The sequence below is a fragment of the Danio rerio genome, chromosome 20, assembly GCF_052040795.2.
Source record: "Danio rerio strain M-AB ecotype USA chromosome 20, GRCz13ab, whole genome shotgun sequence".
Taxonomy (NCBI): Eukaryota; Metazoa; Chordata; class Actinopteri; order Cypriniformes; family Danionidae; genus Danio; species Danio rerio.
The window spans coordinates 22,173,318-22,245,406 of NC_141040.1; the positions used below are offsets into that span (position 1 = coordinate 22,173,318).

Below are 72,089 nucleotides of genomic sequence, written 5' to 3' on the forward strand. Positions count from 1 at the left end.
ACAGCTTTAAAACAATCAATATACACTTCCAGTTATAAACAATTTAATTTTGTATGTAGAACACACTTTACTACAAGTTATACCTAAACCTAATGCAAATGACCTATGTGAAAATACAAATATGCTTACCCAATCTATGCAAATTAAACATTACACCAAATTGCAGAGTACTTTCTTAAAATAGCTTTGTTTGTGCTTTTTTTCTGGAATTAAAGACAGCTAATTTAGATCCTAGCACCTGTATATTTCTTAAATAATTATTCACTTTGCTTACACCTCTGGTAACATGATTACCATGACTTTATTAACAATTTACATTCTGTTTAATTAACAATGCATTGCTAAGAATAAATCACTCTTAAATTTAAGTAAGTAAATCTCAAAAGATGTCTATATTTACTTTAAAATGGACTGTTTGCCATGATTTCAATTAATAATCCCTCATAATTCATAATAGCCTATAACAGGGATGTATATTACCCGTAACATTAAAAGTGCAAGAGTATGCTTATCTACACAACTGCACAATAGTCATCTTCATTACACAATCTGCATCTTGAACACAAAGGTGCCTGTCTCTCACGCGCTCATACGCACGCACGCGCGCGCGCACACACACACAGTCGTGCTCCTGTGACTCGGGTGAGCGCGCGTGAAATTACAGTCGCTTTCTCATTCTCGCGCTCTGAGGTAACAGTAGCAGGAGTCAGTCTGGGAGAATCTGACTTGAGTCTTCCACACACATCCACGGGATAAAGAGCAACAGACTCGGGCTTTACACGGACAGACAACACTTCTGAAGGCTGCAGGTATGATGAGCACTTCACACATCAGCCGCACAAACGCCGAGCAAAAATATGCCAGAAACTGCCTGTGGAGCAAAGGATTCTTCAACATTAAAGAATAAAAATTGAATGATGTGCGAGATATTTTCAGATTTTGTGAAATATTAACCGAAGTGTGTTTTTGTAAAGTCTCTGAATGTATTAAAAGAGCAAGTATTTGATGCTGAAGCAAGAGTTAATGACATAAATGAAAACTTATTTTCGAGTTCTTGCTGCTTGTAGCTGAATACATGTGCTATTCTGCCACCAATATGTTTTTTCGTGGAAAATAAGAGCTAGATACAGTTATCATAATTATGCATTCAAATGGTACCTCATTTTCTATAACATTTTTAACAGTAACAGGTGTTTTAGTTAGTATAACACCAACATTCTGAATCTGTTATTGAAAATTAGCTATTGTGATATTCATTTAACTACGTGTGAGATTTTCTTTCCATTCATTTACATTGTCAATTACTTCTGAAATGTACCTCGCACGGCAAGTCCTGAAATCAGTAACACAATCTGATAAAATCACACATTTTAGGTAATCCAATCTCGTTATTGCGTGGATAAAGTGATCTAGCTACTTCGGATAGATCCTGATTGGTCAATCTAGGATATCACGGATTAGATTTAGCCAAAATTCCGCGCGATAAATCCAGTCATTTTAATAGGAGTGCATCACGTGATTTAGAATTTTTCCTATTTTCCTATTTTCCTATAGTGCCCCCATATGAGAGTAACTAACATAAAACCCATTGTAAACAATTTGTGACTCTTCAGCTTTAAAAACAAAACCAAACAAACAAAATTATATATATATATATATATATATATATATATATATATATATATATATATATATATATATATATATATATATATATATATAATGCTCAGCATATACGTGCTCACAAATCTCTTTTAAACTCTTCTTTTTAATAGGAAGCTATACAATTTTATATTTGTGCATAATGCATATACATTAGATTACTCACAGTACTGAAACCAAATCTGGAGCTTATCTAACAAAATAACTTATGATAACGGTCCAAAAACTAGTACAGCCAAATGTATATGTAATAGAAAAATATTAAATACAAATTGTAAAAAGGAAAAAATCAAGATAAACCAAAAAAATTAAACAATTTAGTTGAAATTTTGTAGGTTGTAATTAAAAATAAATATTTTACTTGAATTGAATTGTATTATCTTTCAATTTCTAAAGATGTTCTGTGACTAAAATATTATTTTAATAAATATATCTGTTTAATAAATCTGTTTTGTGTAAATGCACCAAAATAAATTCACTGAGAAATGGATAAAAATAGTAATTTTCAAAATGGGGTGTACTCAATTATGTTTAGCATTGTATTTACATAAACTGGATATAGTGAGGCTCTTGTTGACTCATTTCTTACTTTCACTACTCTCCTTCAGTCTCAAAAAGTGACAGGAAATGTAAAATCTTTAATATCTTTGAAACATCATTATTTAATGAAAAAGTTGAAGTATAGATAGTTTATGTTATTATGCAACATTGTAAATTGAAATGTTCTTAAACGAAAACATTGAGTCATAATATTTCAAAATAATTTCTGTAATTTAACATAACAAATTGTATTTGAATGCATTCGAAACCATAATACATTCATGTGAAAATTCTGAAAGGATACGTAAGGTTTCCCGGTGGATTCCAATGAATTATCTATGGGATATATCATAAATTTGGAGAAAAGAACACAAATGGTCAGTATGTTTATTCATGTTGTTAAAGTGAGAATTAAGAAAACTAAAGAAAAAATTTTGAGGAAAGTAATGCAGTGGACTGAATAGAGATATTGCAACAGATATATCATGCTGCATTAAAATAGCAAGCATAGTTATTCCGCTCCGCTTGAAGTCTGAAAACACATGAAGGCAAATTTACAGCTGATTCAGACTTTGACAATTGAAATTTTTGGCATTTCAGAGAAAATATCACAAATATTTTGAATAACACCTTCATTACAATAAGCCCTATATTCCAGTCAAGGGATGAAATCAATTAGATTCATAAAATAAATGGTAAAACGGTGATTTATTTTCCCTCGCCAACAGATTTCTTTTACAGCATCCAGCCAGATTAAAATTCAATAGCTTTAAAGATTTTAACCCTTTAAATTCCAGTTCATTTATATAATGCCTCTTGTTTTTCTATGAAAGAAAATCCACCTCACACAGGTACAAAACACATTCTGATATCTACACCCACATAGATATAACTGCATCATTAATATCAACTGGTGTGCAGAGCTTAGAAGCAGAAAACGGGAAAAAGCATTTGCTTTACATGCCTATATATTTCCTTAAAACCTGAAAAATGGTCACTATAGTAAAAGAAAAACTCACATTTTTAGAAAATTAAAGCTTATTAACAAAATTTGCATGCTTTTTATGGGGCGACAAGGTGGCTCAGTGGTTAGCACTGTCACCTCACAGCAAGAAGGTCGCTGGTTTGAGTCCCGGCTGGGTCAGTTGTCATTTCTGTGTGGAGTTTGCATGTTCTCTCTGTGTTCGCGTGGGTTTCCTCCGGGTGCTCAGGTTTCTTCTGCAGTCTAAAGACATGCACTATAGGTGAATTGAACAAACTAAATTGCTCGTAGTGTGTGTGAATGAGTGTGTATGGATGTTTTCTAATACTGGGTTGCAGGTGGAAGGGATTCTGCTGTGTGAAAACATATGCTAGGTAAGGCAGTTTATTTAGCTGTGGTGACCCCTGATGAATAAAGGGACTAAACCGAAGGATAATGAATGAGTGAATGCATGCTTTTTATGATTAAATGGTTCTGGGTAAAAACACTGTAAAAATTCTACACAATTCATTCATGTTGTCCCAACACAAATCAATTAAGTTTAAGTGGATTAAGCATAAACAAATAAGTTGTCCCAAAAAAATGAAGAATAGTGTTGTTTCAGCTCATTTTAATTAAGTAGTTTGAACAAGGAGCATTTTTATGAGTGATTATTATAATTTTAATAATTTGCTTTGAGGACATTTTTGTCCAGAAGGTCTTTTATGTTACTATTTTTATACCAAGTGTAAAACCAACGTAGGTTCATTCTGTAAACGTATCCTTTACATTTCTGGAGGTCGCGAATTATGTAGTCAGAGATACATATGGCTGCTTTTCATCTTTACAACGAATAGTACGGGGTGGTATGACACTGTGGCGAATAAAATGCTCTCCCATTTTCTCAAAGTGCCACAAGGAGGCGCTGCTCTGTTCTGCCCTCTGTCGAGCTTCCAAAACCTTACTTCCGGGGTCGGGAGAAAGTGGAAGGTCAGCTACACAATAGAAGACCATAAAAGGGGGTGTTAAGGCGTTTTATTTTTTCACGCCTACCTCCGTATAAATGCCTTTCCCACTGTTTCCAGTTTGTCCATTAGCTTGCCATGTCGGCCAACTTGAAATGCAAAGAGTTGACCACGATGACTAGGTTTGAGTCTGGTGATAAGTAGTTCTAGAAAGTGACAAAAAGAGACAAAAACAGAGTCCAAAAAATAAAATAAACAAGTAAAAAACAGGGTGAGAATGTGGTAAAATCTGAAAACGCGATAAAAATTTGGCGAGGGCTTTTCTTTTTCTGTAATGATTTTTAAAACTGTCAGTTGGGTTCAGGGAAGTGGCTGGATAGGTCAACTGGTGCTTTTGAAAACACTATTGGTTGGGTTTACAGAAGGAGGAGGGTTGGTCAGTCGATCAGTCAGTCAGTCAGTCAACAGTGGCCTCTGGTGGATTTACGCGAGACAAATTCGAGATCTCAAATAGCACATACAGCAGCCTCTGGTGGATTTGCGAAAAACAAAAATTGCAAAAAAAATATAGCTCCTCCAAAAAAAGAAAAAAAAAAAAAAAAAAATATATATATATATATATATATATATATATAATTTTTCCATATTGAAGGATAAGGATATATAGTTGTTAATGCTTCCAGGTTTAAAGGGCCATGAAACCCCCTCGTTTCAGCAGGGTGTTTTCACACCTCTACTTTGGAAAAAGTCAGAAAAGCGGGCGTGTCCAGCTCTGTTTAGGGGGGAGTGTCGGAGGAACTAAAGTGGGATGGTGTGGGAGTGTCTATTTGGGCACGCGCGAGTTTCAGTCAAAATACACACACGAGAAAGTGATGGTGTATTTTTTACAGTCATTGTGTTTAACCTACATGGACATCTGTAGTTGAATTTTTTGCCAGATTATTAAATGTTGGACTTTAACTGCAGTTTGACTCTTTCATTCAGGGAATTCATTCATGCCCCTCGCGAAAAACGCGATATTTGATTCGAGGATCTGCTCTAAGCGTGTATTTTTCATGCAATGTTTGATACCGCACGGCGAATGAGAGGAAAAAAAGCTCCGCAATTCCCGGAAACTTAGATGCACTCAGCAGGTAGCGTCAGAAAGCCGCGTGTGTTATTCCGGTCACTAAATGCGGTGCTAACAAGTTTGCACTCAGTGCAATAGTTAACTTAATTCGATACGAACAAACTGAATAAACAAAGAGCACTGGTCGCTCACTTACCAAATCTGTAGAGACAGGACAATCACCAGCAACTAGAGCCGCGTCTTTATGAAGAGAAGACTACAAGCAAATCTGGATTTCAGCGTTTGCAGATGAGAACAGCTCTCAGGTAAACAATAATCCTCCTTAGACACGTAAGTTATTGTTGTCGAGCGTCGCGTACACTGTTAATCCACACGTGACTCTGAGTTCTCACAGAGAGAAAATGAAAACGAAACTTAACTGCAGCAAACTATAAAAGCAACACTCCACGCTTGTTTTGCCAACACAACGTGGCGTCTCTGGTGTAAACAGTGACACTAATGAATATTAATGAAGTTGCAAAATAGAGCGCGCTGATTGGTTTGAACCAAGCCTTACTCATGCATTAATGTATCACACTGTAAGACGTAATAAGGCACACTCTGGCACAGACGTCCAGTCTGCACGCTGGAATACAACGCTATTATGTCATGACCGTGACGCAGCTTCAAAAATTCGTTTCAAACAGGAAGTACGAATTTGCTTGAAATAACGCAAAAACAACCAATTTACACTTTTTAGTGAAATATAGGTGTCATAATAGTGTTTTTAGCAGTGTGGGACACATATACCACTGTCAACAGCTCAAAAAATTTGTTTTGGTGTTTCGTGACCCTTTAACAAAAGTACCCCAACAATGACTGAAACCACACAAATTAGAGGGTCCATTAAATGGCGTAAACTTTTCGGCAGACAAAGTTTTTGGTGGGGGGCTGCACAGTGGCGCAGTGGGTAGCACATTCGCCTTACAGCAAGAAGGTCACTGGTTTGAGCCCCAGCTGGGTCAGTTGACGTTTCTGTGTGGAGTTTGCATGTTCTCCTTGTTCGCATGGGTTTCCTTCGGGTGCTCTGGTTTCCCCTACAAGTGCAAAGACATGCAGTACAGGTGAATTTGGTAGGCTAAATTGTCCATAGTGAATGAGTGTGCATGGATGTTTCCTAGTGATGGGTTGCAGGTGGAAAGGGCATAAAAAATATGCTGGATAAGTTGGCGGTTCATTTGGCTGTGGCGACCCCAGATTAATAAAAGGATTAAGCTGAAAAGAAAATGAATGAATGAATGAAATTTTCGGTGGCAGAAAATTCTGTACATCTCTAATATCAACACACCTTTAGATTCCCATTGTTGCACTTTTCTGCTGTGTGATTGGCTCTTAGATCACTATAGAGTAAAAAGTCTAGAGCTTAACATTGTTATTGACATAAATCCCATTGCGGTTTGATATAATATTGTTTATCGGCCCAGCCCTAATAGTAGAACATTTTCAGAATGAGTCTGTGTTGTGTAAAACAAATGAAATGAAATGAAATGAGGGTAATATAATAAGACTCCAATGCAACTTTTCAACATATGCTCTTAGTATTAACAGCCAAAATGATTGAAAAAATGAAAAAGGCAAAAATTACTCAGGGGTTAAGCAAAAGTGAGTGAGTAAACAATGTCAGATTTGACATTGTCATGTGGAAAAAACTCAATTTCTGTCTACATCTGCAATTCTAATGGACATATAGGCAGATTTAAAGGCTCTAGTTGTTTAATCATTCACAATGGCGATGCTTTTCAACAGTTTATTCACAAATCTGTCCAATTGTACATCCAGTTGTTTGTTTTGCAATAAGCTCTGGCTTTCGCTTCCACATTGTTCTCTGCAGTTATTTGTTTCAAAGCTGACATGCTGAATTTGTGTGAGCAGTTGTGATGGTAATATTTAGCTGCAAGAGTGCTATTGACTGCAGTCCAGCACTGGTCATTTGCCTATATTTGAGTAAGATTTTCCATGCCACCAGGAAAGGGGTGGTGAGGTCTGTTGCACTCAGTCGTATTAAATTATTCAGATACCATCTCTATTTTTCACAGAAACACTGAGCGACGCACAGCGAGACATCTTAATTAGTAGAATAGTAGAAAACAGCATTTGAAACCCACCCGCACTCCAGTTTTAAAGCAACGGATACTCACAAGTGCAATGGGCCACAATAACACCTGCACTGTTTTTCAGGGTTGCCTGACTGAAAATATTTTGATGAGCATATGAAGTCTTTGTATGGCCGTCTACAAAGCCAGTTTCTACAGTGCTTTGTCTCACTATAAATGGCACCAAGCACACGCACAGCCCTTTGATCCCTCACTCAAGCCTCTTTTGTCTTTGCCGCTCACTTTCACCAATGAAAAAGCCTGTATGCTAACAGGGGAGTGAGCTGCGTTTGTGCTGGTCACCATCAACATAATGGCAAGCATGAATAATCAGTCCATTTTCCACCAACATTAAAGGCAGAGAAAATAAACAGCTTAGTTTCTTTATCTTTCCACCATCCAGCATCTGTGCGCTGCTAATTAATCTGAATAGTGCTTTTAGTTAAAAAAAAGTTTATTTATTTATTTATTTGTTTGTGGATGATTCAGTGTTTTCACTGCTGTGATTTTATTGATAGCTAAGATCGTAGCGTGTAAGTTTGTTTTATCAAGTGTGGATTGTTGGAGTGTAATTCTTTGGTTCATTATTTAATTTTTAGTGTGCTTTACGCCCCATTCACATTGGGCTTCAGCATCAACGCTTGACAGAGGGCATGTCTGAATTTGGGGCTGACACGATAGTCATAGCAGCATCAGTCAATGAAATTAGTCAGCAATGGGCTACTGTCTGAGCTGGTGTATTTGCATAATGTGATCTGATTGGCTGACGCTTCCGTCTGCGCTTAATAAGTTGAAAAAGTTCCAACTTCTGCAGCGAGCAACGCCTCTGAAGCAGCGCCGACCGATCCACAATGCAGTTCGGCAATGCCCGACGTCTCCCATTAAAGGTTAATGGAGCTTTGCAGCTGACGCCCCGTGTGAATAAGCAACACGTTCTCACTCCCAACTCGTCACATACTGACGCTTGGTCAGGAACCCTCGGCGTCAGTTATTGACGCACAGGGTACCCCTTTAGCGTCATATTTAGACGTGCAGGGATTCCCTATAGAATCTGTGCCTGAGCCTGAGGCGTCATAGGGAGACGCTGGAGGCGCGTATAATTACCAATAGATGTCAACAAACTTTTTAAAACCTGATTTACGCCTATTATCACAGTTTTCTTATTTTAAAAATATGTAATTTTTATTTTGTTCATGAAAAGCGTCTGTAAACGGGGTCGAAACTACTGTATGAATAAACTTCGGCCCACGTGACATCCCTTCACGGTGAGTTTAACGCCGCTCTGCTATTGGTCAAACTGCATCAGCGGTGAGTTCTCAGATGAGTTCAACTGTCAACATTAAATATTACGTTAATGCTGCATAATTTATTTTTATAGGAGATTAGTTGGTGTTTATAAATATGTTATCATTTACTTTATATTTAATGAGTGAAAATATATTCGGTTGTCCAGTTTAGGGTAACTATGCCTAATAAAACTTTGATTCATTCATATTATTTATTATTTTTTTACTTTAAAAAAATATTAAATTTCAAGTAGTAAGTTTAAAAATGTTTTCGGCTGATATTTTTCATTTTAAATTATTTATTAAAGTTGGGGTCATTGTATGTGGCGATCTATTTTTTACAGTCTATGCTCGCTATCCCAAGGTTCATTGCGATCCCAAGGTTCACTGCGGTTTTCCACAAGGTAAGTAAAAAGTAAACAAATAAACACGATTTGTTGATAAAGCATGTACTGTAAACTAGCGACGTTATCTAATTACATCAAGTTCATTTATTAAAAACATATTTTTCTTACATATAACGTTGGTCATGCATTAGAACAATATACATTTTAAGATAAGGAACAGTGTAACCAGATTGTTGTTTTCCACAATAGAATTCGTGCAAAATCTATATATAATATGCAATATGCAACTCTAATAATACAAATGTATTCGTAATTGTTTTAATATTAAAGAACATCAAGTGTTTCCAAAGGTTTATTGTAAAAACAATTATTTTCCATGCCTTTAAAGGAAAAAAGTCAGAAATTTTGCCCGTCTGAGCACATTTTATTCATTGTACAACACAAAACTAAACAAAAAAAATAGCTTAATCTACCACACACACACACACACACACACACACACACACACACACACATATATATATATATATATATATATATATATATATATATATATATATATATACAGGTGTACATTATAAGGTGTTCACTGTTCAGATATGAATATTTTTTCTTTGCTCTTTTCAGGTTCTTTAGATTTCTTTAAAAATCCAATTTTGTTTTCTAATAAGCAAAAAGTAAAATCACTTTACCCATGTTTATATGTTAAATTGCACTTGTGTCTCTCTCTATCTCTGTTAACACATTTATATTTGTTTGATTAATTCTTGTGTCTTTCAGCCTGTTTCTGCCTATCACCATGAGTGATTCCTCAATACTCAGATTTATCATCAAGATCTCAATTATAAGCTCAAGTTTTGATGACAACTTGGTGATCTGCAGGAAGCACCACCATGTAAGGAAGGCCAAGACCACTCTGGAATCAGTCAAGGGTTAGTGAAGTTTTTCATTCCATGTATATTAAATATCTACATTGTTTAGGCATATGTGATTGTATGAGATAAAATGCATTTATTCTTTCACTACTATTGTAATAACAGAAAGAAACGCATTAGTTTTACTATTACTATTGTTTATGACAAACATTAAAAAACTACAGCATAAGCTCACAAAATATTGTGGCCTAACTGTTTAAAACTAATTGTTCTGGGTGTTGATAGTGGCCAACCATTTTTTTTCTTTTTCAGAAAGTATTTTGTTTTGTCTGATTTTATGACACCTTATAGGCCATCAACTGCCCACATTGGGGTTTAGGAAATTAGAACTGCTTATGCTGCTTGTCTACTAGTCTTCGGATAAGTTAGAAATGTTATAAATGTACATTTTTTTGTTGTTTTTATCTGGTACAGCTCATAGGAACTCCAATCTTCCCAACTGTGAGAGGGCCTTGCTCCAGTGACTGTCAGTGTGTATTTCATTGTTTCCATTAGTCCCTGTATCTGTAGACCTAGGGGACAGTGGGCTAGAGTAAAATTTTGGTTTTATTTAAACTAAGGCATACTGATGGCCTTTTTATCTCAGATTTGGTCATGCAAGTATTAATATATCCTAAAGTATTTTTATATTCTTTCCATTGGTGGAAAAGATGTTGGTATAATTATTTTTAATGGACTGCTAAGATCTCAGCAGACATTTTTCTGAGATATTCTTGAGTGGGAGTCTGTGCAATACAAGGTGGATAGTATTTGCAAGGAAGAGCTTGATCTGTTCTGCTTCCACACTAGATATACTGCCAATTTAAGTAGATATGAACCATAAGCATAACCATTTCAAGAATGCACGAGGTACTTTAAACTGTATGTGTTGAAACTAAATTAACAAGAAAACAGCTCTTTGATGTTCACCTAGTAAAATTAGATTAGAAGATATAAACTGTTATGCACTTGTTCTGTACTGTTTCATTCCTTTTTCAAACACTGGCATTTTTGAAGGTTTATTTACAGCTAAGGATTAAGAATTGACAGGAAGATTTGTGGACTACATCAACTAATGACACTACCTCCAAAGAGTTGCAAAAAGCTGTCCAAAGTTTCAGCACCATCTTTAAGCCCATGATTTTAGTGTGTTTCATGCCTAATCACATGAGTTTATATCTGAGATAGATGAACTATGTAATTGTCTTAAACTGATCTACAAGTAAATGCCAAAACTTATTGGTTTACTTATTTATTTATTTGTTTGTTTGTTTGTTTGTATATGTTAACCAGGTGAAATGGAGTGAGGCATACCAGGATATGCCTGGTTTTACTTTTGGGAAGGAGGTTGAACAGTGCAATATTTCTTCTATAGGATTGCAGTGACCAGACATGCTACTGTAACTCTCATGGTCATGTGCTGGAATTAGCAGATATTCAACAATTTGGCCATCTCGCTGACCTGTTGATATCAGAAGGTAACGATATCCAGTAGAATTTGTTTTAGTTGTTCAGTAACCTATTTAAATAGTATTGTGATTTTTTGATTGCTTATCATTGTAGACCGCAACAGCTCTGCAAAGCAAGTTGGAAAACAGAATCCATGAAACTGGCAGTGACTGGAAACCAATTGGAAGACTTTGGTCTGTGATGTAGAGGAGTGGGCAGAGGGTGAGGAAATTCTTATTAATATTACATGTAGTCATGAAAAATTGTGTTACTATTACTGTCATTTTTTTTTCAGTAGCAGAAGCAAAGACAACAAAAAGAAGAAGTGATGTGGATGTCTTCGTCATATTGCATGGTATGTACACTAGACTTCTGTCAGTGTTGATTCTTTAAAAGTTGACGTATAATCCTTGTTATTCAACTTTCTTTTCATAAATATATTTCAGACTCTGCTGACCCAGCAACAAAGAGGAGGGTGTTCAACATCATCCTGCTAGTCAGGATTCTTCAGGAGAAGCAGTGGATTCTTGTGGCAGAGATGGCCAACCACTATAAATACCTTTCAACTCATCCTGGTTCTTTCAAATAACTTTCCTGCTTGTTTGCTACTGAAATGTACTGGTATGTATTTGTATTTTTTGGCACAGACATAAGCATAAGGTTACCCAGTCCAAAGGATATTAATATATTTTAATGTTGTTGTGTTCTTCTTTTAAGATTCGACATGTGGCCTTAACGAAGAGGGGTTAAAAGGTCTATGGATCATCATTCTCAAAAAGCAACAAAATAACTGAGAAATAAACAACAATACGATGGTGCAATCTAGAGACCTGCAAGGTACCTGCAAGTTTTGGCTGGAGCAGAGAACATAGATTTTTTTTAAATAAAGCTCCAGCTGATGAGTATGACATTGACTGTGGATTTTCTTTTACTGTAATCCAGAAGAGGATGACCTTAACCCTGAATCTAAAGCATGTAATAAAATCTGTAAAAAATTAAATAAAATTGTCATCATCTATAACCAAATTGTCTTTTTTTTTTTTTAAATACATAGATATGTACAGTATGTAAGCATTCCTCTAAAATCAATCAGTGTTGTAAATTAAGACCATTATTGTATGCCTAACTGCTTACAACATATAACGATTTAAGGAACTCTATATTAAAATGAAATTATTACATTAAGTGACATTAAGAGCTTTTAAAATATTAATTTTATGATACATTTTTATGATAAATTTAATTTTTGCATATACTTGGGCAAAAAATGTACATTATTATGGTCAACTGCTCAGATACCTCCAGTCAATATGTGGCTGAGTCAGGCAACCACACTTCTACCTCTGGAAAAATTAACCTATGATTTACATCAAAGATCTGATGGATCTATTTGGTCCTCATGGATTTTTCTTAAAAAAAATAAATAAATAAATAATCTCCTTTTATTTTTGTCCTTACTTTGAAACATTTGTATTAATTTGTTAGAATGTCTAACAAAAAACTGCTGCACTTGTTGTGAGATAACAGTGCGACTGTTGTTATTCTGAAAATAAAAATTAACTTTGTATAATGTTTTATTGAATGCAAGATAAAAAATAAAATATTTTCCAAGAGATGGATTGCGGCTGGAAGAGCATCTGCTGCATAAAAACATGCTGGAAAAGTTGGCGGTTCATAGCACTGTGGCGACCCCTGGTAAATAAAGGTACTAAGCCAAAAAGAAAATGAATGAATGAAAATAAAATATGTATTGAACTATGTATTTTTGGTAGACATAGAACTACACAGTAACTTATAAATACAGCACAGAACTATTTTACTTCTAGTTTAGATAATTTAAATGTTTGCATTTTTATTTTGTTGGTTAATGGCTATGTATTTTTAATCATTTGGAGGTTTGAACTATTCGCAGCATTTGAAAGGATATCTTTTCATCATTGTTACCTCATTTCTCAATATTTTCATGATTCTTACAATGCAGCAAATCTTACAATCATTTGATCATAAAGAAAATAATTAACAAATTAACCCACATGCAGGACAAAGACATGATGTGGAATCATTATTAAACACAAGTTCATCCATTGTCATCAAATCATACTGTTACACAAACAGTTGAAGATTTAGAAAGTAAAAATAATCAGATAAAGAGTGGTTTTTAAACAAATACATGTCTTTAAAAAGGTTTTATTTATAAACATTTACATATTTTAAAAGAGCTTTTATCCATATTTCAAATAAAGTGAAAACAATTAAACATCACATGATGACCATTAATGAAACACACTTTCAGAATTACATCCACACATATTATTCTGAACTCATAATATTTGTGATGAACATAGATCACTATTGCTAATAACTTGTAATTAAAGAGGATACTAATGTTTAGCTTATTTTTACAGCTTTTTTTTTTTTTTTTTTTTTACCACAACTGTACATGTGACAATACTATTTCTTGTCCATGTTGAAGATAATACATCTACATAGGTTAACTGCCCTTTTACTCAAAGGGGATGAGTAGAGCCCCGTAGAAAAGGAAAAAGTATTCACATTTCAAACGAGAAATGAGTGAGAGAATATCAGCAAGACTATTACCTATGCTATGTTCAATAAATAATGTTGGATATAATAGTCTGGTATATACTGATCAAGTCAATAAAAGCTGTTTAAAAAATACTCATTGTAAAATAACAAATTTATGCCTGGCTTTCATATATGTCATAAATATATGCACAATGACCTTATTCAGATAGTCTTTAGTTCATTAAAATTTGTATCTGTTCCATTTTATTACAAAAAGGCTTTAAACTACATTACCCACAATCCTTTGTCGCTGTATAGATGGGAGGGGAAAGACATGGCGCTACAAATTGTAGTTCCTCGAAAGGTGTAGTTAGGGTTAAGTTTAGGGTTACGATCTTGGTTAATCGTTAACTATTTAAAACACAGCGATAACTCATTGATAAAGGACACTGTTAGTAAAGTGGCAAAGTTAGCAAAACATAGTTAGCAACCCGAAGGATCTTTTAATTTGGCTTTGAAGTTATAGTCCAATCACAACGTCGCAATCTACGTCACACTTTGTCTCTATTTGGTAATCTTCCGGCTGAAGGTTGATTATAACCTTATAATATAACTTAAATATCAAAATGTGTATTAATATTACATGTTATTTATTGTCTTATTAAAAATACAAATGTATATTTACCGTGAGATTACTTTGTGGGGGTAACCTGATGTGCAAAATGATCATAGTAAAACCAGATCATAGGCAGTATACTTAATTTGAAACGAATAATAAAATAATAAAAAAGCTTCATGTTTGAAAACATTTCAAGCATTTGCTGTAACTAAACCCTGCATCATGTAGGTATACAAATATAAATATATGTCAAACTTAAATGACAAATATAGTGCCCATTAAATAGTATAAATAGTAGTTCATTGTAAATGAGTATGCAAATAAACACAATACATTTTTAATGAAACATTTATAATTTATTTATAATGCCACAAATAAAAATAAATAATAAAAAATCACACAAAAATGCAAAAATATATATTTTAACCAAAAATATATATTTTATAAGTTTTTAATGCAATAATATATTACCATACATATATAAATGATTAAAAACAATTATAATTGAAGGAAATGTATATTTTGTATTATTATTATTATATTTATTTTGTGATATTTATTCATGTCATACATCTGGTATGTCAAGCTCAAGTAAAACTGCACTGCAAAAAATCTTTTCAAATGATGCCTTTGGAAATGCCATCATAATAAACAGCTTTCACAACAACAAGAAGTCAAGTTCATGACAAATGCAAATTATGTTTATAATAACAACTTTCTGAACTTAAACATCAAAAGTAGAATAAGTTCAAAACATATTCAAGTATTTACTGAAGAATAGCAAAAACTATTTTTACAAAACACTGAGAACCAAAGTGTGCTTGGCGAGTCCAGGTGTTTATGCTGACTAGACTGTCATATTGCAATCCGGTTAGCATGAGGAGACTTGGGCGTAAAGTGTCAGCAATTCCTGGAGGGCTCCCATGTGTTATTCCAGGTTTTGCCACTGTAAAGTATTAGAAGTGCACAACATCATTACTGAACAAAGAATGAGTGTTAGGTTTCATTTAGAAAGTTCAGTGATATTTATTTATATATGTAAAGTGTCATTAAACCTGGCACTCTTGAATTAACTGTATAATAGGTTAAACATTTCCAGCATGTTTCCATTTATTCCAAGCAGATCTGTCAGTTCTACAAACTCAGAGATCAGGATAGTAACTGCACTTCTCATTATGAACACCCTTATCCTTCACATACATTTTTATCACCACTGATGTCCACTGTTGTAGTTTTCATTGAAGGGAATGCTGACACAAATTCCAGCATGATTTTTTAAATAGCAGAATATGGGTATTATTGGGCCAAAACCTTAAAAAATATAAGATGCAAGATTTGAATCTTGATGAACATATTGTTAATTCACGTCTTGCAATTTAAAACACATCTCATGTTTGACTCCTCAATTATATGAAAACTACAACAGCATACTGTGCTTCACCCTAAAATATTTCTAAATTATAACAAGCTTATTGCTTTACATGGCTAAACATTTATTTTATGCCTGCATGATTCACTGCTATTACTGTAACCCATTACACTCTTAACCCAAACTAGTTGACTTTATTAGAAAACTGCATAGAAACATGTTGTCTTAAATCCTTTATGTTTTTACACAAGGTGAAACTAAACAGCCCACTTTAAATTAACCTAGAACCTTTACAATCTTCTTGAACTTACAGTAATATTTTAATTCAAGTACGGCAGTTAAGTTGTACCTTGTATAAAATGTAAGAGGTTTAAGCCACTGGGTTTCTATACAATTTTCTAGTAAAGTCAACTAGATTGGGTTAAAGGAACAGTTTAACTATTTACTCTCCTTTAAGTGGTTGTAAACCTTTTTTAAAAACTTCCAAGTTACTTTGTGTTGAACATGAAGGAAGTTTTTTGAAGAAAGCTGGAAAGCTGAAAACATTGACATACATAGTAGGAAAAAACAAATACTATGGAAGTTAATGTTTGCAGGTTTTCATCTTTCTTTAAAATATAATTTTTTTGTGTTTAACTGAAGTAAGCAAGTCAGACATATTTGGAACAAGTGAAGGATGAGTCAATAATGACAGAATTTTCATTTTTGGGTGAATCTCTTTAAGAGTATACTGAAAGAAATGTCCTACTCAATGAAGCTAACTTCAGCTGCATGTGTAGCCCCATGAGTACTTATCTAGAAATCAAAACAATGATCACGTCAGTCCCATTTTAGGCCCTTTATATCATATTGGCCACAGAATGGACAACTTAGTGTTGCAATAAAATAAAAAAATTAATAAAACTATGACTTACCACACAATACAAGACAAACAGTGAATTTTCAGCTCTGCCTTTGCTGTACACAAGATGAGGTTCCAGCTTCAACACTGATCTGAGTGGGGCAGTTGTGCAGCTCTGTGAGGTTGTGACTGTTTAGCTGCAGTGCTGTGAAGAGTTCTTTATTAAAAGAAAGTACATTCTTTTAAAATCTGTACATAATAACAAAGAAAATACAATGATTTTAAATAATGATTAATTCTGAACAAAAACATTACCCTTAGTCAAGATGAATTCATATGTCAAAAGTTTCTGCATCTGAAATGAATAAAAACAGATGTGACATTAGTTAAACCCACTAAACTACTAGATACATCAGTACTGCATTAAGCAGTTGTAAAGTAATGTAAGTGTAGTCCAAAATGAGCCTTAATCTGTTTAAGATAATGATTTAAAAAAACGTTGCTTGTGTTAAAAACAATCCAGCCACTTGTAATACATTTGATCAATGGTACATTTCTGAGAAGGTGCAAGGTAATCCTTGAGTTTTACCATTACCATCCTGACTGACATAATATTTGAAAAGAAGACAGCTTGTTGTGCCTCTTTACCACAATTTAGAGATGATAGATTCTTTATTTTATTAAATAAATTGGTAAAGGCCAAATTGTACTGGTAATAGTGTATGATATTCATTGTGTGACATACATCAGCTTAAGTTATACTTGAGCTTTTGTTATGCTATATATATATATATATATATATATATATATATATATATATATATATATGTGTGTGTGTGTGTGTGTGTGTGTGTGTGTGTGTGTGTGTGTGTGTGTGTGTGTGTTTTAAGGCATGGAAAATAATTGTTTTTACAATAAACCTTTGGAAACACGTGATGTTCTTTAATATTGAAACAATTATGAATACATTTGTATTATTAGAGTTGCATATTGCATATTATATATAGATTTTGCACGAATTCTATTGTGGAAAACAACAATCTGGTTACACTGTTCCTTATCTTAAAATGTATATTGTTCTAATGCATGACCAACGTTATATGTGAGAAAAATATGTTTTTAATAAATGAACTTGATGTAATTAGATAACGTCGCTAGTTTACAGTACATGCTTTATCAACAAATCGTGTTTATTTGTTTACTTTTTACTTACCCTGTGGAAAACCGCAGTGAACCTTGGGATCGCAATGAACCTTGGGATAGCGAGCATAGACTGTAAAAAATAGATCGCCACATACAATGACCCCAACTTTAATAAATAATTTAAAATGAAAAATATCAGCTGAAAACATTTTTAAACTTAGTACTTGAAATTTAATATTTTTTAAAGTAAAATAATAAAGTAAATAATAAATAATATGAATGAATCAAAGTTTTATTAGGCATAGTTACCCTAAACTGGACAACCGAATATATTTTCACTCATTAAATATAAAGTAAATGATAACATATTTATAAACACCAACTAATCTCCAATAAAAATATATTATGCAGCATTAACGTAATATTTAATGTTGACAGTTGAACTAATCTGAGAACTCACCGCTGATGCAGTTTGACCAATAGCAGAGCGGCGTTATACTCACCGTGAAGGGATGTCACGTGGGCCGAAGTTTATTCATACAGTAGTTTCGACCCCGTTTACAGACGCTTTTCATGAACAAAATAAAAATTACATATTTTTAAAATAAGAAAACTAAGATAATAGGCGTAAATCAGGTTTTAAAAATTGCGTTGACATCTATTAGTAATTATACGAGCCTCCAGCGTCTCCATATGACGCCTCAGGCTCAGGCACAGATTCTATAGGGAATCCCTGCACGTCTAAATATGACGCTAAAGGGGTACCCTGTGCGTCAATAACTGACGCCGAGGGTTCCTGACCAAGCGTCAGTATGTGACGAGTTGGGAGTGAGAATGTGTTGGAATAAGGCATTAGGGTTTTTTCACGCCTGCTTTTTTTAGTTTGGTTGAATCGCACTAGAGTTCGTTTTACCTCTTGGTGTGGTTCGTCTGGGCCGGTGTAAATGTAGCAAACACACTCGAGTGTGCACAAAACGCGTACAGAGACCTCGTGGAGCAGTTTGTTTGTAGTGAGAACATTAGAACTAAAACAGACCCAATTGCAAAAAGTACTGCGCCTTTTTGGACTTTCTGCCTCATCTTATGGGGTAGAAAAATATTTGTTGACAGCGCTTTACCAACAATTTTAAACAGAGAGAGAGTGTGAGAGAGAGAGAGAGAGAGAGAGAGAGAGAGAGAGAGAAGGAAAAACATTACCTGATATTTCCAGAAGAGACGTGAAGTGACTTGCGATGCGCCTTCGCAGTTTGCAAAGCATTAAAACATTGTTTTCCAGCTCAGCCGTGCTTTATTCTCGAAATGTAAAGTTTATAGTTTGGCCCAATCCCAATTCTACCCCTTAGCCCTTCCCCTTACCCCTAACCTTCGTTATGTGTGCGCAAGCCAAGGGGTAGGGGTGACCTAATTCTCTTTAGCTTGAAGGCGTAGGGCTAAGGGGAAGGGGTGAATAGCCCTTTGATTTTTGGATTTTTTAGGACCACACTCGAAACCAAGGAACTGAACCCGGAAGTAAGAAGATCCACAAATTAGTATTTTTTTGTCATTATCACAAATTTTTGTGAAAACTAACACGTTTTAATATATTCATAACCGCATTCATGTTTTACCTTTATGCTTTATATAAAAAACACACAAAAAATGCTAAATTTTGCAATTTATAATAACATAATAAAAACTCCTGTACAGTAGTCCACAACATTCTTACACTTGATGACACTCGAATACCCTGTCAGTAATGTCTAGTGGCTGAGAAAAAGCTTTTTACAGTGTCTGCTATAATGTTAATGTTGTTTTTGTGCGTTTACATCGATGAATATGGCCACTGTGTAAATACACAGTAAATTCATTCATTAATTTTTTTGTCGGCTTAGTCCCTTTATTAATTCGGGGTCGTTACAGCAGAATGAACCGGCAACTTATCCAGCACATTTTTACGCAGCGAGTGCCCTTCCAGCCGCAACCCATCTCTGGAAAACATCCACACACACAGGCACGTGCACACATAGGGCTCAACCTGTGCAGTGCACATGCCCTTTTGTAGTCTTGGATAGAAAGTGGCTTTCCAAAATGATCAAAAGTGCCCCCACGACACATACCTTACACAGAAATGCCAACTGAGCCGAGGATCGAACCAGCAACCCAGCGACCTTCTTGCTGTGAGCCGACAGCACTACCTACTGCGCCACTGCTTCGCCCTACACAGTACAGTTACAATCTTATTGCCACATTAGATCGTTATAATAACACAATGTATGCCTTCAGTGATTTCCTAAAGATAAATACCAAACAATAACACAACTGGACTAACTACAGTAGTCGCGATCGTCTGATCTCACATGATGCAAGATATCGCTATGACATATGATGATATGTGCAGGTGCTGTAGGGCTGTCCCAATTCTTAGGGGTAAATTTTGAAGCCCTTTCCCTTAACCCTCAGTTGTAAGGGCAGGGGTAGGGGTACAAAATTGTATTGGATTGGGCCGTAGTCTAAAGTGATGTAAACAAACTGTAAAAATATACTGTAAAATATTTTACCCTAAATATACAGTAAATTACTGGCTAATAATTGCATTGCTTTCACAGTAAGGTACTGTATGTAAATTAACTGTAAATTACTGTAAGGTAATTCATAATAACAATATTTCAGTAAATATTTATAAATATCAAAATAGTGCCTTTACTAGCATAAAAGTTCAGGTGTATTAATTTCTATGTTGAATAAAATATTAATAGTGTTTGATTTCCTATAACTACTGTGAAAAAAATATAGCCATTTTTACAGTAATTTAATGTAATTATGATACCTGCCTTAATTTCACAATAAAACTCTGAATGCATAAAATTTAACAGTTAAATCCAGTAATGTAATTTACTGTGAAAAACTACAGTAACATGTGAAATTCTGGGAATTTATTACAATGTATACTATGAGCAGGGATACAATCAGCCAGCGCAGTTGTCCTTTCATAGTAAAAAGCGACATTGTGTCTGCTGGTTTGTTTGTTTACTTGCCTGCCGGAGTTCTGCAATTTTTTGCATGTTTTTTGCATGTTAATTCTGACCAATTGAAAAGCAGTTTAGAAAGCACGTTCAATAACATCTGGCCAATGAGTGAAGTGGTTTTTGTCACATGACTGCATTTTGGTTCTTTTCAACTGGTTCGGATCAAAGCAATCAGTGTGGTGTGAAAAGGACCCAAAATCAGCAGAAAAATGCTACAATGTATAATTTTTGTTGCTCTTGGTCCAAAGCAAATGAACCGAACCTCAGATGTGATGACACCCTTAATTCTTTTTTTTCTCTTTTATATCCAGAACTTTCTTTCATCTGCTCACCCTCCAGTTTTTCCACCCATCCCTCGTCCTTTGATTCATTCGAGGGTAAACTACAATGATAATGACAGGATAATATCCTCTCTGATGAGACCTTTGGTTTCTCGGATAAAACAAAAATATCTTTAAAGTGGCTGATCTCGGTAGTGAAGGACTGTCACCTGTGTGCTTTTGGCTGTTTCTCATTACATCAAAGCACAAGAAAGCATCATTGTGGTCTCTTCACAGCCTTATCTCAGATCAGCTAAGCCTGGATTCTGGTTTTATTCATGCAAATGATCAGGTGATAGTATGTGTGTCATCACATCGACAAAAGTAGGTTTGGTGAGAGCTTGGACGGCGTGTATCCAGTACTGAATGAGAAGCATTGTACATTCTTAAAAGTAGGGTTTTTTATTTGGGACCATGGACCATAAAACATTCAGAAGTCTCTCTTTTTCTAATGGTTTCTTAGAATACAATATTTGGCTATTGTACAACTATTTGTACAATAGTACCATGAAATGATTCTTAAACCATGAATGTGACCCTACTTCATGGACTGCAATATCTGAAATCTGAGGAATTCGAAAAATCTAAATACTGAAACAATTATAGTTTAAGTTCTCTAAGTAACGCTCTTAGCAATGTATATTACTCAAAAATTTGGTTTTATATATTTACAGTTGGACATCTACAAAATGTCTTCATGGAACATGGTCTTTACTTAATATTTAATACTTACAATTACTTAAAATGTATTTTTGGCACAAAGGAAAAAACAATATATACAGAAGTTTTTTTAATTAAAAAAAAAGTTGTCCTAACTCAAGAATGAGGGTTGTTCAATAGTTTTAGGACAACTTTGATGGAAAATATCTATTTTACAAATTAGCAGAAAAGTGGCTAATTTGTATAAATTCATACAATTTCATTTGTTTGAAAAGTTATGATTTTTAAAGTAGGTGTGCCCCAACTGTAAAAATAGTAGGTTGAAACAATATATTGTATAAGAAATATTATATATATATTAATAAATTATAACAAATAAATAACAGAACAAGCACAAGCTTATCAGGCGTTTGTTGTACTGTAATTTACAAGACCAACCCAGGTAATATGGGCCTGTTTCACCTTGTCACTTGTCATGTGTTTTTGTTTGTGTTTTGATCGGATAGCTATCTGATTTCTTAAAATGGTTCCAGTTACATTTTACCACATATATGCATCTTCATTAAACGGATATGATTCCAATCCTCAAATTCTGTACTATATACAAATTTAAGCTGCGTCGACTAGAGCGTCAGATACACTGCATTTTATTTAATTAATATTATTTACAAAAGCGCAAGTTTTATATCTGATCTGCCATTTAAATTATATTATATGCATGCTGTAAAACATCAAGTGCACAAGTCAGGTTCTCTGATTACTTTCATCATCTGGTTGTTAAATGTGACATCACACAAAGCGGTTTCCAGGTCCATGCAATTTATGAAACTGTATGGGGCGGCTCAACATATGGTAAAAATAAAGGTTCACAAAATGATGTAATACTTTCGAAATCATGATCACAATATATATATATATATATATATATATATATATATATATATATATATATATATATATATATATATAATTTGATTTTTTTTCTTTTTCAAATATTTCCTTAATGATGTTTAACAGAGCAAGGAAATTTTCACAGCATGTCTGATAATATTTTTTCTTCTGGAAAAAGTCTTATTTAGTTTAATTCGGCTAGAATATAAGCAGTTTTTAATTTTTTAAAAACCATTTTAGGAACAAAATTATTAGCCCCTTGAAGCTATTTTTTTCTCTCGATAGTGTACAGAACAAACCATCGTTATACAATAACTTGCCTAATTACCCTAACCTGCCTAATTAACCTAATTAACCTAGTTAAGGCTTTAAATGTCACCTTAAGCTGTATAAAGTGTCTTGAAAAAGATCTAGTTAAATGTTATTTACTGTCATCATAGCAAAGATAAAATAAATCAGTTATTATAAATGAGTTACTAAACTGTGTTTAGAAATGTGTTGAAAAAAACTTCTTTCCTTTAAACTGAAATTAGGGAAGAAATTTAACAGGGGCGAATAATTCAGGGGGGCTAATAATTCTGAATTCAACTGTATATATATATATATATATATCCATGCCTAATATCAGATGGCTAATATGTGATTCATTTTTTATAAATTGTTAAAATAATGGTGTCTGAAATACAGCAAGTACAGCGACTGTTGTGTACTCTGGTTTTATACAAAATTCACTTTAATGTGTGATATGACTAAACAGTAGTCATAAACTAATATTTTCTCAATTCAAATTTGTAACGGCTTGCCATGGACCCGGAAACAGTAGATAGGCTAAATGAAACCTACTTTTGTCATACAAATACGTGTAATACAGCAAACAAAAGAGTAGAGGATTTAAATTTGTTTAAAACAAAAACAAAACAATATGCCTTGGAAAACGAACGAAACGCTGTATTTTTTCTATTATTTTTCCTCTCTTTTCTCTATTGCTGATGCTGCCATCTAATATTAATTGAACAGTTTATTTTAATAATTTCATGGTCAAAAATAAAGCAAAACTGTCAGCCATGTCATTCCATTGACTATGCAATTTAGCTTGAAAATCTGACGGTCATAAAGCCCACGATACTTGCACTCACACATTTATTTTTTATATTTTGATAGGATACATGGGGTTTCAACAAACCCTGATGCATTTAGACATGTCCAGTTTTGTCTGGAATGTATCCTGGAAAACCTCCTGAGGTGATCTGAGTGATTGAATTTATGTTGTGTTTCGATTGTGTTTAGACCTGTCCTCTTCACAATTGAATAGCTATCCAATCAGAAGAAAATGTGTGACCAGGTGTAAAAAGCGCTTAGATCACATTATATATCACACTTTCTGACAAAAGTCTTGTCATCTATCCAAGTTTTAGGAACAACAAACAATAACTTGATTTCTAAATGATTATTTGGTATGAGCTTGGAGGACTGCATCCATACATCTCTGCAATAAATTAAATCACTTATTAATAAAGTCATCTGGAATGGCAAAGAAAGCACTCTCGCAGGACTCCCAGAGTTCATCAAGATTCTTTGGATTAATCTTCAATGTCTCCATTTTACCCCAGACATGCTCAGTAATGTTCAGGCGTGGTAACTGGCATGGCCAATCCTAGAGCACCTTGACCTTCTTTGGTGTCAGGAACTTTGATGTGAGGCGGCAGGCAGGGATAACTAGATAAATAAGACAAGGGTAAGAACGTGGAAAAACAAGACAAAGGAAACACATTGTAATGTCACACACAGTAAACAAGACTCGGCGCTGGAGTTAGTGTGTATGCTGCTTAAGTAGTGTGTGTAATCAGTCCGTGACAATCCTCCGGTGGTGCATAAGTAATCAGTCAGAATGAGGAACATGTGTGAGTGAGCGGAGTGCATGTATGAAGTTGTTGTCCAAAATGGAGGATTTGTAGTCTGTAAGGGATTGTGAGTGTATTTTAGCGATCTATGGAGTTACGATCGCTGGTGATCATTACAGAATCACTGACTCGAACAAATCACTTTAATAATTATTAATTAATTAATGATTAATACAGTCTCTTGTTGCTAGCTTCTGTCAGAAAGGATTAATGAAAATGTTGCTTTGGCAACTAGATTAAAAAAAGTAATCTATTTACTAAAACTTTAATGTGGAGGCCGAAGTATGAGAAGAAGTGCTATCCTGCTGAAGAATTTGCCCTCTCCTGTGGTTTGAAATGTAATGGGCAACACAAATGTCTTGATACATCAGGCTGTTAATGCTGCCATCCACTCTGTAGATCTATCGCATGCCCCCATACTGAATGTAACCCCAAACCATGATTTTTCCTTCACCAAACTTGACAGATTCCTATAAGAATCTTGGGTCTATGTGGATTCCAATAGGTCTTATACAGTATTTGTGATGAAAATCTAATTTCTGCCCCATTTCCAAATGATTAACTAAGTCAAGTTATTATTTGCTGCTCTTACAACAAGGATCAACGACAAAACTTTAGTCAGGTAGCGTAAAAATGTTAATTGGGCTTTCATAGTGGAGGGCTTTTTCACAGTTTAGTAACAGTAGCTGGGAATGATTTTTGTTGTAGGAATGCTGTTCAGCTGAAATAAATTTGCTCCTTTTTCAGAGCAGGGTCTAATCAAGCATAATAGGACTACAGTGATGAAGTGAACACAGAGGTGGCTTGTTCATTTGACTTGTTCATATGAGTTTCAGTCTCTGATGAGACTGTCAAAGGCTTTTTCTATGCCATCACTGTTGAAAACCCCTTTGGAACCTTTAATTTTATATAAGAGTAAATTCCTCTGATGCAGTATTTAGCTAATATGATCACACAAGAAAAACAAAAGATTTACTTGTGTTATTATGTTATAAAGACTAACATTCTTCATTAAACAAATACCATGTGCTGATGGTGCTCAAGCACGTTTTCATGGTAAAGGAACACGTTAGTCACCCAGGCTTCATTATTCACACAGAATGATGTGTGTGTATGGGCCTTGCAGAGGGCTGAGGAATCAGCCTCCAGGACCACCAGCTGCTCCACATCACATTCGACTGATCATGTGACATAGATTATGCAAGCTAACTGTATGTGTGCTTCATGTAAATATGAACAGGCTGTCCTGTGCTTTACGTAAGCAGTACTGAATAAGCAATGGTGCCCATGACTAATTGAAGTTTAATGCAAAAGTATTTAGCTTCTGAATGAATATGAGTTTATTTGAATTGTTTGAGTGAAAGATTTAACGGTTGGTTAATAAAGTTAGTTGTTCCTATGCAGTCGCACAGTGGTACAAAACTATTTTGTTCCTGAATGAATAGGTGATTCTGAACAATGTTTGTTTAGTGAATGATTCAACGACTCATTCATAAAGAAAGCCAGTTGCTTTGTTCCTGATTGAATGAATGTTTTGAATGAATCATTTTAGTGAATAACAAATTACTTGCTTATAAAATCAGTCACAAAATGTTTCAAAATGTCCTTTGCCCCTGGATTTGTTTTTTAAACTAATTTATTGAGTACATTAATCAGTTTTATAAAGCCAGTTGATTCTCCCTGATTAAGTCTGTTTTTGAACAATGAATAAGAAATCAGTGATCAGTGAATATAAATTCCTTAATCATAATTATAGTGTTTTAAAACAGTGTTTGCTCCTGAGTGAATAAGTGTTCGGTGACGCGGTGGCGCAGTAGGTAGTGCTGTCACCTCATAGCAAGAAGGTTGCTGGTTTGAGCCTCGGCTGGGTCAGTTGGCGTTTCTGTGTGGAGTTTGCGTGTTCTCCCTGCGTTCGTGTGGGTTTCCTCCAGGTGCTCCGGTTTCCCCCACAGTCCAAAGACATGTGGTACAGGTGAATTGGGTAGGCTAAATTGTCTGTAGTGTATGAGTGAATGAGTGTGTATGGATGTTTCCCAGAGATGGGCTGCAGCTGGAAGGGTATCCTCTGAAAACATGTGCTGGATAAGTTGGCGGTTTATTCCGCAGTGACCCCGGATTAATAAAGGGACTAAGCCGACAAGAAAAGGAATTAATAAATGTTTCTTAAAAGAATCAGATGAAGTTAGGGACTCAAAAAGTGAGCCAGTTGTTTTTTCGTAATTAAATTAGTTTTTGAATAAATCATTTGAATAATAAATTATTTACTCCTAAATAGTCACATGGTGTGGAAATAAGTGTTTTAACTAATTGTACCAGTAAATGATTCAGTGACTCATTCATGATGGAAGCCTGTTCTTTTGTTTCTGATTGAATCGGTAACCAAGGGGTATGACACTTACAACAGAGTTCGAATCCACAAGCAGGTTTATTGAGGCAGTCAGGCAAGCAACGGTCAACACGGGTGCAAACCCATGTGTGAAGGAAATCCAGAATCGTCATACAATAACAGGCGAGAGGTCAAAAGGCAGGCGGCAGGCAGAGATAACTAGATAAATAAGCCGAGGGTAAGCACACAGAAAAACAAGACAAAGGAAACACGTTGTAATGTCACACACAGTAAACAAGACTCGGCGCTGGAGTGAGTGTGTATGCTGCTTAGGTAGTGTGTGCAATCAGTCCTTGACAATCCTCCGGTGGTGCGTAAGTAATCAGTCAGAATGAGGAACATGTGTGAGTGAGCGGAGTGCATGTATGAAGTTGTTGTCCAAAATGGAGGATTTGTAGTCTGTAAGGGATTGTGAGTGTATTCCAGCGATCTATGGAGTTACGATCGCTGGTGATCATTACAGAATCACTGACTTGAACAAATCACTTTAATAATTGTTAATTTATTAATGGTTAATACAGTCTCTTGTTGCTAGCTGCTGTTAGAAAAATCTATGAAAATGTTGCTTTGGCAACTAGATAAAAAACTAATCTATTTATTAAATCTGAAATAAAATACATTAGAAATGTTTAAAAGACAAAACATTCATTCATTCATTCATTCATTTATCATTCATTCATTTTCTTTTCGGCTTAGTTCCATTATTAATCTGTGGTCGCCACAGTGGAATGAACCGGCAACTTATCCAGCATATGTTTTACGCAGCATATGCCCTTCCAGCCGCAACCCATCAGTGGAAACATCCTTCCACACTCATGTAAAGAGTCTTGAAAAACATCTAGTCAAATATTATGTACTGTCATCATGGCAAAGATAAAAAAAAAAATAGTTATAAAAATGAGTTATTAAAACTATTATGTTTAGAAATGTGTTGGAAAAAAATAATTTTTTCCATTAAACAGAAATTGGGGAAAAATAAACTAGGAGGCTAATAATTCAGAGAGGCTAATAATTCTAACTTCAACTGTGTGTGTGTGTGTGTGTGTGTGTGTGTGTGTGTGTGTGTGTGTGTGTGTATATATATATATATATATATATATATATATATATATATATATATATATATATATATATATATATATATATATATATATATATATCGGCAATGTGTGAAATAGAATTCCTAAAATCGAACATTAATGTATGAAAAGATTGCTACTATGTACATTGCCTACGCTTTCTATAGAATGCAGAGTTACCGTGTGGCAAAGTATGTAACTGGCCTACCCCCGCCATATTTCCCACCACTGATGTTTGCAGTGGCGCTTGGCTCGTTGTTTAATGATGGCGATCAATAGCACATGAATGTTGAACGTTATTGTAAGACAACTGTATTCCTGGTATGAGGTTCCACTACCACAAAACAGACAACATTGTAAGAAATACTTCAATCTCAGTTCTGCTGTCATTGTTTTTCTGGTAAGAACATCATATGCTTTATTTCGTATTCCTTCCACTTTCAAATATGTGCTCCTCTGACACTTTGCCTAAATGATACTTGTCTATATATATATATATATATATATATATATATATATATATATATATATATATATATATATATATATATATATATATATATATATATATATATCTATATATATTATACATAAATACCCAGCAAAAGTATGCAAAATCTTTAAAAAAAAACTGATATACTTTGCCTAAAATATTTAGGCATTCTATACATTTCCTAGGTATTTTATACAATACCGGGATTTCATACAGTGCCGGGAACATATATGTTTTTAAAAAATGATGGCATTTGTTATGTTCTCCAAAGGCATCAAAATGTATTGGTTCTTTAAACCTAAACAAAGCTGTTTTTAATTTGAACCATTTAATATGCTCACAATTGAATGCTCCGCACCATTCAATTTTCATCACCAAGATGAGTTTTGCATTTGGATTGAATCTGAGAACAGCCCTGATATTATCGCTGCCCACTGAATGTATCCTTGCCCTCGATTTTAGCTGATGAGTGTGAAAGTAATTTCCTTCGAAAAGGGTGGAGGAGCTGATTTGAATAACAAACTATGTAAAGACTTGCTCTGCATAAAATCATGGTAGGTGCCCGTGGATTGGCTGGACGGCTTTGGCAGGATCTTTTCATAGATGAGAAAACAACCCAGCTGTGGTTATTATTGCAGGTGGCTCATCTGAATCAGTCTCCCTCCCACATTCATCAGCAAATGAGCGGACAGAGCGACTGTCAGAGTGTAAATGCTCTTTCTGCTGGCTTGTTGTAGGTTTAAGTGTGTCACTGGACAGCATGACGGAGGTGATGAACAGCTGTGAGTCTGCTGTGGGAGACTTCAGCGCGTCTGAGGAACAGAACATCTCCTTGCAGGTGGGTCGGCTGCCTATAGATGCTCTCTTGAGGTAAATGCTTTTATTCTAGTATGTAGAACAGAAGTTAGTGCACAAAAGAGCGAGAGACAATACAATCAACTTCTTATTATTGGATTTGGTTTGTGACTGAAAAATGCATTCGTTTTTTTATTACATTTAATCTGTTAAGAGAAATATAATTTAAATATTATAGAAAATTCAGTATAGCAACTAACAAAACCTGCAACAATGCTAATAATTAACTGTAATTCAGATGTTTTAAGTTCTTATTCATCTTTATCTGCTTGTGTTCTGCTTTCTGGTTTATCTTTATGTGTTATTCCTAATGTGTGTGTAAAGTTGCAGCTCAAAATACCTCACATATCACTTATTATTACACTGTAAAACCCAAAAAGTTAAGGTAACTCAAACTGTCTGAGGAAATCGATTGCAACAAACCATTTAAGTTAAATAATAATCCTAATGAGTACTGTGAACTTAATCCAATTGAGTAAACGAAGCAATTTGAGCACAGTAAAACCCAATAAATGAAGAGAACTCAACTAAGTACTGTAAAACCCAATAAGTTAAGGCAACTCAAACTATTTGAGGAAACCGATTGCTACAAACCATTTTAGTTAAAGAACTAATCTATATGAGTACTGTGAACTTACTCCATTTAAGTTGAAGTAATGAGGTACTTCATTAACTCTTCACCTTCAACACTGAGCTCAAACTTCTTTTTTAAATGAGTAACTTTCAGTAAATTTTGAGTTAACTACACTTATTTTATTTGATTAGGTTGACTTTTGGGTTTTACAGTGTAGACCATTCTGGATAAAGTCCTTCCTGTGTAAAAAAGCAAACCAAAACATGCCGGTTTTGTCTTTTTAAATGCAAATGAACTGCTGCTCCACCCAATTTCCATAAGAGGGCAGAGCCCATTCAGCTTGTCCTTCAGTTACTCTGCAACGACAAATAAACCACCTGCAAGAGCTTTAAAGCCTTGTCAGTTTAAAGTCCACATTATGTTTTTCCAATTGCACAGACAAGAAGCAAATCTAAATAAGTCAAATTTGGTCATTAAAGTTTAAAGAACAGTATTGTAATTTATGTGCTTACATTATCCCGGATGTTTCAAAGAATGTTCATATCCAGAGAGATAAGCACTTTTAACTAGTGTAGTCCTGTTGCCATGCTAATGATGCCATATACCCTTGATTTTCGATTTTGTTTTGTCGAAAACAGGGAAAACACCAAAGATGTTTTGATATGTTCTGCATTTTATTAGACTGGAATTGTAACAGAATCTTAAAATGTATTGTTTAAAATGTGCTACATCTAGGCATTGAACAATGACTGTTTTTAAGGTATATCATAGTTTAAAAAAGTCAAGGTTTTAAAACTGCCACAATTTTCTTAATAACCGTTCCTAAGGTATGTGCAAGATTTTTTTATTTGCGTTTTGTTTAGTTTTTTTTAGGAGAACAGTATGTCCAGAAGAAAATATATCTAAATATGTCATTTTTAAATTGTGAAGAAATTAGTGTTTTTTTAATCTAATGAAGATAGCAGAAGTCAATGATTTATTTTAACTATTTAGCCTGACATGTTTACTGTTCCAAAATATTTTAAATGTTTTTCAAAATAAAATATTTTGTGTTCATAGTTGAAAAAGTTGTTGTTTTTGACTCTGACATTTAAAAAAAACACATATATTAGAGCAGTAATCACAATACCGTAAAACCGTGATTTTCTTTTCAGGTTATCATACCGTCAGAATCTTATGCCGACACATGCCTAGCTGCATCCCGTTTCTCATCAGCAATTTTTCTTACTTGTTTCTCTTTATGGACTTTCAGCTGTTCTCAGCTTCATATTTTATGGATAAAACGTCTTGAATACTTAAGCTCATCCATGAACATGACAACTGACCATGAAGTCCTGTAGGATGTAAAGACTTTCATGATTCCCCACTCATGTATTTTGTTATCATCAAAACACTTCTTTGTTTGTTGTGAATACATGCCCTCTAGTGGAGAAAATTATGTACTGTGCCTTTAAGATGATACTGGGTGAAAGTCCAATGTCACTGTCCAATGTTACAACGTAACTTTTTGATTTAGTGGCTAATTCGTATTAATATGAACAATCTCATTAATACAATCTAGAATGACTTGCTTATCCCCCAATGACGCTTGGGTTTAGGTATGGGGTTTGGTGCCATGACTTCTTTTTAAAATTCGTACATTTTCGTGCGACTGAACTTGTATGAATTTGTACAAATTACTCAATAAATTGACAAAGTGTAAAATAGTTACGTCTCCTCGTAAGATCTGGCAGGAAAGTCCTATTCTCCATCATCTGTCAAATACACACACATTTGCCTCAAAATCCAGTCTGATCTGATGAGGAAACAACTATTTTTACGTTTTGTCAGTTTAGTGGCTAAATTGTACGAATTCAGTCGTACAAAAATTTACAAATTTAAAAAGGAGACGGGGCACCAAAGCCCACACCTAAATCCAACTGTAATTGGGGGATTAGCAAATAGTACTAAATTGTACAAAAGAGATCACACAAATTCATACAAATTAGCCACTAATTCAAAAGGTTACGAATTGCCATGAGATCGTATTGCAAAATCTTACAACATCCAGACATTTACATATAATGTTGGTTATGTCTCTTCAGTAGCAGTATGTTAGATCTGGTAAACAGGATCTTTTGGACATGAAGACAACACACTCAAGCACGACTCAAACAGCTCTTGCCCCCTCGGGTGGGAATGATTTCATTGGGGATGTTGTTATCTGCATGTTTCCAGACGTAACAGTGCTTACTGATATAGAGAAGAACACTTTTTGGAGTGACTTGACTTGTGCTTAGTAGATCTTATTCACCCACAAACAGCAACATTATGCAATGAAGTGGATCGTCTTTCAACAGTGACATTCATATTAAACTGACTGAATCATATTTAATTGAACTAGAACTAGTTGTTCTAACATCACTCAGCTGCCTGCCTGATATGCTGAATATGTTCCACAATCGGAAATATTGTTTTGGCTTCATGGCTTATTAGTTTTTTCTTCATTAACTTGAAGCTGCTTTTACACAATCTACAAACAAAAATGAGTGGACTTTATATAAAAGGAGCTAAAACAAAACATGAAATGTAAAGAAGCACAAATTACAATGTGTACTTCCATCTTGACTGGGGTTAAGATTGTAATATTTTACTTTTAAGAGTAACTTTTCCCAACACCAAGCACTTTTCAAATAAATATAATTATATACGACGCATTGCAGGTTTGCAGATATAAATTTCCATTAAATTTATTTAAACTGGAAAGATATTTACTAATGTATCATTTACAGTAAAACTGAATTGCTTATTAATGTAAAATATTGAAAATGGGGCAGCATGGTGGCTTCAGTGGTTAGTTTGTATGTTCTCCCCGTGTTCACGTGGGTTTCCACTGGGTGCTCCAGATTCCACCACAGTCCATAGACATGTGCTGTAGGTGAATTCAATAAACTACATTGTCTGTATTGTATAAGTGTGTGTGTGAATGTGAGAGTGTATGGTAGTTTTCCAGTACTGGGCTGCAGCTGGAAGGGCATCCACTGTGTAAAACATATGATGGAATATTTGGCAGTCCATTCCACTGTGGCAACCCCTGAAATAGATAGCCGGAGCACAGGAGCAATTTTAGGATTTTCATTTTAGTGGTGCTCAGCTCCTTATAAGGTAAAAATTATATATATATATATATATATATATATATATATATATATATATATATATATATATATATATATATATATATATATATACCTAATATTACATTTAAAAGCAGTAATTTAATAGTAATACACTTAAAAATGTTTGTTTATTATGGGTTGTATACTAGTGTTTCACTGTTTTACATAGCCAGGCATAATCATTTGAGTTCTGAATTAGCCAAATAGGCTCAACACCTGTTTACTGTAAAAACCACTTTCTATAGTCAAGCAAATTGTTTGTTTCCATGTATTAAATAAATAAACTGCCACTTTTCTAATTAAATGACACACATATAAATAAATATTTTTAAACTTGCAGGCTAATTTGCATATTTCACACTCCGAATGATAATAATAAATAAGAAGTTTTTTATTAACACTAGACGTTTCTATCTCTGTCTGTGACTCAGTGACATGAGTAAAATGAGTACATTCTTTAAGTGCTTCTGTCACTGTGTTTAATCCTTTCTGTGCAAGACTGTATGGTATAGTTAATGCCACACGAACTGTAAAGTGTTTAATATTGGTAGTTCATTTTGAAATAAAACTAGCAAAGTGTTTGTTAAGATAAATAATTTTTTGCTGTGCTGATGAGGTGAACTCTGAGAAAACCTCGACTGCTCCTCCGTGACATTGGGATATAGGTGATAAAAGGTTATCTTTAGCAAAGAACTGCAAATAAGCAGATATTATAACAATTTATCAATAAACACATACCTCGTTCTCTCGCTGTCCACAACTGTGGTTTGCTGATCAAATGAAAAACAAAAGACAGGGAGGAGCCGAATTCTACAGCTGTTTTCATATCAAATTTAAAGGGGATTGAGGCGATAATTGAGTATACAGTTTGTGAGCTAATCGCAAACGTTTTAGGAGGGCTGAGTAATATAGGGGGGCTACAGCCCTAAAATAGGCCTAGCAACGCCCATGCTGAAGAAAAATGAATGAATAATTTATTATATATGACACATTCCAGATTTGTGGATATAAATTAACATTCATTTTCTTTTGACTGGAAAGATATTTAATTAATGTATACATTTACAGTAAACTAAATCAACAAAATGTTTTGATATGTTCTGCATTTTATTAGACTGGAATTGTGACAGAATCTTAAAATGTATTGCTTAAAATGTGCTACATCTTGGCATGGGATGATGACCGTTTTCAAGAAATACCACAGTTTGAAAAAGTCAAAGTTTTAAAATGTCACAATTTTCTGTATTACCGTTCCTAAGGTATGTGCAAGATGAAAATTTTAAGAAAAATGCTTCTCAAAATAAATTATATTGTGTTCATAGTGAAAAAAAGTTGTTTTTGACTCTTTTAAAAAGAACATATATTAGAGCAGTAGGTCCCACTTTATATTAAGTGGCCTTAACTAATATGTACTTACACAGTAGTTAATAGTTTGTTACAATGTACTTATTGTGTAAATACATGTATTACTGTGTACTTAAGCTTGATTAAATACAAGTATGTAATTACATCTGTAATTAACTTTTGTAATTACATTTGTAAATACACTGTTGACCATCCCTTACACCTTAACCTACCCTTAAATCTACCCATGCCACCAGACCTGTCCATAACCCAACCTCTATCCCAACTCAAAAGCACCACAAGTGTTCTCAAATACATTATAAACACAGTAAGTACATTGTATTTATTTTTTGATGTAAGTACATAGTAGTTAGGGACACTTATTATAAAGTGGGACCGAGCAGTAATCACAATACCGTGAAACTGTGATTTTTTTTCAGGTTATCATATCGTCAGAATCTTATGCCGACCCATGCCTAGCTGCATCATGTTTCTCATCAGCAATTCTTCTTACTTGTTTCTCTTTGTGGACTTTCAGCTGTTCTCAGCTTTATATTATCAGGATAATACGTCTTGAATACATTTACAGTAAACTACATCAATTAATAATGTAAAAATGCTTATATAGTGAAAACACTTAAATATGATGGGAACGTTTGATTATGTTAGTCGCAGTGGTGGAAAGAGTACTGAAAAAGCATACTCAAGTAAAAGTACCATTACTTGCCTAAAAATGTAGTGCAAGTAGAGTAAAAGTATCTGTTGTAAATTTTACTCAAAGTATGAGTAAAAAGTAGCCCTTTTAAAAGTACTCATAAGTAGTGAGTAGTGAGTATTACGCTGTGAAAAGCTGATGCGTTTACATGTAATTTGTGGATATGTGTAAACAACATTCTGCAGTGCATGTAGTTATTACCCAACAGGCACACATCATCATAGGGCGTTAATATAAGGTTAGATTTAGGTTGTGATGTCAAGTAATCGAAATTCAATGTCTAGCCAGCTTCTAAGGATAACGTTATTTTAATGTCTAATAACAACGTTAAATGATGTCGATATTTGGTTGATTTTAGGTTGTGTTAGAAAGTGACCAAAATCCAATGTCGAGCTAACATCTTAAATCAACATCCTATTGACGTCAAATACTGATATTGATTTTGGACGTCTTCTTGGACACTTTAAATGCTTTCAAACAGTTTGCTGCAATTATAAATCGCCCATGTCTTGAAGTTGTTCATTATGATGCTGTTTACCTTCTATGTGTGATTTGATTAAACAGGAATCACAGGACTGATTTTGTTAATCGCATAGACAAGAAAAAAAGTAGTGACTGCAGGTAGAAGGAAAGTAGTGGAGTAAAAGTACAGATACAGCACTTAAAATGGACTCAAGTAAGAGTAAAAGTTCACATGTTTAAAACTCAGTAAATTACAATTCCTGACAAAAAGTAATTAATTACAGTAATTTGAGTATTTGTAATTAGTTACTTTACACCACTGGTTAATTGTTGTTCAACTTATTGTTAAACCTTTAAAACCATAAGCAAATTTTCTACCATTTTGTGTTTTAGCTCAAGAGACATTTTTCTGTCCTATATGTCCTATGGCTGAGAGAGACGCTGCTCGAATGAAAACCGTTTCTCAATTATAGTAACGTGCATTTAATATTGTCAGTAATGGCAACAGTGTTGTAACGAGGGGAAACAGTATCTCATTTTATTACTATACTCAAAAAAGTATCGTCATTAGTAATGCCATTTATTTACATCGCTGTTATTCCATCACTGCTAATTACATAATCTAGATTACATGTAGTCCATTACTGTCCAGCACTGAATGTGAACCAATATTTGCTTTTGTCACAGATGTGTTTAGCCGCTTTGGTGTGAACTCTCAGTGAAATGACTGACCAATCAAAACTGTGCATTCCAGACAGCCAGTTTATATCCTAAGTCAGACCCCCATGCAGAGTGTTTCTCCGGCTACCTGTAATGGATGTCCGACTGTCTGCGCATCTATATTAGGCTTTTCCTTCATCATTTCAGCCTGATTAAAACCTCTTTTTTACTTCGCTCTCATGACTACGAAAAGCCAATCAGATGTCTGCTCGTTCACACAGCCTACAGGATGAATTCATATTCCTCTCAGACACTCAAGAGAGCCTCAAAAGGTCACAATCTTTTCAGGAAACGATCATCATTACCCTTTCTTTACCACAGGATGAGCGGTGCCATTATATGCCAGCTGAATCAACCCTGTCTGAATCTGCCATTCACTCTTGTCATGTAAGGCTATTTCTGCGCTGCGTAAACCAGCGCTCACCCTTTCCCACTGTTGGCACAGATGCTTTTAAAGCGTTCACATCTCGCTTGATGCAAACACACGGACACACACTCAAGATGCTCTCGTTCACACTTCAGTGCCTTTGTGGAGAAATAATCATACACAACGTGAGTCACATCCAGCTCTCATGAACTCCAAACAAAGCTGCGCTGTGGCAATAGGACTCAAACAAAGCGTGAGGTGAATGCCAAACACCTTATTAATAGACATCCATCAAGGAGTTTTTGATGGAATCGCTGGGGGGAAGCTTTTGTAAACATGTATTTACTCATATTATAAGTGATTGCCCATGTAAAACAGATCTCATTCTCTCTGATTGCTTCTAATTGGAATACGCTGAAAATCCCAAGTAGGCTTTAGTGCTGAAGGCTTTTAAGACTAATAAAAAAATCTGACCTGATCTGAATTTTTTATGGGTGTTTTTTTATTGAGTTTTATTATTCTGTAAATATTTCTAAGCGAACATAAAGCACAATAATTTAAAGGGAAGGAATGGAGTTTCAGTAATAACTAATCTCAGAATGTCTTTTCCTAATAGCTGATAATTTAATGACATGCTTCAGTAGAGCATTGAAGGTCCCATGAAATAAAAATATATATTTTCTAGATGTTAGTATCAGTATTATTTGTTTTTAGGATATCTATAAGCTAGTGTGTCCCAAAACAGTGACTGAATGTGCATTTAGAAAACTGGTACAAACATGTAAAGCCTCTTTGTTGCTTCCGCCCTAATAGATTAACAGTTTTATTCACGTCACCTCATAATAGTTTCTCATCACATCATAACCAATCAAATGCTCTCTAGTATCTGACATGCCCCGCCCCCTTCAAGACCCTTCTCATTTGCTTTTCATTTGATTCGCTTGAGCTCAACAACTCCCACTGGCAGAGTGGTGAAAAAACAAAACACTATTGGCTGTTTTTTTTAAAGGGGAGGAGCTACACCATGTCCCACCCTCTCTTCTTGTTTCAGTTGAGACTACGTCAAACATTGAATAAAAATGCATATTTCAAATCACTTCACATGACCTTTAAGTAGAGAAAATTTCTACCGAAACGTGTTCCTTGGTGATTTATAAAATGCAAGTATTCATCTGCTAGTTTTTAAGAAACATATAATAATTTTTTGTCATTAAACTTTTTTTTTACTTATATACCCACACAACATTAAACTCACAATGCAAAATCAACATTCATGAAACTAATGTAAATAAATTATAATAAAAAAAATAATAAAGCAACAATTATAACATAAATATTAAATATAAAGTAATACAACAGACAGCCAAAACGACAACCCTTCAATTCTTTTCTTACATGCTCTCCAAATACTGTAAAAAGCACCCCATTTCTGATTGAAAATATGGGTGGAGAAGAAACATATAGTGTATGAAACATACAGGCAGAACAAAATGAATACCTGTTACTCCTGGGAATACACTGAGGTTTTATGAAGTGAAGCAACTGAGTGGAACTGAACATTATTTGCAACATTATTACCTTTAAAACAGCATCTGCAAACAGATATGAACACTTTCACAGCAGTCTGGAGTATGCTGTTTGTTTACATTTGAGAGATAGGACAAGTGTGTTTATTGATCATTATTCAGCATTATTCATCAAAATGATGCTTGGTTTTGATTATGGAAGCAGCAACCTATATAAAATGTAAGTTATAATGTACATCTAGGCTATTGTTCTTGCAGAATGAAGACCGACACATCAGGTCCTCCTTGTAAGATTCCTGTAGGATTCCTGCAGGATTCCTGCATGTTCCCTGTAGGATTCCTACATGTTCCTTTGCTATTTTGTACGAGTCTTGAAAGTGAAAAGTTAACATACAGTACACTATGATGTATGCTGCTGACTTAAAAAGAGCATTTGGGTATAATTACGATAACAATCTAGTTTAAAAATGTTGGTAAACTGGCCGGCGGCTAGCTCTCTGCAACTCTCACATGGTCGTCCACTGACGCTAAGCAGGGCTTCGCCCGGTCAGTGCCTGGATGGGAGACCACATGGGAAAGCTAGGTTGCTGCCGGAAGTGGTGTTAGTGAGGCCAACAGGGGGCGCCCAACCTGTGGTCTGTGTGGGTCCTAATGCCCCAGTATAGTTATGGTATTCTATATGTTCTCTGAGTGCCGTCTTTCGGATGAGACGTTAAACAGAGGTCTTGACTCCCAGGATGTCCTTCAAAAAGAGTAGGGGCTTAACCCCGGCATCCTGGCCAATTCTGCCCACTGGCCTCTGTCCATCATGATCTCCACATCATCAATAAAATAAAATAAAATAAAAATATATTTTATGCCGCACTGTGATGTTCAGTTCAATGTTGTTTCTGAAGGATCATTTAATATAAATAGTTTTAGCTCTAACTTCATAGCTAAAACAAGTGTGTCACTTCATAATTTGTGAGTTTTTCTAATTTTCTTGGTAATGTTCTTGTTAACATGCTGCATGGCTAATTAGGCTAATGTTCCCATTGACTGTATTTAGAAAGACCAGAGCATGTTATTGTTGTATCCAAAAATTGCAATTCTCTTATGTTTAAAGAAGACATAAAATGTCTGTCACCCATCTATAAATTGCATAACAACTTTGCATTTATGAATGATGCTGAGAGTGAGCAATTTTTGGATACAACAATAACATGCTCTGGTCTTTAAATACAGTCAATGGGAACGTTAGCCTAATTAGCCATACAGCATGTTTTCCTCATGTTTTGATTAACATTACATCGAACATCGGATAAAAAATGCACATTTCAAAGCACTTTTATTTCAAAGACCTTTATTAGCAAAGTGCAAAACACCAGAACTACATAAATGTATTCACTAACCATCTAGAAACATCCTGGTCCAGTCTAGAAGTTTGTCTTCCCCGTCTCTGGTTACTATTTGCATGTAAGAATTTAATCTGCTACTTTTCACTTTTGTCATTTTGACTGTTTAAGACTTGTTTTTGTTATTTCTATACATAGCATGTAAAGGCTCTGCCCTCTTCTGGAAAGGAGCAGCTTATTTGCATTAAAAGGACACACACAAAAACTGGGCTATTAGTTCTGTTATATGATCTGTGGGTTTATCAGAGGAAATATCACATACACTTTTTGGAGACACTTGAAATGTATGTGGTATTCTATTAAATCGGACATATTATGTCCCATTTGGCAAAAGTTTTCAGAAAATTTTTTCCTTTTTTCATTCAAGCATTTTATTTTTTTAAAATATACACAGTTGAAGTCTGAATTATTAGCCCCCCTGTATATTTTCCTAAATTTCTCTTTAACATAGAGAGGATTTTTTCAACACATTTCTAAACATAATAGTTTTAATAACTCATTTTTAATAACTGATTTATTTTATCTTTGCCATGATGACAGTAAATAATATTTGACTTAATTTTTTTACTTCTATACAGCTTAAAGTGACATTTAAAGGCTTAACTAGGTTAATTAGGGTAGTTAGGGTAATTAGGCAAGTCATTGTATAACAGTGGTTTGTTCTGTAGACTATGAAAAAAAAAATATTGCTTAAGAGGGCTAATAATGTCAATGTCAAAATGGCCCAAAAATGCTTTTATTCTAGCTGAAATAAAACCAATAAGACTTTATCCAGAAAATAAATATTATAGGAAATACTTTGAAAAATTCCTTGATCTGCTAAACATAATTTGGGAAATATAAAAAAAAAATCACTGGAGGGATAATAATTTTGACTTCAACTGTACATTACTTCATCCAGTTGGAGGTTTAGTGAGGTCCTCAGATCTTGAATAGGAAGTAAAGGTCAAGCCATGGTGTCTTTATAAAAGCTGTCAGCTTATTTTGAGGTCTTGTTCAGTTACAGCACACTGAACTGTCATGTAACGTGGCCTCTTGTGACCTCCATGTTTCAGATCTACCCAGACTCTCATGAACGGTTCCCGAAGCTCTCCAAGCGGCTGCCGTCCATCGTGGTTGAGCCGACTGAGAGCGGAGAGGTGGAGAGCGGTGAACTACGCTGGCCTCCTGATGATTTGAGCCCAACAGATGACAGAGACAAACAGGCACAGGCTGCATGTAAGCCCATCTCAAATATTACAGCATCCGCTTTGGGTTACTTTCTCCTGCCTTTTCCTCTTAATTTTAGAATTCATCTCATCATTTTTATTTAGTTTTAAATATTGTTTCATTTTTATGTCAATTACTATGTTGTAATGTTATGAAATTATTCCCATTTCTTTAATGAAATAGCTATTATTAGATTAGTCTAGAAATATTACAGCTGTTTTCTGTTGATTATACATTGGTGGCACGGTGGCACAGTGGTAAGCATTGTAGGCTCACAGCAGGAAGGTCACAGGTTTTAGCCCCTGCTGGGCCAACTGGCATTTCTGTATGTCTATAGACATGCACTATAGGTGAACTTACTAAACTAAATTGGCCGTAGTGTATGAGTGCATTTGTGAATGCGAAAGTGTATGGGTGTTTTCCAGTACAGGGTTGAGGCTGGAAGGGCATTCACTGTTTAAAACACATGCTGGAATAGTTGACCTTGAAAAAGAGACTAAGCTGAAGGAAAATGAATGATTGATTATACATTTTTATTTAACAATGATATGGAAAAAAAATCTACTTTAAATATTGACTGCTGTATGTATAAGCTCACTAACTAATGTTTAAATTAACCATTTGACATTTAACAAATAACATTTCTTACAAATTTACAAATCTTAGAGGCTTTTTTTCTCCAAAAAAATGGGTTATTCATCTGGTTTGTTCCACCAAATATGTTTTTTATAACTTTGCTGTAGTTAAAATAGTGGTATTGTGTTGTCTAAAAGTGAATATAAACTGCAACCTGATCATTCTTGTTAATTCATGAAAAGATGCTGTAAATGACTTCAGTTTTTAAAATTCAGTAGTAATGCCATTAGTAAAAAACGTACAGAATAAAACAACATTTAATCAAAAAGTTTACTCAATTTTTTAAAACAAAAAATAACTACAATTAGCAAATCCAGAGAAAATGTTCTAGTTTCTTTTCTCCCATTTCCTGGAGCACCAGGAGTAAACCCACTCAAAAATGGGGAGAACATGCAAACTCCAGCAACCTTCTTGCTGTGAGGTGACAGTGCTAACCACTGAACCTCCGAACCGCCCCAAGAATAACTATTAATACAGTATTTGAAATTGTCAGTTTTTTATGTAATTATATATATTTCTAAAATGTAAACTATCCTTGATGATTTAAAGCTAAATATTCAGCATCATTACTTCATTACTACAAGATCCTAAGATGAGGATTTGCTGCTTCAGAAGCTTTTATTATTATTATCATCCATGTTGAAAACAGTTGCTCTGCTTCATATTTTTGCTTTCAATATTTTTTCCAGAAATATCTGTCAAGTAGGAAATTCAAAAGAACAGCATTTGTTTGAAATAGTAATATTTTGTAACCTTATAAAATCACTTCACTGTCAGACTCCACATTTTAGACAGCAGGATTATTATTAGGGGTCAAGCGCGAAGCGCTGAAACCCTATTGTTTTTGTTAAGATTTGTATTATTATAATTATTATTATTAATGTTATTTATTTTTAAAATAAAAATTTGCTTGCAAATTGATGATTCAAAATGAAAAAATTATTTGAGATATCATTAAATCCAAATGCATTTAAGGTTTGCCCAAACCAGAAGATGTAATAATATTTTTTCCCGTATTGTGACGCTGTTCCTAGAGAAACAGAATATTAAAAAGCAAATCAGTGGGCATGTTTTTTTTTTCCTACTGGGAGCTGATTGGATGTAATAAAGTAGCTTTTTCATTCAGAAAGATAGAGAAAAGGATTTCAGGAAAGTTATTAGTGTTTGTTGTCAAAACTGACAGTAGGAGGGGTGTGGTTAAATATGTTAGCCACGCCTAATATCTCAGACAGACATAAGCCCCTTTCAAACATACAGAAGGTAATTAATAATTGCAGATAATTTTCCGGAAAATTTTCCTGGTCACGTGTGAACAGGCCCTTTTTAAAAATACCGGTAAATTCGTTCCAGAATTTTCCAGAAAGAGAAGTTGTATCATTACTGGTAATTTGACAGAATGCTGCTCTGTGTGGACAAAGAAGGAAAATTGCTGGAAAGAGTGAGTGCACGCTTAGAACGCGCTGACGTGAGACACCTTCCAGCCAATCAGAACATTCAGAGACATTCACATCCGCTCTGTTTATGAAAATAAAAGCCTTTGAATATTAGTCAGATAATGCTTCTATCTTCCATCTTAATGCCAACTGTGTAAAAAATTATCGATAAAATACTTACGATAAACCGCTGTTTGTTTACATTTAAGCTCTGCTTCAGTTGCTTGACACGTGTGCACATGGAGTGCACCAGTGAGCACCAGGACACACACATATTATGAAGATCTTGACATGCGAAAGTGTTCCTTCATATGTTTTCATCAAAGTTGTTCACAATAGGTATCCATCCGCAGAATTTGTAATGTAGTCAAATGTGTAAACATTTAGCTGGAGTTCGCGCATCTGTCTTTGGATGTCTCTGGGATAAAAGCAGCTGCATGAATGCTAAAGCTTTAAATAAAAGTGAAACCATCAACAAAAGCTGACCCAGTCTTTGTTTATAAATACAAGGGCAGTGGTTACAAGGTCATTTCTGGTTTATGATCTCAGAATTTACCGGTATTTTGGAATGGATGTGTGAATGGTCTTTTCCTGAAAAATTCCAGAACGTCCTTGCCTATGTGAACAGCACTTTTTTGAATCTACAAGTAAAGTAGTTTCGGAAATTTTCCAGATATTTACTGGTATCACTGTGTGAAAGGGGCTATTATCTGATGATTAAACTGAAAACAAACATGAAGTGCATGTACAGATTTCAATTAAAGATAACAAGGGTAAACTATTTTTTGCTTAATGACATGCACAGACGAATCGTTCACCACTAAGCTAGCAACATGAGCTAGCAAAATCAATATAGTTCGTTTTGATTGCATGTGTACTTCAATGCACACGAATGTTTGATCCTACTGTATTTCATATTTCAGGTGAGAAGCTCACTGGTGATGTCGAAGAGGTTGAAACGGCGACGGAAAACTAACGGGCGATGGTTGGCACCGATCCAGCCAATCACTGTGAATGTCTTCATTGTGGACAGGAGTGAATGGGAGACTCCACCGGTCATCCACACTAGAGGCCTGAGAGACTGTCTTAACCGAAACGACTCACGTGCCAAACTCTAGTGCTAGTCAGCTGCTGTGATAGAGTTGTAAAAAAACGGTCTCCAATAAGTCACCCTAAAATATCGGCATACATATTTATTTGCTTCGGACCAAAGTCTTTCATCCGCTCATCTCAAAAGCACATAAATCGATGTATTATATCAGCATACATTACGCGAAAATGGATTTCAGATAACATGTAAATCAACTACAGCGCATAATGGCTCTTTCCAACCGCACGCTAAAAGGCTTTTCTTTTCCACATGCTTTACACACATAAACATTTGCACACAGTTTAATTTTGCCACTCACATTATCTTTGGCATTAGCTTATTCATGAGCTGCTGTAAGTGTAGCTTTCTTTGCCTTAGACATTTGTTTGTAGTGACACTCATATTTGAAATGACGTGGCTGTTTATATGTATATTGTGTTAAGCGTCATATGTATCTGTCAGGCGAAACGCTTTGGTGTTTCGGAGTTTGTTGAATCTCACTGTATGGGTTACAAATCTACTGCTCTGCTTTTGATGTTTGAGTATTAGTCCTAAAATATTCATGATCTGTCTGAGAATGGGAATGAACGCAGCACAGTATCACTTCGCATTAAAGGCAGTTGTTTCTAACAGCCGTTCTCTGTTGATTTAGCCTTGACAGTTCACTGATTTCTTGTGGGTAGATGTCAAGCACTAGCCAAAGGCGCTTTTGGTTGGAGTTCTGTGTTGACACGAGCGATAGTTATTCTAAACCCAACAGCTTTGAGCAGCTTGCAGCCATAGGGAATGTTAGAGAATTTTTATCTCAACCCTCCTAAAACAATTTTTTTTTTCTGATTAACTGTCTGCCTCTTTTTAAATCTGTTTTAAAGAGATGATTCGTTCTGGTTGCAGAATAAGTAGGCAATGCGAAGTTAAGCTAGGCCTTTAAAAACTTTTTGTAACTTTCTGTCAAGACCTCATTTGGTTTGTTTGTTTTGTGTTACGAATTATGCTTTTCAGTTTACATTCATGTAAAATGTTAGTGGGATGATAGGGTGCTTTCACACCTAGACATTTGTTTTGGAGCCTGTCTTGTTTGCCCAGTTAGCGCGGTTCGTTTGGCATATGTGAATCCAGCAATCACGCTTGGATCCGTGTCAAAACAATCGGTCAGAGATCGCCTGAATGAGGTGGTCTCGGGTCGATTGAAACAAATTCTGGAGCGAATCGATTGTAGTGAGAAAGCGATACGATCCGAGCGCGGTTATAGCAGTGTTTTATGGATATGTAATAGGCATACAGCTATTGCGCACCCTTCTCACCCCTCCCCACTGCATCCCTCCTCGCTCTTCAGACACGTCACGCGCACACTGTCAAACCACCACCCCTCGACAGCTAAGCGGAACTCTGCAAAATAAACCGTGAAGCTCTGACCAATGTGAGTAGAGTTTACTCACACATGACTTCGCTATTTTGGTCCGTTTAGAAACTTTGCCGTGTGAAAGCGAACCGCAACAATGTAAACAATTTTAATCCCTGTTTCAGGACAAATGAATTGATTCACAGGTGTGAAAGCACCCTTAGTATTTGGTTAAAACTAATACGTTTAAAAGTTTGGGATCAGTACAGTTTTTATGTTTTTGAAAACTCTTCTGCTTACCAATGCTGCAATTATTTGTTCATAAACTCAATAAAGTAACATTTTAAAAGAAAACCCTAAAAAAAAAAGACATTGAAATGGATCAAACGTGGCTGGAAATACTTTTTTATTTTTTTAATGAATGCTGTTAGTATGCAGCTGAAATCAAAATGATTTGTCCTATGTAAATATTGTCCAAATGATGTTTAACAGATCAAGGAAATGTTCATAGTATTTTCTATAATATATTTTTTTTCTTTTGTAGAAAGTCTTATTTGTTTTATTTTGGCTAGAATAAAAGCAGTTAAACATTTTAAAACCATTATAAGGTCAATAATATTAGAAATTTTATATTATATATCACACTACCTAACAAAAGTCTTGTCGCCTATCCAAGTTTTAGGAACAACAAAAATTTACTTGACTTCTAGTTGATCATTTGGTATCAGAAGTGGCTTGTATGAAAGGCAAAGGCCTCTAGATTACGCTTATTTTACCAAAACAAAATATGATCATGTCTTGATTTTCATTTATTTAATTAGACAAATAATGTCTGACTTTGCTTAGACAATAGTCTTGTCACTTAACAGAAATAATGTAGAATATAAAGTCATGCTGGAGTGGAAACAGAATGAATATAGTGTATGACTCCCATGAGCTTGGAGGACTGCATCCATACATCTCTGCAATGACTCAAATCACTTATTAATAAAGTCACCTGGAATGGCAAAGAAAGTGTTCTTCAATGCATTCATCTTCAATGCCGCCTCCTCTATCTTACCTCAGACATGCTCAAAAATGTTCATGTCTAGTGACTGGATTGGCCAATCCTGGAGCACCTTGACCTTCTTTGCTTTCAGGAACTTTGATGTGGAGGCTGAAGTATGAGGAGTCCTATCTTGCTGCAGAATTTGCCCTCTCCTGTGGTTTGTAATGTAATGGGCAGCACAAATGTCTTGATACCTCAGGCTGTTGATGTTGCCATCCACTCTGCAGATCTCTCGCATGTCCCCATACTGAATGTAACACCAAACCATGATTTTTTTCTTCACTAAACTTGACTGATTTCTCTGAGAATCTTGGGTCCGTGCGGGTTCCAATAGGTCTTCTGCAGTATCTGTGATGATTGGGATGCAGTTCAACAGATGATTCATCGGAAAAATCTACCTTCTGCCACTTTAACAAATGATCAACTAGAAGTTATTATTTGTTGCTCTTACAACTGGTGTCGTTGTGTATAATCATTAATAAAACATTATTAATAATTGCCCTCCAATAAAAAATGCTCATATTAGGTCATCAATTCAAATGAATTTTGAAATCCTCTGTACTTTTTTAATTATATTAAAAGGATTTGTGACCATGCACTGAACAAAAACTCTCAATTTTTATTTTTTTTTTTAGCTGTAATTGGCCATTGATTTAAGAAATCAACAGATACATTCTTCAGATAATTCATGACTTTGCTGGTAGACTGAATCTCCCCCTTTCTTCAGAACTGCCTTTATTCATATTGATATGAATCGACAATGTGCTGGAAACATTCCTCAAAGTTGTATTTTAGTTAAAGATTCACATGCATTTACATTCAGGCAGTTGCTCCAGATTTTACTTCATGAAGGGAACCTCCAGTTCCAGCACATCTTAAAAATGCTTTAACATATTGAGATCTGAGGACGGCAGAGGACATTTGAGTTTAGTGAGCTCACAGTCATGTTCAACAAACCAGTCTGAGATGATTTGAGTTTTGGGACAAGATGTGTTATCCTGCTGGAAGAAGCCATAACAAGATGGGTTCGCTGAGGTTTTAAAGACACAGACATGATTAGAAACTGTGGCTGCGGCAAATGATGCTCAGTTGGTAGTAAAGAGCCCAAAGTGTCCTAAAAAAATATAGCCGCACCATTACACCACCAGCAGACTCAACTATTGATGCGACAGGATGCATCAACTCTTTCATGTTGTTTACACCAAATTCTGACCCTACTATCTGACTTTCGCAAACAGAAAAGAAGACTCATTAGAGACTCAGGCAAACCTTTTCACAGTCCTCTATTGTTCCGCTTTGGTGAAGCTTTAATTTGATGATACTCTCTAGTTTCTCTTTTTTGGACCAACTCTAGTGATGGCTGTGCATGAAAATTCCAGAACATGAGCAGTTCCTGAAATACTCGTTCCATCTTCAAAGTCTCGTAAAGGGCACCTATGATGAAAATCTTTTATTGTAAGTTGTTTGGACAGAACTGTGTGTAGGTATAGTTTGTCCACAGTCATCCTGAAGTGATAGAAACAACAAGTCTCTTAAATTTCCTGACGTTAAAATAGGACCAAATCCCTCCCATTTTGAGACCCACCGTAACGTGACGTTGGAGTGCAGTTTCCTCATCAAACAAATTGATTGACATACAAGTATAAATATGTCTCCGTAATAGCTCGTATAATCATATCAACAAGACAGAACAGAATCAGCTCTCTGTGATCATCAATGATCATCAAATGTGATCAAGAATGAGTTTTACAAGTTTAAAATATTTTTAAAAACAGTGCATGCTTGTAAAATTGCAACATAATTCATCACCACGGCCACAAATCAGCACAATTATAAAAGAAGACGCTTCTATCCTGGTTTGTGGACGTTAAATCAGGTTTATTTTGTACATTAACATAACGGATATCCATACAGCAGTGGATAATAACGTGTATCCTGTCACATTTGCCTTGCAAAAACAGTGCAAAGCTAAAATGTGTTTGTGTTCGCGAATGAACTTTATAAAAACATTTTGTGTTACTCATTGCGGCAGAAAGGTTTGAATTAACCCCACAACAAATATAACAAATAACCACTAATAAAGTCCTTACTGTAATAAGGGAGATCTGATTCATTCTTGTCTGTCACTGTGCTGCTTATCTACGTGAACCTTAAAGCTCATGGGAATGAGATGTGGGAACGGTGGGCAGGGAGAACCAGCTTTAAAGGCACAGGCAACAAAAACAGCTATAATGCCATAAAAGCTCAAATTTTGTTTATTTTTAAAAGGTATGATGAATGTTCTGATGGGAGTTTTAAGCTGAAACTTTACAAACACATTCTGGAGACACAAAAGACTTAAATCTTGAAAAAGGGGTTAAAATAGGTGCCCTTTAAATCAGCTTTCTTTTCCATTCAGATTTTTAATTTCAACTTCAGCAGATCATTTTGACCACAACTTAAAGCCTACAGTGCATTAACTGTAGTAAAAATACTACCATTAAGGATTCGTTGAACAGATATACCTAAGGAGTGGCCATTAAATTTACTTTTTCATATTGGATTTTCTTTTTGGGGCTACATTGCTTAACACTGCAAAACACACTGTAAATAGAAACTGCAAACTGTTTTGCCAATATTTGATATCAAATGTGATTATCAGTTTAAACTGAACATGCCTTATAAGACAAATGTGCAGAATGTAATGTAAAACAAATAAAAATGAGATTATACCCAGATATAAAAACAGAAAATGGCAAGATAATGTACCGTATTAGTAATAAAAATACATAAATTTGAAGTCAGAATTATTCACCCCCCTTTGAATTTTTTTTTTTTTTACATTTTCCAAATGGTGTTTAACAGAGAAAATAAATGTTCACAGTATGTCTGATAATATTTTTTCTTCTGGAGAAAGTCTTATTTGGTTTATTTTGGCTAGAAGAAAACCAGTTTTAATAAAAAAAAAAAAAACATTTTAAGGTCAAAATTATTAGCCCCTTTAAGCTATATTTTTTTTCGATAGTCTACAGAACAAACCATCGTTATACAATAACTTGCCTAATTACCCTGACCTGCCTAATTAACCTAATTAACCTAGTTAAGCATTTAAATGTCACTTTAAGCTGTATACACTGTAAACCCTAATGTTGTCTTTACTTAAACAATTAAGTAAAGTTGACTGAATAAAAATTTTGCATTTTGGTCCCATCACGTAAAAATATTAATTTTACTTATGTACCATGAAAATGCATAAACTTAAGATTTTAAGTGTAGTGACCTCAAAATCATAATTAATCCTTTGAAAAAAATAGTTCATTTTCACAAATGTAGTCTTGACTGTAAAATTCTAATATGTGTGGCATATGTGCAAAAAAGTACAAGGTCCAGAAAACAAATGGCTTCAGGTATAATTATTCGTCAAAATGTGAATAAATGGCTACATATTTTTTTGTTTTGAATTTATTTAAACATTTTTTCATTCATTGTATGTTCATATTTAAACATTTTTATATAATTCACACACATAATTCTCAATTTAATTGAGTAATGGAGTCTCCCAAAACTTGCATATTTAAGTTTATTTAAGTACTAAATAAGTACTAAATAGGTACTAAATTATAAGTAGTAAATATAGAACTAAATATAGTGAGTTAAATAAACTTAAATAGGCAAGTTTGGGGAGACTCCATTACTCAATTAAATTGAGGCAACAAGTTTGCTCAATTAATTTAGTTCAGTCAACTTATTAGGGTTTTCAGTGTAGAAGTGTCTTGAAAAATATCTAGTCAAATATTGTTTACTGTCACCATGGCAACGATAAAATAAATCAGTTATTAGAGATGAATTTTTCAACTATTATGATTAGAAATGTGTTGAATAAATTTCTCCATTAAACAGAAATTGTAAAAAAATGCGTAAAGAATAAAAATTCATGGGGGCTAATAATTCTGACTTCAACTGTATGTAAAAGATCAACCAAAATACATCTAACCAACATATTGCTAAACAGATTACTGGAGAGGCAGGGCAGAAATGAGACAAGCAATGACAGTGTTCCCTAAAAGCATTCAATGCGACCAGAAGTGGAGAAGGGAGAAGAGAAGGTTATGGTAATTGATTAAAGATTATATGGGGAAATTAATGTTTAGAAAGTAATAAAATGCACAGCCACATCATTTATAACAAACACTAATATATTATACATGTCATAATAAGAAGAGTACAATTGGATTTGACGTCGACTTCACTACAATGATCTGCCGCTCTGTCAGACCTCTCTAAGAAAGCACAATACCGCCTTTCCCCAGTCTCTCTCTCCTCTGTAAATGAAGCCGAGCATCACGTATGTTCAGGTAGAGAGAGCTGTCGAGACGCATTTGTGCTCTGCAGTGGAGTCTCTCCTCGGACAGAGCACTAAAAGCACATCGTCAGGAGGCTCCCGGGAAATGAGCCACTGCCAAGTTCAGTCACCTCCAGCAGGAGCGACGACCTGCCAGGCCGGAGATGATTTTCACTCATTTTCTGCCACTGAATGCTGCTGGCAGTGACCTTGTTCAGGGCTGCGGATTTCCGAAAATAAACATGTCACTCTCAAAGGATGTGGAAGACACTAAAGCTCGCCTGAGTGAGAGATATTACAGTTTCCCGTCACGGAAGCTGCCGGTATGAGTCGGCTCTGATTTATAAGTGTACCTACGCATGCTCGCGCTCCCACACGCGCTGAAAAACACAACTACACTGCAGCCAACACACTTGAACAATCTTAAAGGCTTTTTTTCTTCCCAGGCCTCCGTGAATAATGAAGGTTGGAACCGTAGGTGGACCAAACATGTCGTGGTATTTTGTAGACTAAAGCTTTCTGGCGAGTGTTCTTGAATCTGAGAGGGAATTATGTGCGGCTGCCTGTAGCCTCCATTAGTTCTTAAATTAGCCTAGTATTTCATGGTCTCAGGCTTTTAGATTGATGCAGCCCCTTTGACTCGGCGATAAAAAGGAGTTTCAAGCCCACGCCGCTGCGGTCCGCGGCTCCACTTCATAATATGTCAATCGGCGCCGACAGCGGGATGTGAAGCATGTATCGGCGGCAGCGGGATGCATGGCATCCACCTATTACATAGAGAGCGCTCCATACCTGTGGCAAGCCAATCAGACTTTTAATTAATACTCAGAGAATATGAATTCATGATAATGTAGAGGTAAATTACTGTAAATAGACAGAATTCACACAGTACACATATACGTAAACTACATAAGCATTACGTGTGTTCTTTAAAGAGGTCATATTATGCTTGTTTCACTTTTTAAAATTATAGCCATGTGTAGTTATATGTTTGGGTATAAAATATAGGTGGGCATAGATTAAAGGGCCATGAAACCCCCCACTTTCAGCTCTAGTCTACCTCAGATTTTTTTTTAAAAATGCATCATAATGGGTGTGGAGCTCCGCAATTAGAGGCAGGAGTGGTCATGGCCAGCAGAGCAGGGGAGAATAAGGGGAGCGAACAACTGTTGTCAGTCGGCTCACAAAATGAGACACAAACCCTGAAAAGACGCATGATTTTATAGTTTACAAAGTTAAAATGCAAAGAAATAAACAGTAATGTAATGCCCTGCTGCATTTGTTATTCGTAATTTCATATACACATAACCACAATTTATATCTTCAAAAAGATAATTGTGTTTATATAAACACTAAATGAGGACTTTTTCCCTGAATGCAGACTCAGTGCAGCAGGTCTCTTGCCCTGCCTATTTCAACCATTAGCCCTGCTGGTAATCTAGAGAATTTAGGTGAACACAACAGCACGGCGATGTGTCTAAATGTGAACAACTGAAATGATAAAAGATAACATCCGCCATTCTCCAATTTTTGTACAGCTCTTCTGACAAAAATGCTGGCTGCACACAAACAGCTTTGCTGTATTGACCTTGACAGCATCGTGGGAAAAAACATGCAACAAACCCTGTGGATCATGGAAACAAACACATACAACCCTTCATGAACAGCTAAATACTCTGTGCCGTGGGTCCGTGGACGCCGTCTCACCCAGTCATCAACATAGGGTCACACAGCTTGGCACTGGCAGGTCTGCCTTGCTTTACGAAAGCAAGCGGAGTCATGAATAATTAAGAAGCAGGCTCTTCTCATAGGATAAGAAAATTCCGCTATAAATAATAATGAGGAACCAAAACTCATCACTCCACTAGCAGTTTTGCGCTACGTCACCGATTTTGATCCCGCACCAAAAATCATTTTAAACCTGGAAGATGAAATTTGCTGACAAAAGCTCAAAATGATCAAGTTTTCCCTCAATTAAAGCCGACAGGTGCTAACATTGTCTTAACTGATGCTCAACACACACAGATCTGTTAAAATCTCAAAAAAAAGTACTCGAGGGTTTCTTGAACATTTAATTTTTTAAATCTGGATTAATCTCACAGTAATCTTGGAATTAATCTAGATTAATGTCAATTAAAATGGTTCATTTGAATTCTGCCGGAGACATTCAGAATATGTGTGCTACCCAAATAATGACTAAAGACGGGTTTCTCAAGCCAGGTGGCGCATTAGACCAGGGGCTCATCTCTGGTGTCCAAAATGCATCACAAACTGCTTGAAAACTGTTCTACTATGATAATTGGTGATGAAAATAAATGATGTTCAATAAGATGTACTTGTGTTTACTTTTTATATAGATAAACATGAATTCTGAACTGTAGGCCTACATAAGCTCCAAACAGCAAATTTACCTTAATCTGACTAAAGTCTAAACTGAACTAAACAGAAATGGAATTAAGACGTGGAGTATGCATCTGTGCTAAAATATCAAGGTGAAAGTCATTATAGCTTGCGTAGAATAGACACAGCTCCCAAGCCAGCTTTGAGAATAGATTTACGGTGATATATATATTTTTTTTATTGTGCAATAAGAGTCTCGCTTTAACGCTGATAACGGCCCACCACTGGTATAAAAACATATACACTACGTGACAAAGGTCTTGTCTTCGATCCCAGTTGTAAGAGCAACAAATAATAACTTGACTTCTAGTTGATTATTTGTAAAAGTGGCAGAAGGTAAATTTTTCAGATGAATCATCAGTTGAACTGCATTCTAATCATCACAAATACTGCAGAAGACCTATTGGAACCCGCATGGACCCAAGATTCTCAGAAAAATCCGTCAAGTTTGGTGAAGGAAACATCATGGTTTGGGATTACATTCAGTATGGGGGTGTGCATAGATCTGCAAAGTGGATGGCAACATCAAAAGCCTGAGGTATCAACATTATTGAGCATGTCCGAGTTAAGCTGGAGGAGGCATTAAAGATTAATTCAAAAAATCTTGATGAACTCGGCGAGTCATCAAGTTATATGAGTCATAGCAGAGATGTATGGATGCAGTCCTCCAAGCTCATGGGAATCATACACTATTTTTATTATTTTTCCACTGCACCATGACAAAAAAACAAAGTCAGTCCTTACTGTTCTAATCAAATCATTAAAAATCAAGGCAGATTATATTTTATTTTGGTAAAATAAGCGTAATCTAGAGACATTTGCCTTTCATATAAGACACTTCTGATACCAAATGATCAACTAGAAGTCTAGTTATTATTTATTGTTCCTAAAACTTAGATAGGCAGCAAGACTTTTGTCAGGTTGTGTAATGAGTAAAATAATTATCAAAGTCCAGTCCAAAGAGAAATGTTTCATTTTTTACTAACTACAACAAATGGCTCGTTTGGAGTGCAGGATGTATTCTGGGATTTAATAAATCCCCTTTTACATGATTATACTTGTGCATAATTAATCAAAGATGATTTTTATGCCCATTTTGGCAGTAAATCCAATTTTGAAATCAACAATAAATCTCAAGCACGTGCTTTCAGATAAAGCATGTGTTCACTGCACAAAGCAATAGTTCAGTGACAAGTGACACAAAAAAATCATGGAAAGTTTAATGGGTTAACACTTTTAAATCCCATTTAATTAAATCTTTTTTTTTATTTCAAACTCACCTTATAACTTCTGTTGAGTGTTTGAACCATCGAAGAGTTACTAGTGGAAACAGAGCCATGTTTCCCTTAAAAGATGTGCATAAGAACTGCAGCTTTTGCTGAATCATAATCTTGATTTGATTTCAATTAATCATGCAGCCCACTAAGTGGCCCAAATACCACCTACGGAAATCCTAATGGTTGGGGGGTGGGGAGGGACAAAACAACAATAACATTGACATTACATGTCTTGCTATGTCCATGTGTGCAAAAGTTCTGCATGATCCTCGACCGAAAGTTTTGCTTTAAATAGATTATTTTGTAAAAATATGTGATTTTTAGTCAATTTGTGTCACCCAAAGCAAACATTTTATAATTAAAAACATTGCTAAACATTGATCTTTGTGCTCATCTTTGGTCATCGCCAGCCTCCGTGGAACAGACTGAATATTCTGCTTGTGGCAGTACTGAAACACCGTCTAGCTGTTTGCCAATCACAATGCACTGTGACTGCATACCAACACAAGACGGGTCTTCATCAAACCCAGAACTAATCAGGTGAAGTTTTTTTTTCCCTCTCCGCTGTCGCCACTGCCTCGCATGGTTCAGGATTGGTAGAGCTACGCATCGATGAATTTGCTCTTCAGTGTTTGGACTCTCAGTAATGATTAAATCACACTGAACTGAGCTAAACTGAATTTAAACACTAAAACCTGAACCACACTGTTCCAGTTACTATGACCATTTATGTGAAGCTGCTTTGACACAATCTACATTGTAAAAGCGCTATACAAATAAAGCTGAATTGAATTAATCAATCTGTTTATTCTAGGCTGGGAAGAAAGGTGTTGTAGTAATGGTAATTATGTTTTTTCAGACCACCAAACACGCAAGCATGTTCAAATATACCACTAAATAGAATCAAGACTTCTTAAATAAGCATAATGGCCCTTTACCACTGAGTGGTACAGTACGGTACGGTATGGTACGGGTCACCTTTATCAGGCTTGCGTTTACACTGCCAAAAGGGTTCCAAACGCATGCCTGATAATGGTACCCTTTTGGTGGGTGTGGTGTACGACATAGTTTCAGTCGATGTCATTCTCGCTCTAGGAAATGTCAAAGTAAAGCTGTACGGGTCATTCGCATATTATATGAGAAGCACTTCTCACAAAACAGATGCTTTATACACATAAATACTTGTGTATAAATGTTCATTACTAACTTTTCTATAAACATAATTAGATTATAATAGCAGATCAATGATGCGAAATAGCCTACTGTAACGTCTGCAGTTATATAAAATAAATAAATGCAACATAGAAGAACACATACAGCCTCTTACAGTCTCTGGTATGTTAGCAATTACAGAAAAACTACACACGTCATACATTTAGTCCTTATTTGGGTTCAAAAAACAACACGCTAAATATAACCCAGTCAGTGCAAACCTCTCATCTGCATCTTTAATTTTCACCAGCACTTGTAACGTCTGTTAGAAAGTCATTCTGTCATTGCGAGTTGATAATAGTCCAAACGGTGATGATAATAATTAAACAAGGCAGTTTGTTCACGTCAAATCAAATCACTTTTTTTTTGTCACATTATCAGCAGCACGTGTACTATGATGAGTGAAAAGCTTAGGTGCTGGCTCCAGACAAAATACAACAACAATGCTAAATACAACATTACTCTCAATAATCAAAGCCATTTACAATTAACACATAACAATTAACAATTATTAATTAATTATTATTAATTATTATTAACAATTGACAGTAATACGCAGAAGACATGGTAAGGATATCTGTTTTAGGTTGTTGAAAAAATCACTTGCTCCTTTGTTTTTTCGACCATGGCTCGTTATTATATGTATAAATTAGTATGGTGTAATGTCTCAGCTGTGTATTTAAAAACTGACTCTTCCTTTGTTTTTATTCTCCTGGCTTGTGTATGCGCTAGTGGCGCTCCTCTGTAAACCAATAGTACCCAAAAAAGGGTGAAAGGGTATTCAAAAAGTGGTCCGGTACAGTTTGCTTTTTAGAACCCAAGCGTACCGACCTGTACCATATCATGCGTCATCATGTCATCATATACTCATCTTTCACTAGTCACAATCTTGTTTGAGTTTCTTTCACCTGTTAAACAAAAAAAGAGAAGAAAGCTGCTAAAAAACTATTGACTTCCATATTATTTGTTTTTCCTATATGGAAGTCAATGGGTACAGGTTTCAAACTTTTCAAAATCAGTTATTTTGTGTTCAACAGAAAAAAGAAAAACGAATAAAGCAGTGTTTCTCAACCATGTTCCTGAAGGGCCACCAACACTGCATGTTTTGAATGTCTTGTCTGTCACACCCACAACAGGTCTTTTAGTCTCTGCTAATGAGCTGATGATCAGTTGTGCTTCTTGAGGAGATAAGGAAAATGTGCTGAGCTGGTGGTCCTCCAGGAACGTGGTTGAGAAACACTGGTATAAGGGATTAAAACTCTTGAGGGAGAGTTAATAGTGAGACCATTTTCATTTTTTAGTGAACTATCCCTTTAAGATAGCTTCCATAATGCCATTGACTGGATGGAAATGTAATTCCCAATGTGACAAATGCAATTTCTCAGTTATGATGTCACTGTTGATATTGATACGCATGAATTTTTACCAGCGGACATGTAATTCCTCTTGAAATCAGAAATTGCCATTGTTAGTAGTAGAAATCTAATCCCTGATTTCAAAACTAAGAATGTCCACTTGAATTGATGACATTAAGATTTGATATCCTGCAAATGAATAAAAGTCAAAGCGGCTTGCCATAGCACACCTGCCCCATTACTCACTCCCACACCACCCACCTCCATTTCCATCCGTCTTTTATTTATCGTTTCGTGCCTCCCTCTCTTCCTCTGGCGCTCTCTGTCTCTCATCTGCTGGAGAGCTCTTCTGATGTGCTTGTCCTTTGGGACTTTGAGCGGTGCTGTTACCATGGCAACCACCTTGTCAAGCTGGCATCAGAGTCATGTCTTTCTCCAGCGGGCACCACACCGCTGTGCTCTCCTCCCAACTGACCCACTCACACCGTTTGACTTCATCAGGAGACATTTCGGTGCTATATTAGTGCTGATATTAATCAGCGATGAGGTGAAAAATAGCCTAGCATGTTTCTTTGATGGCTTTTTTGATTGGCTCGGTGTGGGAAGCCTTTTGTGGCGCTCACTGTAATGTGTTTACTTAAACGCGCTTTCTGATGCAGACCGACCCTGCGGTGTGCGTGGATGGAAAAATGCATCAAGTTATGAAGGAAGGATTGTTATGTGTGCATGCACTTGTGTCGGTCTCTTCTATGCTCATTTTTCCAGCACTTTGCATTACTGTGACCATGGTGCATTTTGTTTTATAAAAGAGTGTCTGCAGGACACTCCTTTAATTAAAACAGAAATCTCCTTGTGGTTCTGTTCATTCACTCATTAATTTTCCTTCAGCTTAGTCCCTTCTTTTATTAGGGGTCGCCACAGCGGAATGAACCGCCAACTATTCCAGCATATGTTTTATGCAGCGGATGCCTTTACAGCTGCAACCCAGTACTGGGAAACACTTTTACACACTCATACACTACGGCCAGTTTAGTTTCCTCAATTTACTATTATTCATTAGCTACTGCGATTATTCTGTAGGTTTTATCTTTTTAAAAGATACTATTAGTTACTGAATAGGTACTAGTTCAAATTATTCATATACATACTAGTAGATTACCTGTTAACAGATAGTAGGTCACTTGTAAGTGTTGCTAGTGAGGCCAGCAGGGGTGCTCATCCTGTGGTTTGTGTGGGTCCTAATGCCCCAGTATAGGGATGGGGAGACTACACAGTCAGAGAGCACTGTCTTTGATGAGACTGACTCTTTGTGGTCATTAAATATCCCATGGTACTTCTCATCAATAGGGAATAACCACGGTGTCCTGGGCAAATTCCCTCCATCAGCCCTTACCAATCATAGCTTCCCAATCCCCGCCATTTAGTTCATTGGCTGTATCATTCTGTTTCCTCCAGCTGCAGCTGGTGTGTGGTTATGTTGTGGCTGCTGCCACATCATCCAGGTGAATGCTGCACACTGGTGATGGTGACATAAGACACTTATAAAGTGCTTTGTGTATATGGTAATAAACAATATATGTGCTGGGCATCAGACCTGGGCATTTTATGGCCCACAGATTTTGATCGGCCCACGTTAGGTACTTATTTAATTAAAATTCAACTGCAAACAGGGCCTTGGAATGTGCAGGTTTGACATTGCGAGTCAACAAAAGGGGTCTTTCACATATAGCATCTTTTGCGTGCTCAGTTTCATTATTTCGTACGGGTTCAGCACGCAAATAGGAAGGGATGCGCATGCGGTATGTTGCGTCACGTTTCCAGGTGCAGCAAGTTAAAAAAAATCTGAACATTTCAGAGCATACCTGTCAACCCTCCCATTTTTCCCGGGATTCTCCCATATTTTACTGTTCTATCCGGCTATGATCCCGTAAAGGTATTTTCCCATATTTCTCCTGTATTTATTAGTCTTTCTCTGAAGGATGGCAAATAAATATTAAAGAGTCAAGCCTCCCTATACGCAACCCATACTGCCGAACCACCAGGGGCTGCCCCTTGCTCTTAAAAGCGAGTCTGTTCTGTGCTTTCACTTTGTTTACGCATGAAAACACTTTGAAATGAACATAAAAACGGTGTGATTCCCTTCCCTTTCATTACAAGTGTCATCTCCCCTTCATATGCAATCCTCAAAACAGTCATAGCGCTTCAAAGTGATAAATAGCCCGTTTCCCAAATGGATTCTGTACTTTTGATTTGAAGCGGAGCAAAACATGTTTTGGGTGCATGTTTAAACTGACATATACACATAATTAATAATATTAATATCTAAAGATGTTGATCTTAGTGTTTTTTTTTCAAACACAAGTAATTTCGTCGATGTGCGCATTTTTCAAGCGACACCTGTTAATGTAATCAAATGAAAAAAAAATCTAAATAAATCATTCAATCATTGCTTTTTAATTACAATGTGTAAGTTATACAGTGAAGAAACGGCTAATGATATATGATTTTATTTCAATTATAATAGCTATTAATTTTGATAAGCTGAACTGTTTGCTAATTTATTTGCTGCTAATGTATACTATTTATTTTTTCCTTGGTAATTAAACCTATTACTGACCATTTAGCTTTTTATTTACAACGAAACAGCTGTAAATGAACATATTTAGTAATTTGGAGATTTTTTAAAGGGGGTCTGGAAAATCCCTTATTATGGGCATTTCCTTTTTTTCACATCCCAATGTTGACAGGTCATGTGAGTCATGTGATAGAAGCCAACCAGGCAGCTTCATACTTTGTATGGAATTACACAGTGATAAAGGTAGACTAATTAGCTTAGATGGACGATTTAACAAATCCAGATACAGATCATCTCTCGGTGATGATCATTGAATCACATATCCACCTCAATCAACCTGGCTTCAGTGCACTTGTTCAGCCCAACACAGGCTAGAATTCTCTCACTGTACTGCAATACATTTTACATTAGTTAGCTCAACTTAAGTTGTGTGGAATATATTCAGTTTAAATGAATTAGTTGTAAAACGTATTAGTCTTCTTTAATTTTTAGACCGTTACTTTGCATACTTTTTAAAAGAGCAAACTAATTACATTTTACAACATTTTGTAACATTTTCATGAAGGGGAGAACTAATGCTTTAATTCGGTTGTTTTACTTATTTATAATTAACACTGTATTCCACAGTCTGGAAACCTCTGAGATAGTAAAGCCATCCAAACACTTCCAACAACATGAACATTTAGGCTCACTGGTACATTCAAGGTTCAGTGATCTCTGGTGCAGAGGTGAGCCAAGAGGTTTTCTAGCCGTTCACAGCATTAAGCTCAGTGCAGATCCACTGATCGGACATGGAGCACTTTTCAAAACACAGAGGCCAATGTTTTCGGGCTGGAGGACGACCTTAGTATTAGTGATCTGGACAGCATAATAAATTCATTTTCAAGCTGGCTCCCGCTAAAGGCACAGATGGGCAATCTTGAAGAGTAATTTAAAGGGGAAAAGCTTACAAGCCATGCTGAGCATACATGATTTGCAGAGAGAGAGAGAGAGGTGAGATTGGATGAGCGCAAGTTCAAAAACATCAAAAGAGATCTGATGATGTTCTTTGTTCTGTCTCCTGAGCTGCAGAAATAAATAGCCCGGAGGTGAAATGTCAGCATGTGAAATTACTTCACGATTTCAGCTTCTCGTGCATGTGGTTGGGGTCTTCTATTGTAAATCCAGTCGGCTCCTATTGTTCGGCGTTCCATGATTTGTCTGCTGAGGTCAAATGGTGGATGAACAATAGGAAAATGAGAGGCGATGTCAGAGCAATTCAGGTGCGTGTGAATCTGAAATATATTCAGGATTCTTCACACCCACATCCACAAAAAGTGGGGTTAGATCTGCTTTTCACCCAGGGTTATAACCTTGCTCCATAGCAGAGTTACCACCAGTCTTGAATCATTTAATGCCAAATCAAAGCTGTGTAAAATAATACAGTGTTTACATGATAGAGCTAGATGATAGAGCTAGAGGTAGACTGCCAGCCAAATGTGGTTGATAATCAGGTAGTAAGGGTTAAGATAATCATAGAGCAGGGGTTCCTAAACTTTTCAGCCCGCGACCCTTAAAATGAAAATGCCAGTGACTCGCGACCCCCAATATTCTCTGAGGTGGTTATAAATACAAAAACCTTGCATGCAATGGCGCACACACACCAATAGACCCAAGTCTATTCTTCATTTAATTTTTTTTTATGTATGTCAGTGCTGTAAATGGGCCAGAAAGTTTAACCTGGTGTTATAAATTCAATCTGCTGCATCTGACGCTATTGCTAATGTTGGAGCATCGGATTCAGTGCATGGACTGTTATCAGCCTGTCTGAGCAGACCAAAGTAAGTGACGGCTCACATTCCGCCACAAGATAGCAACAGCGACAGCATAAAAAGTCCTTAGGTTAGAAAAACAGCATTTTCTTAACTTAAATTTCAAACTTTAGCTGAACATATCATTATAAATCAGGTAAGTGACATTCTAAGTAGATCTCTCTCTTTTGAATGTTGTAGTGCTGTATTTATTCCATAGTAATATTGTGACCTCCTGACTGCAACAGAGAAATTAAATCTCTGTAGACTGATGGCATTTCATGCTGTTCAGCTTTTAAATCTTAAACTGTGAGCAAAATCATCCGTTTTGTTATCACATTAGACATTACGCTAGAGAATCATTTAAATATTTGCTCTAAAATTATGGCTTCTGCTGTTCTGATGTTGGCTGCAGATGTGAATGAATGGCAGAAGAAAGTAGTTCCTCATACAAAAGGGTTTTGAGACTCTTTGTGTTTGATTTTCTTTTTTATACACATGATTATGCCGTCAAACTGTTGTATGAACACAATATCACACAAGCAGCAGTGCGATGTGGCTGTATATCATCTGGTCTCCCACCAGTGCCGATATACAGCCACATCACACTGCTACTTGTATGATATTGCTCATGTATGAGCACAAAAGAAGCCATGTTTTACCTTTATTGTCACAAAATACCCTCAGGAAGAAAGAAAATGTCTGCAATATATAAAATGAGAATGTGAACTGTTCTAGCTCTAGTGCTACACATGCCGCATTTGACCAATCACTGACCTCCACAAATACACTCAAAAAATTGCTGTTTGTTTAAAATACTTGTTTAAAATGAGTTGAAACAACACAATTCTTGAGGTTGTTTTTGGAGCAACTTGATTGTTTTATGTTTAATCCACAAAAAAAAACAAACAAAAAAAACAATATTCATTCATTCATTTTCTTGTTGGCTTAGTCCCTTTATTAATCTGGGGTCGCCACAGCAGAATGAACCGCCAACTTATTAACTTATAGTTTTTATGCAGCGGATGCCCTTCCAGCCACAACCCTTCTCTGGGAAACATCCACACACACTCATACACTGCGGACAATTTAGCCTACCCAATTCACCTGTACCACATGTCTGTGGACTGTGGGGGAAACCAGAGCAAACCCACACGAAGGCAGGGAGAACATGCAAACTCCACACAGAAATGCCAACTGAGCCAAGGTTCAAACCAACGACCCAGCAACCTTCTTGCTGTGAGGCGACAGCACTACCTACTGCGCCACTGCCTCGCCATAATAATAATAACAATAAGTTAACTTAATTTGTTAATGTTGTTTCAACACAAATCGATAGTGTGGAACCCAGAACTTTTTACAGTGTAGCTACATTACCTTAAAGAATGTAAAACGTGAAACATATATATTAATTACATATATAACTCACACGTATATATTATTATAATGTTGCATAACAATTCCCAGCATGAAGCAAAATAACCCAGGATTTTGTTTTTAGTTTTTGTTGTTTTGGTTTTAGAATGATCCAGCATTAACTAAATAAAATCGTATGCATAAAATCATATAACTAGAAAGTGAATTGATAATGTTTACGTTTTTTTTAACACTATGCATATGCAGCGTCTTGGCTTTAAGAGAGCAAAGCTTTAAGCAGCATCTTGACATGCGGAGTTAGTGACTGTGATTGGGGTGGAGGGTCTCAGGCGGTTCCTCTCCTCCATGGGACGGCGGTGCTGCATGGTGTGCTGCTCAGCTGGGATCAGAGCGCTCACACTGAGTCAAAGTTCATCCTGCTACCTGCCAGCCACCCAGATGCCACACTAAAATAACAGCTGATATTTACGCTGGAAATGTCAAACCTGGTTGTTTCTTCCAGCTGAGCAGAGCTGAGCATTGGCTTCCTTACACACACGCACACAATTACAATTATGTAACGGCATTTTATGCATATTGAAGTACATTAGTGCGTTGTTCCATTTGTTAAATTATAGGCTATATATGTGAAAGATGAAAGCAGACACAGTGTAATGTACGCTTGAAACATGAGCAGCTACACAGTATAGATGAAAGTCTTTCGCTTCAGTGGTTTGATGCGATTCTTTCCAAGTCAAAAGAGCATCTGTTAAGTCCAGAGGACAAGAAGATGCGGAGATGTTGCAGAAAACACGCACAAAAACAATAAGTAAATAGAGGTAAAGCTGTGATAGTTAAACTTTGACAAAATATGTTTGCATAATAAGAATTATTAATATTATTATTATTACAGAAATATTTACACTAAATAACAATTTGTATTAAGTTCAGATAAATATTTTTATATATTAATATATTTTACTGCAGTAGTCAATCAGCAACGACAATGTAATTTTATTATTGAAAGATTTACATTAGATAATTTGTATGTACACATACATATTTAAATATGTTATTATATAATTTTTACTTGCAGTAGACAATCAACAATCATTTATTTTTATTATTATTAATATGGAATGGCTTATTTATATAAATATGTATTAATTAATTTGTTTGTTATTTATTTTTTTAATGGACCACCAAAATATAGTTTTACAAAAAATGTAAATCATAAAATCATGTAAATCACGTGTAATCATAAGAACAAGAATAAAATTTCGGAAAAAAATAGCATATATCATTTATATAATAATAATAATAATAATAATAATAATAATAATAATAATAATAATAATAATAATAATTATTATTATTATAATTATTGCAGAAGGTATAGAAAAAAATTTGTATCCTAATGCCAGTGTTCAATAACTGCTATAATTAATATAATTATTAATATAATAAATAAAACATAATTGACTGCAATACAACATCATACTTTTTTTGAATTATATATATATATATATATATATATATATATATATATATATATATATATATATATATATATATATATATATATATATATATATATATATTCATATAATTATTATTGATCATACACTATTATTAGAATAATTAATAATAGTAATAATAATATGGATAATATCATCAATAATGTTAATAATAATAATAATTATAATAATGTTAATAATAATAATAACAGTACAAATAATAATAATAAATATAGCTGCAAGCAGCAACTATCGGGGCCGAGCAGCCCAGCTGCCACATCATAAACAAGCTACGGCAACAAGCTACAGTGCAACTGGAAAATTCTATAACTTTTTAGCAGCTTGTTCTGAGCCATATTTGGTGGAAATTTGGCTAACGATCTATGGAGAGCGCAAAACAGCAGATTTTCAAACTAATTAAAGATGGTGGACAGGAAGTCATGTCAATTAGAGAATAAATTATGTCAATGTTTTCTGTATGATACAAGGAATCTACAAGACCAGTCCCATGACAATAGACAAAACTAGATTAAAAAGTTCATTAAGACAAACTTTAGGCTGGCTTGAGAAAGCTTAGACTGAAAGTTTTTTTAAGTAGTTTTAACAAAAGTTTTAAAGCAGTTTTAAGTTTAAAATAGCTTAAATTTTTAAAAGTAGTTTGAAGTTTAAAGTAGCTTAAAGTTTAACATTAGTTAAGTAGTTTTAAGAAGCTTAAAGTTTAAAGTAGTTTAGTAGTTTTAAGTTTGATGTTGTTAACATGATTGTAGCTCAAATTAGCATGCTATTAGCATGGCTTCAGCATGAATTAGCATGTGGTTAGCATGTTTCTATCATGAAGTAGAATGTCATTAGCATGTTTTTTGCAGGAATTAGTGTGTCGTTAGCAAGTTTTTAACATAAATTAGCATGTCGTTAGCTTAATTCCATTATGAATTAGCATGCCGTTAGCATGATTCCAGTATGAATTAGCAGAGGTCTGGAGTGAGTTTGGTGGTCATAGCTCGAAAGCTCTAGGAGGAGATAGTCTTGAAAATTTAGTCACAGAATAATAATAAAAAAATAATAATAATAAGTTTAGAAAGGATAACAGTAGGTTGTCTTTGACAAGCCAGCCTAACTATTGAAAATCCTTTGATAAAACTTGTATGATTTATATTGATAGAATTTAATTGTTTGTCAATTTTACCCAGAAGATGGTGCAAACTGATGTAGTTTGGTCAATGTCGGGTCTAGATCACACACATTTAGTTTGGTTTCCATACTTTAAACCATTGCAGTGTTTCAGCCTGTAATTTCATTGGCAGCATTACGTCAAGTTTGCACATGTGCTAAATGACAACAGTATCGTCTATGATGTAGTTTGGCATCATGCCATCACATTTGTCAGTGCAGTAAACAAAAAACTGTTACACCTATCAACACAAATTCAGTAACTTTTTGTCAGCATGGTCTGAAGATAATCTGAGTCAAATTTGGTGAAAATCAGCCAAACGATGTAAGAGGAACTTGATAAAGTAGTTTTTTAACTTAAGGCTAGATCATGGATAGGAAGTTCAGTTAATTAAGGAATAATTGGTATCAATATTCTCAGAATAACCCAAGAAATGTATCAAGACAAGTTTCATAACAATATGCAAAATTAGTCGAACGTTATTAACATTTTTAGAAATATCGTTATAACGTTTGACCTAAAGGTGGTGCTGTGTAACACATCTTTTTGAGCACCTTCAAGGCACAGTCCCGACGATACATACCGACTTTCATAACAATTCGCCAATGTGTCCATAAAATATAGCAATTTTTGACATAATTCAAAATGGCTGACCTGGGAAAATCAGACATCATTCAACTCAGCATTCTCCACCAGATGTAAAGAGACCAACTTTATACATTTTGAACAAACGATTGAAAAGTTTATCCAAAGCAAATTTAAAGTTAAAAGCTGTTTTTTTGTATCTGTGGACCACTAGGGACAATGCGCCATAACGCTGTAGGTAATCTCAAACCATGGTTGTCACACACACCAAGTTTAGTGTGAATACGTCAATGCGTTACGGCGATATTGCCTCAAGTCCTGTTTTGCAGCTACATTCAATTTGTTCACAAGTGAAGCGAAAACGGTTAGTCTAATCAACTTGAATTCAATATCTTTTGGTCAGCATGGTCTGTAGATCATGTGATTCAATTTTGGTGAAAATCGTACAAACGGCCTAGGATAAGTTTGTTTAAATAGGTTTAACAAAAAAATCGAAATAGCGAAAGAAAACTCATGACAAAATATTACAAAGATAAACATAAATGAAGCTTTGGACAAATGGTGGCGCTAGAGAGTTTGAGTTAGACAGTCCAAATTTGTTGTGGTTGAAGATCAGACTGTTCTCTATCAGTGTGCCAACGTTTGTGGAAATGGTTCATAAGGCTACCATAGACCTCCCAGAGTGGAGGAAGAAAAAAAAAAAAGCCAAAAGATTAATAAGGAAGACATAAAGCATCTATACTCATTTTAGTGTTCAATAATCAATATTCTACAATGGTGAAAATTTTAGAAAATACATGGCAACATAATGTCTTGCAGAGCAACATGTGAATTAAAACACTGCACTGTCATTTATATGCTTACATTCATCTGTGCTTAATGGGCTCAATTATCATAACATCAAATTCACGATTCGCCTGGCTGCAGTCAAATCTGGATGAATGCTCAACGGAGACTTCACATACATGCACGCACACACAAAGCACACAAACACACTGGCTCTCATCACTTCTCAATCCTTCACACCTGAGTGGTCAACTGCGTCTCAGCAGGATATGAAACCTCTTTCCATGAATAAACACTGATAGCCAGCGCTGAACAATCTCTCCGTTGAGTATTACAAATCCAATTACCACCGAACAGCAGCACTCCTTTAGTCACAGTCGTTTTGCTCTGGTTTCCTGTCTGCCTGTCTCGCTCTTTCTTTCATTTATTGGAGACCTCGTGACAGTGCTGGTCAAAGCCAGAGCTTCTGCCTCTCACAATCAAACCGCCTGCCATTTCCAGGAGACGGAAATAAAGAGGGTGGAAGAAGTAAAGGCCAGGACATGCTTAGTCACTTGCACCTACATGTCTGAGTTTATGCGTGCGAATATATGTATTTATGAAGGTCTAAGTGCCATTAAATGTAATTTCCTCACCTGTAGAGCAGATTGAAAGTCCACTTAAGGTAAGTATTTTCACTTGGCGGATGTTTTGGGAAGGCTGTGCAGCTGCTTTATATAGGCAAAAAAGCAAACAAATATAGTTCTTATTTGCTTGAATGCTAATCGACTATAACTTGCAAAACATCCTTTACAGGAATGTCACACAAGCTTCACAATTGTGGAACACAAATCAAACACAAGGGGGACATATATAAAACACAAGTAAAACACAAATCAAACAGAAGGGAACACAAGTGTAACACAAATGAAAACAAGGGGAACACAAATGAAACACAATTGGAACACAAATCAAACTCAAGTGGAACACAAACGAAACACAACTGGAACACAAATCAAACACAAGTGGAACACAAACAAAACACAAAGGGGAACACAAAGAAAACACAAAGTGGAACACAAATGAAACAAGTAGAACAAAAGTGAAACACAAGGTAAAGAGACAAATCAAACACAAGGGGAACACAAATGAAACACAATTGGAACACAAACAAAACTCAAAGGGGAACACAAACAAAACACAAAGGGGAACACAAATGAAACAAGTGGAGCACAAGTAAAACACAAGGGAACCACAAGGTGCTGATCTGCCATTGTGTTCATATGCTCATCGGAAATGACTGTGATTGGCCATGAAGGTCATTGGTTCACCGAACTTCTCTTTGTTTACTAAGTGTAAACACAGATACAAGAACACTGAATTGTTTCAAAGTAAACATTGTTCAGTAATTTTTTAAAATCCAAATGCCATGAAACAGCAAGTTACTATACCTGACAACTAAAGCAGGACACCATAATAACACAATGATGGCACGCAGCAACAAGCCATACTCAAACAAAGTTTGTCTCTTCTTTTAACGAAACAGCCACATGGCAAGAAGCAAAAACAGGATCTGCTGTATGTCCTCCATTTTTCAACATTGGCACATTCTGAAAACGTAGCCTTATATATATTTCTGGAGATTTATGTAGCCAGAATTACACATGGCTGCATTTCATCTTTAAAATAAACGCTACAGGGCGGTATGAGGCCATTCCTTACCTCCATATAGACGACTTTCCCGCTGTTAACAATTTGTCAAGTAGGCCGCCATGTACTTTGGTAGACTTGAGATGCAGAGAGAAGTTGACCGTGACAACACGGTTAGAGCCCGGCGAAGAATGGTTCCAGAAAGCAACTAAGACAAAAACAGAAGCCAAAAAATAAAATAAACAAGTAAATTACAGGCTGAGAAGGCGATCAAATTTAAAAATGTGGTAAAAATCAGGTGAGGGCTTTTCTTTTTCCGGATTGCTTTTTAAAATTGTGTTTGGGTAAAGGGAAGGAGGAGGGTGGATCAGTTGATCAGTCAGTAAGTCAGTCAGTAAGTCAGTCAGTTGATAGCGGCCTCTGGTGGATTTACACGAGGAAGGTAGGCACGAATGGCAGTACAAGAGAAATTTAAGATCTCAAAAAGCATACACAGGGGTCCCTGATGGATTCACAAAAACAAAAACTGTAAAAAAACGTACTGCCTGGGATGAATTTGGGATTCTCCACAAATGTTTATAGCATTATGAAAGAGCCTGGGTTGCCATTTTTGTTTATCAAGCCATACACATAAAATCTGTGTAAAGTATGAAGGGTGCCATTTTGTCTCGTTTTGTAAACTTGCTGCTCGTCTACATTTGATATAATTAACTTGAGCACGCAAAAGACATATATATATGACATACAGTACACTTATCTCAATCAAGAATGATGTTGATTGCGACTGTCTGGCATACACCACGTACACACACCTCGTACCGCTCAGTGGAACAGAGACTTTAGTTATCCATCCTTAAAATAATCATGAATTGACATTACACTGATGAATTAAAAGTTACTCTTAAATTTAACTTATTATATTTACTACTATTGTACATTACTTTCCGTTTGCACTTTTAAAGCATATTATTTCTGCAAGCACTCATTTCAAAAGCACATTATTTCTTTTTTCACTAGGGTTCGCACAGATTTTAAGATGTCCTAACTTTTGTCGAAGCTCAAGATGTTCTTTGCCTTCTTCTCAAATCATGCATAACTTAATATGAGTTTTCAGCATTGTCAAATCTATTCTTAATATCATGAGTTCAGTGAGAGGACCCTGGTATGGATGAATGGCTGGACATTTTTAAATATTCAGTCTCTTCTTTCAGCATGTCTCTCTCCTCGCACAATCTCATCCGGGGTGTGCGACCCATGAAATGGAGTGAAAAGATGGACTGGCCTCAATTAATGTGTGTCTGCAGGCATCCTCTCTGATGGCCATGTTCAGCGGATGGAGCAGACAGGCACATTTAGTTAAAAATGACACCTCTACTGCAACTGAGAGTGTTTGGGAATTCTGCCTGAAAAAAAATCATTATTGTTTTTGCAGTTCTGCTTGTGTCACTGTTTAGTTATTTAGTCATGACTGTTATTGGGTATCATTACACAACTCTGGAATATCATATTCTGACTGGTAAATGATGACATTTCAATGTATTTTATGCTGAGATAACAATCATCAAATGTAGATATATTTAGTAGATATAATATATGACACTTACTATGCATTAGTTATCCAATTTAGGATTAGGTTTTAATCCTAGCACATTAAAAAAACAAGTGGATGTCAAAGAATTTGCATATTAAACCTTATATAAATTGTTCATTCATTCGTTCATTTTCCTTTGGCTTAGTCCCATATTTATCGGAGGTCACCAAAGCGGAATGAACCACCAACTATTCCAGCATATGTTTTATGCAGCGGATGCCCTTATAGCTACAACCCAGCACTGGGAAACACCCATACACCAACACACGCACTCATACACACCATTTAGTTATTCAATTCACCAATACTGCATGTCTTTAGACTGTGGGGGAAACCAGAGCACCCGGAGGAAACCCACTTGAACACGGGGAGAACATGCAAAGTCTACACAAAAATGCCACCTGGCCTAGCCGGAACTTAAAACAGCGAACTTATTGCTTTGAGGCGACAGTACTAACCACTGAGCCACCATGTCGCCCTAAAATAAAAAGTTTTTATTTTTTATTTAATGTATTAGGTTTTTAGTTACTTTTCTCCCAAAATTTTGAGCAGAACAAAATGTCTGCAGATTCTGTATGGCCATGCTAATAACACGGCCGGTCACTGTGAATCATCTCGAATCACTGCAGTGGACGAATCACTGGTAGGGATAAAATGGCCTAATGGAGGGAGGTGGCCAGTTTTGTGATGTGGTGTGATGACAACTACCTCACCCTCAAAACAGACAAGACAAAGGAGATGACAGTGGACATAATTAATAAGAGGAGAACTAACCTGCCACTGTTTAGCCCAGAGTTTGATGTGGACACTCAATTGAACACTGAGTCCATTCAGTAGTGTAAATTTGCAGTGAAATAAAATGAGCTCTTATTATTAGCGCTGGTTAAAAATAATGTATCTGTGCATTTCTCTATTTAGTAAAAATTGATTTGCCCTCATAATTTTTTATCAAATGCCATAACCTTCCCTGCCCTGTATAACTTACTTTTCTGGTCACATGGAATGCCCTCCTGGGTTATCAAGGTCGCCTTCTTGTCAGTCTTTCTTCATTTTGTTAGCAATGTCCATTTTCAAGAGATCCAATCAGTTCCCAATGGAGATAATCATGCACCACCTTACATATTCTTCTCATTTCCGTACCTTTTCAATTAGACGCATGTCATGACAGAAGAAAAAAGGATTATCTTCACTTTAAGAAAGCACAACAACACCTATACTTTCTGAGGAGGCTGAGAAGCCTAAAATCATTGACTTCCTAAGAAAACTCTAATACCATCAACAGTAAAGTCAAATGCTTAAATGGCTTCTTTCAAAGTTTTCAAGATTTCCCAGTGCAAGAAAACACATGCGATAGCAGCAGCTCATTCTCCCCACAGGTCTTGACATAGTGTCAACTATGCTGGATGAGACAAGCTCTGCCAAATTGAAAGCTACACCCCTGTCAAACAATATAATTGTACAATATATACACGCCACTTCTGGGGCCTCATGTATCAACGCTGCGTACCCACAAAAACTTTGCGTACGCCAGGTTTCACGCTCAGAATCGCTCACGTTTGGATTTACTAACAATGAACTGAATGTGGGAATGAGCGCAGCTTCACGGCAGCTTTCTGGCTGGCATACGCACATTTTTTGTGCGTGTCTGTTTTATTTCCATTGGCGACTCCTAGAGGCAGTTGTGTTAAATTCCTCTCTACAAAGTGTCTTTGAGCCTTGCAATGGCAGCTGTATGAGACGGGTTCATCTAGTAGGTATGTAAGGTTTCCATACCATACAGTTGACCAGCTAAACATTAAAGCACAATTTGCAGCGGTCGCCTGTTTTCCCAATGTAATCTGAGCTATCTACCGCACGCACATTGCTATAAAGACACTATCTGAAGAGGAATTTGCATGAGTGAATTAGAAACATTTCCATTCAATAAATGTGCAAATAAAATATGATGCACAAACGTATTGATGATTCCTACTTGTCTTTCTCGTGATAAATAGTGGGCAAAATCTGATATGTAGCGGGGAAAAAAAGAAGAAAGAGTTCATCAGACGCTGGATTCGAGCCGAGATTATGCTCGAATGTGTCAGTACATGATC

The 72,089-nt window shown here is 35.6% G+C and overlaps 1 protein-coding gene and 2 long non-coding RNA genes across 3 annotated transcripts; 1 reads left to right on the forward strand and 2 right to left on the reverse strand.

The window, feature by feature from the left end:
* Window positions 1-666: 666 nt before the first annotated feature.
* On the forward strand, window positions 667-48,533 carry si:dkeyp-72h1.1. Its single transcript, NM_001082935.4, is given in 5 exon segments — window positions 667-809; window positions 29,296-29,396; window positions 40,729-40,891; window positions 43,875-46,330; window positions 46,409-48,533. Coding segments are annotated over 3 exon segments (294 nt in total). The 5' UTR covers window positions 667-809; window positions 29,296-29,318; the 3' UTR covers window positions 43,928-46,330; window positions 46,409-48,533.
* Window positions 14,991-18,027, reverse strand: LOC147839132 (uncharacterized). Its single transcript, XR_015518306.1, has 4 exons — window positions 17,894-18,027; window positions 16,996-17,035; window positions 16,754-16,897; window positions 14,991-15,416 (listed from the first exon to the last, which is right to left on the reverse strand). It is a non-coding gene; the product is annotated as an uncharacterized LOC147839132 (long non-coding RNA).
* On the reverse strand, window positions 23,823-34,026 carry LOC141379549 (uncharacterized). The gene is made up of 2 exons (XR_015518339.1): window positions 33,884-34,026; window positions 23,823-24,415 (listed from the first exon to the last, which is right to left on the reverse strand). It is a non-coding gene; the product is annotated as an uncharacterized LOC141379549 (long non-coding RNA).
* Window positions 48,534-72,089: the final 23,556 nt, after the last annotated feature.